Genomic DNA, 68566 nt, shown 5'->3' with positions numbered 1-68566 from the left:
GCTTTCTCTTCATCTCTATATCTAGCGTGAGATGGGTAGCGTTAACTATACATGAGAGAGCTACATTAAGAGCTTCGCTTATTATACGAAAGTTCGCTATAAAGGGCTAAGTAAATATTCTCTTATTTAGTAAGTTAGGGGAGGGTGCTAGGCGTTTACTACCTATAGTTAGAGTAAGAAACTCCTCGTACGAGATAGCTAGCGGGCTAGAAGGTATATAGGAAGTAGACTTTCCCTATTAGCCTAAAATAGTTATGCCTAAGGCTATAGATGTGCCTAAGGCACTATACCTAGAAGCTAGTAGGAGTGGTAGGTAGATGTTTACCCGAGGATCATCCGTACGTTTTTTCTTATTATTAATAAGGTCTAGTTATGGGCTTTACTAGGGAATTTCACCCTCTTCTATAGTATTTCCTATTACTACATCCTAGTTACCCTCCTATAGGGGAGAGTATATCTCATTCTACCCTATCTAGTTACTCGTACGCTAAAGCGCTATTAAGAAAAGATAGGTATAAGGTTTTAGTTAGGTGAAGGTTTTATAGGTATGGTAACGACTTATTTTAAGCACGGCTATTTTCTAAGAATTAGTAGCTAGACCGGAAAAAGTTTTAGGGCCGAATACGATTAATTAATTAATTAAGTAGGGATGCCTAGCTAAAGAGTCTCGTATAACGAAGTATAATTCTCGGTATAGTATTAGTGTAGGGTTATTATAGATAGATAGTTTATCTAGGCTCTTTTTAGGTAAGGGGGGGCTAAGAACTAGCCTTCCTACCGTTATCTAAGTAGACGGGTAGCATGAAGTAAGAGTAATAAAAGGAAGGGGGGTAGGAAGAAGGCGTACGTAGAAAAGTAAATATAGTATAGGGTGGTAGGTAAGGCAGATTATATATACGCTCTACTATAGCGTTCTAGTGCTATCCCTAATAGCATAATTTTAAGGTAACCTAATATTTATGCTAGGGGGATGGCTTTATTAGATAATAGGGATAGTTTAGGTCCTAGGAGTAATAAGTGCCGTTATAGTTACTGTTAGAGGCCTAAGAATAAGTCTAGACTGTTCTAGACTCTTCTAGACCTCTTCTATTACTAAGAACTTATTCCTACGGGTTCTTTTAGATTCTAGCCCTTATTCTAGATTATCTCATTACTAAGGCCTAGAATCTTCTAGTCTAGATTAATTAGAAATCGTCTTCTATTAATAGAAGAACCTATTACTAATTACCTAGAGATAGAACTCTCTAGAATCTATAGGTTCTTCTATATAAACACCCTTAGGTAGCCTGCTAGTTAGTCCTTTAAGGAAGTTCTCTTATAGTAAAGAATCTACTACATTCTCTACTATAAACCATCTACCATACGGTATATAATAAAGATATTACTTATCTTTATAGAATACCGCTAACAGGTTATGAGCCCGGCTAATAGTAATCTATAGATTACTATATAGCTTGCCTTATAATTTATAAGTAGGATTTTACTTCCTTCCCTACTTATAAGAAAGAATATACTATTCTTTCTATACTAGACCGCTCTTATAAGTAAGGCTTAGTAAGACTATCTCGGTGGATAGCTATTAAGCTAAACTTATAAAGAAGTCTAGGGAAAGCCTACTTATTTATATAAGTAAGGCATTTTTTAGGGTAAGGACTAGTATCCTAAGCCCTATCCTTAGGCTCTTAGCCTATCGAATTTTTCCTAGGACCGTCGGGCCTATATCTACCTAGGATTTTATTCTAGAACCTTCTAGTGGTCTAGAATAGCCTTATTCGCTACCTATTCTTTACCTTTCTCCGCCTTTCTCCGGATTTCCTCACATTTCTATCAACTACGTTGATATAAGGTGTGGCTGCGCGGCCTCTATACCATATTAGGCCTAAGCGTTACCCGTTTGCACTAGTTCCCGCTAGTGTCTTGGCACGAGGAACACTAAAACTTCACGACACTTCGAAACGTTTTCGACCCGCATCGACCCGAATACTTTGCTTAGTAAGCAAAGTAGTATACCGTTTTGAAGAGAAAAACTCGGCGGACAAGGATCTGAAATCAGATTCCTTATATCTCTACTCCCGGCTAAGTTATTAGAGAAAACATCGATACTCTAATAATCTCCCTACTTTCTATTAGGTGCATCAGGCCCATTAGCACCTAATAAACTTCGAGACTTCATACACTTATAGTTTCCGCTTAAAACTATAAGTACATAGAGTTTTATACTCTAAAGACCTCTATAAGGTATAAAATCTTTAATATACCTTAAGAAAGGAACATCTTCTACTAGGAAATATGGGAAAAGAATTCCCTAGCATTCCTAAACTTAAAGGCCCTAAGAACTAGGAGTCTTAGCAATCTACTATAAATGATATAGTGATTGCAGAAGGGCTAAAAGCCCATCTAGACTCTAAATCTCAACCTAAAGTAGAAGATCCTACCTAGGAGGTTAATAATGCTAGAATAAGGACTTTCATTAGGACCTCTATAGATCCTAAACTTTATTCTAGCATTGCCCATTGTAGAACTGCAAGTTCTATGGGAGAAGCCCTTAGAAAAAGATGTGAATCTAAGGGACTTTTATGGGAAGTCTCACACTTTATAAGGCTACTAAGCCTTAAAGATACGGGAGATATTAATACCTAGGTAGCTAATCTATTAGATGAGATAACCCTATTATCTCAGACTAAGATGGCCTTAACGGAGAGGCAGAAACTAGGTGTATTCTTTAGTAATATACCTAGTAGCTATTCTTCATGGAGCGCCGTAGCCCAGCTAGGGCTAAAAGAAGAGACTACTCTAGACCACCTTATAGAGCGTCTAGTAGAAGAGTCTCGGCGCCGAGAACTAGAAGAAGAAAGCAATACTGCCCTTATTACTACAACTAGTAATAAAGGGAAATCTTCTTCTAAAAAGAACGCCTCTACTTATAATAATAAGAGTACTAAGAAGTGCTCTTATTACAAAAAGAATAGCCATCTAGAAAAGGACTGCTATAAAAGAGCTAGGAATTTAAAGGGTAAAGAAAATAATAGTAGTCCTACGGATTTAGAGGATACCCTATACATTACGGGTTATACCTCTTATTTTACCGCGGGTCCCGGCCTAAATGACTAGATTCTAGACACCGGCGCTACAGCCCATATGTCTAGACATAAAGATCTCTTTACTTCTTTAAAAGAAGTAAATTTACCTATAAAACTAGGTAAAGGAGAGATCTATGCTAAAGGAATAGGTACTATACCTATTACCTTTAAGTACGCTAATAGAAGGATAAATCTAACCCTTCTAGACGCTCTCTATATCCCCGATTTATCTGTAAATCTTATCTCTATATCTAGGCTATATACACATGGTATATATCTAGATATAAAGAACTTAAGACTTATAGATAAAAGAGAGCAGATATATGCCGAAGTTTTACTTCAGAATAACCTATTTATACTACCTAAGGTAGAATCTGCTATAAATCACTCATACATAGCAGATTTAAACCTATGGCATAATAGGTTAGGGCATATAAACTTAGAAGCTCTTAGGGCACTACTACCTATTAAGGGTAGTAAAATAGACTATTCTATATGCCCTTTAGCTAAATCTAAGCGTACTATATCTACTACACCAGTAGCGGTCTCTAAACCTTATGAGAAGATAGGTCTAGATGTCGTAGGACCTATTACTCCTAAGGGAATAGGGGGATACACCTACTATATAGCCTTTATAGACTATTATAGTAGGTTTACATGGGTATTCCCCCTATTTACTAAAGGAGAAGCCTATAATAAGATAGTTTACTATCTTAAACTTATAGAGCCGCATGGTAAAGTCCAGTCTTTAAGGCTAGATAATGGCCTAGAATATAGGGGAACTCAGCTAGATTTACTAGCTGAAAATAAAGGAATAACTCTAGAAAAGAGTTCTCCTTATAGCCTAGAGCAAAACGGGCTTATAGAGAGGACACATGGGTTAATAGATACTATTACCCGTTGCCTTCTCTTAAATTCTAAGGTCCCCCTTACCTTCTGGCTAGAGGCTATTAAAACCGCCACTTATATTCTAAACCGGACCCCTAAGAAGTCCCTAGAGGGTATTTCGCCTCTAGCCCGGCTAAATATAGCTAAGGGCAGGTCTCCTACTATAAATCTCTCTTATATAAAGACTTTCGGAAGTAAAGTCTTTATAAACATCCCTAGAGAAAAGCGTACTATATCCTCTAAGTATTCTCCACGCTCTAGGCCTGGTATATTATTAGGCTTTGAGGGGGAGCATATTTATAGATGCTGGGATATAGAAAAACAAGCTATTATACGCACTAGGGATGTTACCTTTAAAGAGGATGAATTTCCTTCTCCCTATACTAAAAGTATAGAAGATGAGGAAGATATAGACTATACTAAGCCTATATTTCCTTCTTCTATAACTAGCCCTCCTAATAGACTAAGATCTAGGTCTATAACTACTATAGATACTAGTAGGGAGGAGCCTAGGAGAAGTGAGCGCCTTAGAGAAAAATCCTCTAAGGAATCGACTACTATAGAGGCTACTATTAATAGCCCTATAGAAGAAGTACCTCATCCTCTTAGAGAGACCTTTAAAGAGGTTAGAATCCCTAGTAGTAGCAGCTATGTTACTATAGAAGGCCTAAGTAATATAGAGGAAGATATCTCTTATTACTTACTCTATAGTAATAGGGAACCTACTACTACTAAAGAAGATGCCTATAGACGCCTTAACTAAGGTACTTACTAAGGCTCTCTTTACTAAATTCCTCTCTATTACCCTGCGTAATAAGTTAGGGGGAGTATTAGAGGCCTAAGAATAAGTCTAGACTGTTCTAGACTCTTTATTAGAGGCCTAAGAATAAGTCTAGACTGTTCTAGACTCTTCTAGACCTCTTCTATTACTAAGAACTTATTCCTACGGGTTCTTTCAGATTCTAGCCCTTATTCTAGATTGTCTCATTACTAAGGCCTAGAATCTTCTAGTCTAGATTGATTAGAAATCGTCTTCTATTAATAGAAGAACCTATTACTAATTACCTAGAGATAGAACTCTCTAGAATCTATAGGTTCTTCTATATAAACACCCTTAGGTAGCCTGCTAGTTAGTCCTTCAAGGAAGTTCTCTTATAGTAAAGAATCTACTACATTCTCTACTATAAACCATCTACCATACGGTATATAATAAAGATATTACTTATCTTTATAGAATACCGCTAACAGTTACTATACTTTAACGCTATATAGGTATATTTCGTGCCTCTCTTCGTATAGTAGTTATAGTCGTGCTTTTCTATAGTATAGGGGCTAGTATATAGTAAGCATTTAGTCCTATTACGATACCTAGAGGAGCTATAGCTAAATTCTTAACACTTTATATACTACACGTCTAGAGTGATCCTAAGGAGTTTTATAACCCTTACACTTACTCCTATAAGATAGAATAGCTTTAAGATGGCTATCTCTACCTCTTTTACTATACGGAAGGCTATAATAACTAACCCTACTTTTTAGGTAGCCCTCCTTTCGGCTAAAGTAAGCTAGTATGGAGTTCTAATAATAGAAAGGCTAGGATTAAAGGTACGGACCTCTTCTATAATGAATTATCTAATATTAAGTAAGCGTAGGTCTTTAATAGGGATGCTATAGGTAATAACCTTATACTAGGTTTAGTTCTCCTAGACTATAGTATCTAGGAATAGGCGGGTAAAGAGGTCCTTATAGGAGGTAAGGAATTTAGAGTCATACTAGGGTAAGCTAGTAAGTAGGATGTTACCTTTCTCCGTACATGTCGCTATTAACATAACTAGGCTAGATATGCCTACGTTCTTAAAGGTATTATTAATGTTATTTCGTATAGAGAGAGGGTTAAAGTCTAGGAAGGAACTTTATAGCTAGATAATAACCTACATGTCCTAAAGGGTCTTTAGGGGAGTAGTAGCTAGCTTTATAGTCGTCTTTAGGTAAGGAGTTATTATGTATAGTTTTCTAGTAGTAGTTACTTTCTAGGCTTAGGTTACGTACGATGGTTTAGCTAGGTTTATAGGAAGGATAACCGGCTTTTATAGCTAGTAAACCTTTACTCCTAGCGTACGAGTAGTGTTTTTAAGGGAGTGAACTTAAGTAGTAAGAACTAATAACGTATTACCTACGCGACCTATCTTAGTATAATCCCGTAGGATGTTACTAAGGTCATGGAGTCTTTACTTTTCACTCATGTTATATATAAGGTTTATTACGTATAGGATGTAAGAGAGGGCTATATTAATTACCTCCTAGGTAGTATTAAAGTTTAGACGAAATCTAACCCTAGTCCTTTTTCCTTAGTAGGTAGGGTTAGGTTTAGAAGCATCTACTAGAATAGTTCTCTTCGGCATGGTGTACTATTTCTTAATTAGGCCTAGTACGATAATTAGTAGGGATAATAGGGGGATAGGACTTATAGGGAAGTTCTAGTCTATTTTCTTAGGTTTATTAGCTAGTTAAGTAGGCGGTAGGCTAGGTAGTATAGGGGTATCCTAGATTTCATAGTTACGGCCGTCTAGTAGAAGGGAAACTAGGTTAGGTAGGGCCTCCCCTTAGGGGGTAGGTACGGGTGTACTCATAGTACGATACTTTAGAGGGTAGGTTTTTACTTTCTAACTTTAGTTATATACGTATAAGCCCGTGCTATAGAGTTATAGCAGGTATAGTGATTTTTAATTTTTAAAAATTTTATGTATAGTAATAACTTGTTAACGTACAGGCTTTTTCTAAGAAGTAGTGGCTAAACTAAAAGAAGTATATATAATTCTCAGGATTAGAAGGGGGACGGGAAGAAGGTATATATAGAAAAGTAAATATAGTATAGGGTGGTAGGTAAGGCAGATTATATATACGCTCTACTATAGCGTTCTAGTACTATCCCTAATAGTAATCTTCTAGCCGGCTAGTAGAGTTAGCTACTACGTTTATATATGCTATATCCTAGTAGATACCTTCGTCCGACGTATGAATTTAAGTATAAACTATTAACTAACTTCTCCTTAGAATAGCTCTCTATAGGGTATAGAGGCTGTTTTCCCTCTATTATTATCGTACGCCTTAAGTACTTTCTATATAGCTTCTCTCCTAGCTAAGCTATAGAGTGGGTAGTTACTAATAAGATGTTATGGTATTTATTAGGCGGTATTATTACATCTATAATTATCCTAGTCTATCTTACTAAACCGTAATAGGTAGGCTCTAAAGTAGCTATAGTTTAGTTTTAGTTAGAAGTAGGCTAATACCTCTAGTTATCTATACTTAGGGAGTTAGATGGACGTCCTTAGTATAGATAGGAAGTTACGTACGTATAACTCCTAGGATAGTGTTATCTATGCTTCCTAGTATCATATAGTATATACTATCTATTCTACTATAGTTCTTTATCGTACGCGCATCCTAAGTAGGGTAGTACTTAAGTTACTATTCTCTAGGGTTAACCTAGTAGCCTCCTTTATAAGGGCATCTACTTATAGGTTTCCTCTAATCCCTATATAGCCTAGGGCCTATAAGAAGGTAAGACTACCTTATCTAGCTATAATTAAGTGGCCTACATCTATGGCTTAAAGTTATAGTCCTTAACCTAGTAGGTTAGACGGGGTCTAGAGGCGGTATAGTATAGCTTAGTTATCTATATATACTATAATCTATCATCCTAGCTATTTCTAGGTAGCTAGCTCTATAGCCCTTATAAGTGCTTCTAGTTCTCTATGGTATATAAGCTAGTATAGTCTAGTATTTACTCTATAGCTTACTACTACTCTTATACTATCTTATTAGGTGTCGTACGCTACGATTCCTATACCTACTCTATTTCCTTTTAGGATAGATGAAGCGTTAGAGTATAGGATAACTACTTAAGTCATATATCCTATACGTCTAGTATGTGCTTAGGCTTCTTATTCCTTTTAGAGGTAGCTAATCTTAACTTCGTACAGCGTAGTCTTTTTCTATAGGGGAAAGGAACCATGCTTAATTAGGCTTTTAGTACCTATTACTAGGTCTAAAATTATGTTCTAGACATGTTTAAGTTATGTCTAGCGTCCTAGTATGCTCTCTAGTTTAAACCTATTAATAATTATACGTACTAGGTATTAGTAACTAAGTTTAAAGAGTCTTATAGCGTACGCTTAAAGTGATATATTACGCCTAAGGTAGGGGGGGAGAAGGCCTACTTTAATTTCTATAGGAGTAATTAGGGAGGTGTAAAAGGCTCCTAGGATTTAGTATAGTCCGCTATTTTAAAGTATTTATCTAAGTATCTTAGAGCTACTAACTTACTAGAAAACTAGGGACCTATCATCTACTATACTTTATACGTAAGTAAGGTATAGTTATTAGATAGTAGTAGGGGATAGTCTATATTATATATTAGCTAGCCGCATAAGTCTTCTAAGTAATTACTTTACTTAGGCATTCTAAATTATCATATACTACTAGAATAATAGGTATATATTAAACTATATCCTAAGCTATTAGATGAGCTGCTTTAGCTATACTATATAATCTCCTAGGAGCGTAATTATGGCTTCCTTAGCCTTATCTAAGCTCGTAAAATAGATAAGGTCTATTTTATCTTTATTAAAATTAACAGCATACTAGGTTCTAAGTAAGAAAAGCTAGGTTACTTCCCGCTAGAGGATCCGCCCATTTTTCTTCTAACTAGTTAAGGAGATTATAATTAAAACATCATTAATATATGAGAGGAATCGTACTAAGTAAGAGGAAAAGAGCTTTCATATATAAATAAGAAATAGGATTAGTGAGACTAGGCTTCCTTAGGGAATTCCTAAAACTATTAGATAAAGGTCCTCTTGTTAGCTATTAAAGGAGATCTAGAGTTATTAACCGCTAGTAAATGTCTTTACCTATGCTAGAAGGGAAGTAGGGAGCCTAATTTCCCCTATTATATGTAAGAGCTAGTTATAGGCTATATGATTAAAGGCGCCTCATATGTTAAGGAATAGGGTTAATATCTTATACCGTGCCCTCCTCTCGTCTTAGATGATATGTATAAGGATTATTACTACATTAATTACTAACTTCTATAGTCGTCCGCCTATTTAGAATAGGTATAGGAGGTAGGTAGCTTCTATAAGCACTCTAAGATGTACTACTATAATGCGTTTAAGGACTTTTCCTAGGTAGTTAAGTAGGGAGATAACTCTATACGCTTTTAGGTCTACGTAATTAGGTTTCCCTAGCTTCTTAAGTATTATACCTACTACTTCTCTCTAGCATTCTAGGTAATATCTATACGTAAAGAGGGTTTAGTATACCTAGGTAAATTTTCTAGGAGAAGCGTCGTACGCCTTAGTAATCATCCTTTAGTAGATCTAGTCTAGCCTAGGGGTGGTGCCTTTAATCTTACGAGAGTAGGCATACTATACTTCCTCGTCTATAAGGGAGGGCTAGTCCTATAGCCCTTCCTTATAGTTTATCTAGTCGCGTAGGGGGATGTATAGTGGTAGGAGGAAGAGTTTCTAACGGAAGGCGGTATACTTACCGTCGTACGATGATTAGAGTTAATCTTAAAGGTTACGTATCTAGGGGATCCGCTTAGATTAGGTTAATTTCATATATACTATTACCTTATAGATAGACTAGGGTGTTTCTTTTATGAGGAAGTTATTCTAGTACTCTTATTTTACCTACTTAATGGCCGTATTATACGTATTCCGTGCTTATATATATGCGTCTTAGTCCTAACATGCCCTACGCCTTACTTATATAGTGGTTATCCTTAAGGCTATAAGGAGTAGGGACTACTAGGGTTTTTATTACTATCTAGGTATTACCTATAGGATGCTACGTTTAGCTACTATCTCTATTACCTTTATAAGGCTTTATCTAAGTTAGTCTAGGTCCTCTTATAAGGTCCTACTAGAGAGTATATGTTATACCCTATTAGGAAGGGCTTAGATGAGTAGAATTATAATCTTATTTAACTCTTCTTAGATGATTTACCTATACTAGGCCTAGTTAGCTTTTTTAATATTAAACTATAGTAGTAGTATTAGTATATCTTAAAACTCGTTATATGTAATAGTAAAGCGAATAGCGTTATAGTTAGATAGGGAGTTCTCTCATAATATAAGGTAGTAGGGCCGATACCACTACACTAACTAACCTAAAAAGGCATAGTAAGCGAGATAGTAGCTATCTCACTTAGTCGGTCTATATATTAGGGTAGCGGCATAATACATAACTACTAGTTAATTACTTAAGTAGTAACTATTAGAGTATATAGGGAGAGGTTAATAACTATTTTCCTTTCTATCCCTATACGAAAGAAGGTACCTACTCTAGGCTAGTTTTAGAGTTTAAGGCGGTTTTTCTTAATCTATTCGTATAGAGCTTCTACTTTATGAGATTAGGGGGAGAGTAGGTCCTATATTAGATAGTGTTCGTTAAAGTCCCCTATATGGATTATTAGTATAGTAGGGGGGCTATACTTAATAACTCTTTCTATTATACGTAGGGAGGATAGGTTACCTTATTCTACCTTATTATAGATATTAACTATGCGGATAGTATCTTCTCCGTAGGTTAAATTAACGGTAAGGTAGTCTAGGCTAGGGAAAATATCTAGGTAAGGATTTACCTAGACTTAGGTAAGGGATTTATTTAGGTAGAGCATCATCTAAGAACGGGAGCCCTATAGGAAGGTTAGGAGAATTTATGTTATAGAGGGGTGAGAGATTAATTATATATTAGCTATATTATCTTATAGTGTCGTTCATGGTTCCTAGATAAATATTAGGTAGATGCCTAATTAGAGAGCATCCTAGAGTGCTACTTCTATAGCCTAGGCATTCTATTTTAAGTTAACTTACATAACTTTAAGGTTATCTAACATTTATGCTAGGGGGATAGTGTAATGCTATAACTAAGGCGGGGCCTAGAGAACTCTAACTAGGACCCGAAGGGGGCCGTACTAGGACCCGAAGAGGGCTATGCGTATTAGTGAGAACATATAAACACCCTAAGAGACGAAACCTTATAAACTAAGGTTTCGTCTAGTATCTATACTAAATACATTATTATTATTCACCCTCAATTTAACTCCCTACGGTGCTAAATCTCACATTTAAAACCTTTAACTACCGCGGCTAGTTAAATTAAAAATAGCTCCCATAACTTATTTAGGAAGCGTTAACCCGGAGGCCGGCTCTCTAGCTATAAACTAGCTAGTTAGAGGCTAAGAGGCTACTAACTAGAGGATAGTCCTCCCCCTAGTTAATGAAGACGCTCATATCGAAATATAGTCCCTAAATGATGGTAAGAGCTAGCTCTTAGCTACTCTAACGCCGAATCCGCACGTTACGACCGTTAATGATAAAATCACGGCGCTCTTAGTAACTCTCGATTCCGTGAACGCGGAGGAGCTCGCTAACGTATACTAACGGGTTTAGGGGCTTTAGGAGATTAAACGAAGGGGTTACTATGGACCCTAACGTTATAGTGCTAATAGACTCTAAGTAAGCTTAGCAGGCGGAGAGCCACCTCTACTAGCTAACTAAAACACGTAAGGAGGCTAAGGAAGGCATAGAGCGCGCCTAAGTACTCTAGGCTAAGTATACTAACCGTTACCGATCGGATAAATAATTTAATATGGGAGAAAGAGTGCTTCTTTTATTAAAGAACATCCGTCCTAAATGACTAATAAAGAAGTTAGACGCCTACTATCTAGGCCCTTTCCCTATCATCTAATAATACGGTAGGCTAACGTGTAAATTAGACCTCCTACTAAGCATAGCGAGGATCTACCTAACATTCTACATCTCCCTACTAGAACCCTATCGGGGCCTAGTAGACGCTAAACCCTACCCTATTAAGATTAACGATAAGGGCGACGAGTACTAGGAAGTAGAAACTATTTTAAACTATAAACTCACCCCTAGAGGGGTGTAGTACTACGTTAAGTAGGTAGACTATAGGAATGAATTTAATAAATAGATATATGAGGACAGCCTAGATAACTACTAAGAAATAATGGACGCGTATAAGTCTACCCATAACGTTTTAAAAAACCCGGCTAAACGTAAGCGGATAGTACCTAAAGGGGTAACTAATAGGCTAGCCCTAGTAGGCCCCGTAAAGCGAGGATGAGGATAACTCCTAGGGTCCTAGAATAAACCTAAAGGGGTAATAGCGGCAGTAGGGAGCCCCCTTAGGACCCTAACGGACCCTAATAACACCCTATAGGAACTAGGAGATAACTCGGGTGATTAGCTAAGTAATAACATAGACATGTTAACTTAAAGAGGAGTACGGAAAGGGTTATAGGGAGTAATAGGTAAGAGTAAGTACTAGATAGGAATAAGCATGTCTTAGAAACTATCCTATAGACTTAGCCTAATGTAAGTAGACTATTCTACTAACTACACCCGTAAAAGACCTTAATTACCGTAAGGGTATTAAAAAGAACCTAATAACTCTACTAACTAGACCCCGCATAGGAACTAGGGATAATAGGAACGCCTAACCAGCATAAATAGATCCTATAGAAAAGAAAACCTAGTTTAGCTACCATAGTAAAGGGTGTTATAATAGGCGGGCATGATATATACATATAATAGCTATAAATACTCTAGCTCCTCATTTATAATAACATTAGCAGGCTTATTAGGGCTAAAGAGACTACTAGTATTCTACTATAGGTTAGCTAATAGGAACCTAAACAGGATCATAAATAGTGATAACTTACCTTCTAATGCTCCTATACGGCGCGGTAACTTACCTAATAATGATAACCTAACTCTACTAGCATGACCTCTTTACTCTTAGCGCTATTACCTATAGCCTTAGTGTAGTTCTAAGCTATACGCTCTAGCGTGTTTAAATAGCCGAACTACGAAGCTAAGGGACGCATAAACATGTCTTACTAGGCTAGAGTAGTAGCATCGTACGTATCCTTATCTAAAAGCCTACGAGCATGATCTAGCTCGGCCTTAGAATAGGCCGCTAGTAGAGGAATGGCAGCCATACCGCTAGTAGATACGGGAAGGGGAGATAAATAAGACGCCTAAGTCTAAGACCGGGTCTAGTAATAAGACTCTAACTTATTATGCGCTATAGTATAGTAAGCATAGTTAATTAAGTACTTACGCTCCTCTAGCATAATGTTAACCGCGTAGCGAAAATGCTTATTAATCTACTAATAACCGGTTAGTAATGAGCCCGAGTAGTACCTAAATAGCATACCTATTTATATTAATCGGCTATAGCGGCGTAGTACGTATACTTACTACTCCTACCTGTTAGCGCCTTATAACCGATAAATAACATGCGGATCTAGGCCTAAACGATTAAAGGGTCCCTAGAATAGTTAGCTACGGCCGTTTAGGAAATCGGCCCTAATACCTTACTATAAGTAAGCCTATAGCTCACGACTACCGGACGATAACGCGCTGGTATTACCCCTAGGAGAGCCGCTAGGCGCCTTACGCTTATAAGGAGAGGTCTATAGCTTTATAACGGGGGCTAAAGGGTTACCTAGTAGCACCCTAGACTAGTAGTAAATATATTACGCATAGGCAGGGTGATCTAATGGCGGCTAAGGCTAGAAATAAACTAGGCGGCTACGAACCTCGTTATACGTAAGACGGGGGGGGGGCATAGTAAAAGTCGGGTAAAAGTAATGGTTAAAAAAGATAGATAGTGGGCAAGATAAGCGACCCTATTTATATGCCGCTAGCTGCCGACTCTATACCTATAAGCTAATACCTATGCACTTACATATAAGCTATAAGGCTAATAATAAAGTAGATGACTCTATAGACTTAAATAAAGAAAACCCTATTACCACGCGATGATGCTTAAGGCCATAATGACGCTAATTATAGGCTAGAACACGCCTAACGGTATAACTACACCCTTAGGCCGGATAACATAATGACCTAATAGGTAATGCTACCGCTTAACTCTACGCCACTTAGCGCCCTTAAGACGGCTACTTACTAACGGTCTAAGGATAGCCCTTTTAGAGGGGGGGATAGTATAATGCTATAACTAAGGTAGGGCCTAGAGAACTCCGACTAGGACCCGAAGGGGGCCGTACTAGGACCTAAAGAGGGCCGTGCGTATTAGTGAGGACATATAAACACCCTAAGAGATGAAACCTTATAAACTAAGGTTTTATCTAGTATCTACACTAAATACATTATTATTGTTCACCCTTAATTTGACTCCCTACGGTACTAAATCTCATAGATAGCTTTATTAGATAATAGGGATAGTTTAGGTCCTAGGAGTAATGAGTACCGTTATAGTTACTATACTTTAATGCTATATAGGTACATTTCGTGCCTCTCTTTATATAATATTTATAGTCGTGCTTTTCTATAGTATAGGGGCTAGTATATAGTAAGCATTTAGTCCTATTATAATACCTAGAGGAGCTATAGCTAAATTCTTAATACTTTATATACTATATATCTAGAGTAATCCTAAGGAGTTTTATAACCCTTACACTTATTCCTATAAGATAGAATGGCTTTAAGATGGCTATCTCTACCTCTTTTACTATATAGAAGGCTATAATAACTAACCCTACTTTTTAGGTAGCCCTCCTTTCGGCCGAAGTAAGCTAGTATAGAGTTCTAACGATGGAAAGGCTAGGATTAAAGGTATAGACCTCTTCTATAATAAATTATCTAATGTTAAGCATGCGTAGGTCTTTAATAGGGATGCTATAGGTAATAACCTTATGCTAGGTTTAGTTCTCCTAGACTATAGCATCTAGGAATAGGTAAGTAAAGAGGTTTTTATAGGAGGTAAGAAATTTAGAGTCGTACTAGGGTAAGCCGGTAAGTAGGATGTTACCCTTCTCTATACATATCACTATTAACATGACTAGGCTAGATATACCTACGTTCTTAAAGGCGTTATTAATGTTATTTCGTATAGAGAGAGGGTTAAAGTCTAGGAAAGGACTTTACTACTAGATAATAAGCTATATATCCTATAGGGTCTTTAGGGGAGTAGTAGCTAGCTTTATAGTCATCTTTAGGTAAGGAGTTATTATGTATGGTTTTCTAGTAGTAGTTACTTTCTAGGCTTAGGTTACGTACGATGGTTTAGCTAGGTTTATAGGAAGGATAACCGGCTTTTATAGCTAGTAAATCTTTACTCCTAGCGTACGAGTAGTATTTTTAAGGGAGTAAACTTAAGTGGTAAGAACTAATAACGTATTACCTACGCGACCTATCTTAGTATAATCCCGTAGGATGTTACTAAGGTTATAGAGTCTTTACTTTTTACTCATATTATATATAAGGTTTATTACGTATAGGATGTAAGAGAGGGCTATATTAATTACCTCCTAGGTAGTATTAAAGTTTAGATGAAATCTAACCCTAGTCCTTTTTCCTTAGTAGGTAGGGTTAGGTTTAGAAGCATCTACTAGGATAGTTCTCTTTAGCATGGTATACTATTTCTTAATTAGGCCTAGTACGATAATTAGTAGGAATGATAGGGGGATAGGGCTTATAGGGAAGTCCTAGTCTATTTCCTTACATTTATAGGCTAGTTAAGTAGGCGGTAGGCCGGGTAGTATAGGGGTATCCTAGATTTCATAGTTACGGCCGTCTAGTAGAAGGAAAACTAGGTTAGGTAGGGCCTCCCCTTAGGGGGTAGGTACGGGTATACTCATAGTACGATACTTTAGAGGGTAGGTTTTTACTTTCTAACTTTAGTTATACACGTATAAGCCCGCGCTATAGAGTTATAGTAGGTATATAATTTTTAATTTTTTAAAAATTTTATGTATAGTAATAACTTATTAACGCATAGGCTTTTTCTAAGAAGTAGTAGCTAAACTAAAGAAGAGTATATTAGTATAGGGGTAGTCTAGTTAGATAGTTTATCTAGATCTCTCTTTTAGTAAGGGGGGGTTAATTTCTAACTTACCTATTATTATCTAAATAGACTAATAGCATATAGTAATAGAAAGGAAAGGAAGAGGGATAGGAAGAAGGCGTATATAGAAAAGTAAATAGTAGGTAGGGTAGTAGGGGTAGTAGATTATATATATACTCTATACTAGTATTCTAGTACTATCCCTACTAGTACTATTTTCTAGTAGTATTATATAATACTCTTTCTTTATACCTTTATAGGTGTAAAAATAGGTAGGATTTCTAACTAGTAGTATACATCTTCTAGTAGACTAGCTTAGTTAGCTAATAATCTTTATAGAAAATATACTAAGGATTATTAGTTTAATCCCTAGCTATATTACTTACTATTTAGATAGATACTATTATGCCTACTAGTTAACCTTAGGTTAACATTATTAAGAATAATAAAGGGCTATATACTACCCTAGCTATAGTATACTATATAGATAAATAATACTAGGCTCTTACCCTACTACTAAATAGTATACCTATTATCATCTAACATGGTTAGGTTCATCTAGATTAGTTATATAGTACTTATCTAAGCTATATTAATGCCTTCTTAATATAGAGGGCTAGGGTCTTAGTGGAGGGAGGGTATTATAGAGATTACGGATAGAGGGGTCCTTTCCTATAGTATTAGCGTTTAGAGGGGTTCTAGGGTGGTACCTATAGTAATTATAAGTAGAGGGACTATGGAGCTCATTATTTACTCTAATAGTAGGGTAGTTATTAGAGTTTCTCTTTTCTCTTTTCTTTTTCTTTATTCCCTCTCTATTCCCCTATATAACCGTGCTATACTCTAGTAGAGATACCTATATAGTATATGAACTCTAGAATAAACTATTATCTAGCTTACTATTAGAATAATTTACTATAGGGGAGTAGTATTAATAGTAGTCTTCGTTCCTACTATTATCCGCCTAATACTATTAATTAATAAAATCTCTCTATAGCTTCCCTCCTACTTATACTATAGAGGGAGTAATTAGTAATAAGGTATTATAGTGTTTATTATGCTATGCTATTATAGCTATAGGTATCATAGTCTATCTAGCTAAACCTATATAGGTATGCCTTAAAGTATCTATAGTTTAGCTTTAACTAGAAGTAGGCTAAAGCTTCTAGTTATCTATACTTAGGGAGCTAGATACCTAATTAAGGAGTAGGAGGAAAGTTTTATATATAGGCTCCCCTAGATAGTAATACCTATACCTCCTAGTATTAGGTTATATATACTACCTATTCATCCCTAGTTCTTTATTATACGCGTACCCTAAGTAAGGCTATACTAGAATTCTTAGTTTTAGGGGCTATCTAAGCTACTTCTTTAGTAAGTATATTAGCTTATTAGTTTCCTTTAACCCCTTTATGCCTAGGGACCTAGGAGAATATAAGGTTACTATAGTTAGCCTAAATTATCCGACCTACTTCTATAGCCCTAATCTATAGTTCTTATCCTAGGTTATTAGATAGGGTTTAGAGGCGGTATAGTACTACTTAGTTACCGTAATCCGTCTCCCTAGCTATCTATATACTACCTTCTCTATAGCCTATATAAGGGCTTCTAGTTTACTATTATAGATAAGTTAGTAGGGACTAGTATTTATCTTATACACCTATACTACTCCTCTACCCTATTAAGTATTATATACTATGATACCTATACCTATACCTTATCTATTTAGGACGGATAAGGCGTCTAAGTATAGTATAACTACCTAGGAGGTATGTTAGATATATATAGTATATACCTTTACTTCCTAGACTTTTAGGAGAGAACTAATCCTAACTTTATACGTAGTTACTATTTTCTATAGTAGGAATATCCTATGCCTAATTTAATCTTCTAAGCCTATAATAAGGTCTAAGATAGTACTCTAGATATATTTAAGCTATATAGGGTGTCCTAGTAGTTTTTTAGGTATAAACTTATCTACTATTATACGGACTAGGTGTTATCTACTAAGTCTAAATAGCCTTATAGCGTACGCCCGTAGTAACTAGTTATAATAGATATAGGAAGGTAGAAGGCCTACTTTAATTTCTATTAGAACTATTAGGGATATCCGGAAGGCGCCTAGAATCTAATAAAGGCTATTATTTTAAAGTATTTATCTAAGAGACTTAGGGCTACTAACCTACTAGAATACTAGAGAGCCGTAGTTAGTAATACTTTTTACGTACGTAAGGTAGAGTTATTATATAGCTATAGGAGAGAGGCCCTACTATATATTTATAAGTTATAGGAGCCTTCCTAGTACCTATTACGCTTAGGCGTTCTATATAGTTATCACGTAGCAGTAAAACAACTTATAAGCGGGGGGTATGGCCGAAGTAGATCCGCTAAGAAGCGCTTAATTATACGTAATTCTAAGAATACTCCTTAATCTTCCCTAGGCTATGCTACCTTTTATATATCTTTATTAGATGATAATGGGATTGCCTTCATCTATAAGCTAACCGCTATCTAGCCTTATACCGTAGTCTACTACTCTATATACGCATCTAAAGTAGTGTACGTAGTTAAAGGATTTATCTAGAGCAGCGACTATTTCGTACGACCCTCGTGCGACGAGTTTAGTCGTTACGGCGTATGCCTAGGCAGTTAGATAGACCGTAGTCTACTACTCTATGTACGCATCTAAAGTAGTATACGTAGTTAAAGGATTTATCTAGAGCGGCGACTATTTCGTACGACCCTCATATAACGAGTTTAGTTATTACGGCGTATGCCTAGGCAGTTAGATAGTTTACTACTTAGGCGGGCCGAGTTAGTTCATCTATCGGTTCTACTAAGTTAGTTTGTTAGGAAGCATGTTAGGCCGTGTCTATCGTCTAGGGTACAGGCCGTAATAATAGTAGTATATTACCTAAAAGATAGATGGGTATTAAATTAGATCCTAAGCTATTATATAAGCTATTTTAGCTATACTATATAATATTAGAGGCCTAAGAATAAGTCTAGACTATTCTAGACTCTTCTAGACCTCTTCTATTACTATAAACTTATTTCTACGGGTTCTTTTAGATTCTAGCCCTTATTCTAGATTGTCTTATTACTAAGGCCTAGAATCTTCTAGTCTAGATTAATTAGAAATCGTCTTCTATTAATAGAAGAACCTATTACTAATTACCTAGAGATAGAACTCTCTAGAATCTATAGGTTCTTCTATATAAACACCCTTAGGTAGCCTACTAGTTAGTCCTTTAAGGAAGTTCTCTTATAGTAAAGAATCTACTACATTCTCTACTATAAACCATCTACTATACGGTATATAATAAAGATATTACCTATCTTTATAGAATACCGCTAATATATAATCTCCTAGGAGTATAATAGTTACTCTTCTAGCTTTATCTAAGTTAGTAAAGTAGATAAGGTTAGTCTTATCTCTATTAAAGCTAACTATATACTAGGCCCTAAGTAAGAAAAGCCTAATAGTTTCCCTTTAAAGAATACAGGCATTCTTCTAGCTTATAGAGGAGACCGTAAGCGAGATATTATTAATATATAATATGAACTATACTACTTAAGAGGTAAATAGCTTTTATATATAGATTAGGAAGAGTATTAGTAAGGCTAGGCTCCCTTAGGGAATCCCTAATACTATTAGACGGAGGTCTTCTCTCTAGCTATTAAAGGAGATCTAGAGTTATCTACTATAGTAACGCGCTAAAAGTATTAGCGATTCTAGATTTTTACCGGTTACTTAGCTAAAAACTGCACCTATACTACTTAATAACTAGCTACCTAGGACCTTTATAGTAGTCTTAATTAGTATTTTAAGTGTAAAAATAGTGTATCTTTTAAGTTTTTTATTTTTTTTACTAATCTAATACTTTATGTGCCATCCCTTAGCCTTAATAAGTACCTCTACCCGTTTTAGCATACTCTCTACTAACACATTAAGATAATACTATAGAATATCATTCTAGGCAGTCTATAGTACCTTACCTAGTTCCTCTCTAATATAATATTTCCCCCCCTTAAGAGTTAGGAGGTCTAGTCTATTATTTAGTATAATAGATTTAAGATGAAACTAGAGGTGCTTAATCGGATTTATATCTAGTAAATAGGGTAGCTAATTAATTATTAGTATAGCGTAGTCTTTAAACTACTACTTAACCTTTTTAGCTTTATAGATAGGGGCGTTATCCTATATGAATTCCATGCCTAGTTCCTATAGAGTAGGGATTATTTCATTAAGTACCTAGATGTAAGAGTTAGTAGAGTAGCTATTCTTCTTAGCCTCTAGGTCGTGCTCTATAACTACTAAATTACTACGACTAAGTATACTAGAAAATATAGCCTAGACTATAATAGATACATCCTTTCCTTTATTATATATATCTACTATATCCTTATCCTATTTCTAGTCTAGCGTGTAGAAAACCTATACCTATATACTACCCTTACCTCTTTTAGTAGAGCACTTATTACTCTAGATGATTTATTACTATTACTTAATTATCTAATACGCGCCTTAGCCTAAGTAAGATAAATAGCTATATAAGTCGGTATTAATATAGGACGCTTTACCGCGCACTATTTTATAATCCTATACTACTTTTAGATACGGTAGTAGGTAGTCTTTAAAATTAGGAAGCTATATTATTCTAATAGTTATAGGTAGGTGTCCTAGGGGTAGAGTTATACTTCGTGAATAATAATACATTCATTATAAGATGTAGTTACCTTAGGCCGACCGGTACGTGCCTTAGATATACTAGTATAGTTAGGAGTTACGTTCTTTAAGGTATATTAAATAGTTAAATCTAGGATGCGTAGCTTATATATAATTATCGCAGGTTTCTTACCTAAGAAGTGTACTAAAATAATGAGTGCCCTTTAGGTTAAAGAGAGATCCTTCTTAGGCTACTTATTACTAAAGATTAGTCTTAAAGGATTACGTAGTACCATAATTATAGTGAAGTAAAGGTAGTAGGTATACGTAATACGAGTTTCGCGTGTCGCGTCGCGGGGAATTCTCGCTAATACTTTTAGCCTAGAACTATATTAGTAAATATATAGACCTATATAAGGAGGGATGTTAGTAAACTAATCTCCCCTATTACTTATAGTAGTTAGTTATAAGCTATATAGTTAAAAGCACTATATATGTTAAGAAAAAGGGTTAAGGTCTTATACCCTACCCTCCTTTCATCCTATATTATATATATAAGAACTATAGTAGCATCTATTATAGATTTCTTAAGTTATCCGCTAATCTAGGATTAGTATAATAGATAAGTAACCTCTACTAGTACCCCTAGCCTTTTTACTATAATCCTCTTAAGGACCTTCCCTAAGTGTTAGGAGATTAAGACGTAGGCACGTGAGTTAACTCCTTTCTTATAGTAATGATTAGTTATAGTAAGCTAGTCTCATAATGGTAGGATTAAAGTACTAATCTAAGTAAGTATGTAGGTAGAGAATCGGCGCTTTAAGCCTAATACTTTAACTATAGGATCTATCTAAGGATGTAAATAGTTAGAAACTATAATAATTTACCCCCCCCCCTATAGCCGCGTTATCCTAAAACGCTATTAAAATATAATACTAATCTATGATGTAAAGGAAACGGTAAGGAAAAGTTTATAAGTAGTGGTAGCTACTATAGTTACTACTAGTAGCTTACTTATTAGTAAAGCTATAAGAGATAAGGTAGGCTTAGAACTCCTTATTACTAGGGTACTTATAGAGGATATAGCTTAGGTTAGGGAGGTTCCTAATATAGGTAAAGACTAGGTAGCGAAACTACTTAATAGGGAAGATAAGACCCTAGCTAGACTTATACTTATTAGGTAGCTAGCTAAATAGCAGGATATCTACACCTATAGAGTAGGTAAGAAACTAAGTCTTATAGTTAGGTAGGCTACTAGGGCGGTTAAGGATAAGGCTACCTATAGCCTTAATTATATTACTAATAGAGAGAGACGGAAAGAGGTAGGTACTAGGATAGTAGATAATAAACATGTTATGCTCTAGCTTATTACTATAGATCTACTATAAGTAGATATAGTAGTTAGTAACGTGACTAGGTAAAAGGTAGCCCTACTAGACCATGAAGCGCTTATTAATACTAAAGTAAGGGAATAGGGGTAGGGTATAGATTAAATAGTACTAGCCTTAGGGTAACTTAGTAATGCTAATAGTAATAAGCATATATAGCTTAGTAGGTAAGATCTAGTACATGTTATAACTAGGTATAGGTAGGGTATTATAAGAAGTAAGACTAATAATAACCTTATCTATAATAATCTAACGCTAAGTAGAGCTAGAAGGGAAGGGGCCTAAGTAGTCCTCCTCTTCATCCTTAGTATTACTAAAGTTAGGGAAGGGGAGGATTATACTACTAGTAGTAGTAATAATATTATAGATAGAGTTATTAAGGTCATCCTAACTAGTACCTAACATGATATAAAAGTAGTAACCATAGAGCCTAACGCTAAGGAGGTCTTTAATATTACTAAAGATAGGAGGAATATAGAGAGTAGCACTAAAGTAGGGGTTAATAGGGTAAGTATTATGGTAAATAGTAGGGTTAGCCTTATTAGGAGGGAAGGCTAAGTCTATAGGGGTAATAGGAGGAGCTATAGGATCTATAGCGTTAACTAGAGGAGGGGGATTCTTAAGTTTAGTAACATAGTTACGTAAGTTACGTAGGTAGTTATTATTAGCATCTATAGTATAGTAAGATAATAAGGTTATAAGGTAGTATAGTCATGAAGATTATAGAGTTAGTAGAATAGTAAGTAGAGTATAAGTAGGGTTAAGTAGTTCTAGGCTTTATAAAGAGGATCATTATAGGTAGACTTATATAGTTAGTACGTATTACCGGTAGCCTCTTATTAGTTAGAATCCTAACGTAGCTAGTCTACTTACTTAAGCCTAATACTATAGCACCTAGGTATAGGTAATACTACTAGTTATTTACTTAGTTAGTGCCGGCGCTTATTAGATGTTCTACTACTAGGGTCTACTATTATTTACTTATTATCTAGCGGCGCTCCCTTACCTCTAACCTAAACTTATTAACTAGCTTTAAACTTATTAATAGCCGCTATATCCTTAAACATAGATGCTAGTTCCTATATTAGTCTTATATACCTAGTCTACTTTACTAAGAACTCTTAACGGTTTTAATATTAATACTCATCTAGTATATACTCTACTTCCTACTTATTCTTATTATTAATAACGACTATAGGTAGCTAATAATCCATACACGCCTAGCTTAGTAAGGTATTATTAGATACTAGTTATAGTAGATCTATGTTAAAGATGTTATGGATGGTACCTAGAATATCTAACTAGTAGGCCTTATTTAGAATAACTTATATTACGGTATACTTTACTAACTAGTAGTCTAGTTTCTAAATAGGATGGTTCGTAGATATATTATAAAGGCTTAGCTAAACTTTATCTCCTACCTTATATATAGGTAAGGTGTTATAGTAGTAGTTTACCTACTACTCCTAGGCTACCTAGGATATAGTTATTATATTTTCCGCCTTAGTAGTAGCCTCTTAGATCTTTATTATGATGGTATTACCTTATACTACTAGTGTTTACGGGTTAGTAACGCTCTAGGGGTTTTCTAAGAGTCTTATTTATAAGGGGTTAGCATAATAGCCATGTAATAAGAAGAATAGGCTAAGGCCTATAGTAGCTAATATTCTATTATTTAACGCGAACTTAATAACTAGTAAGTAGTTAGCCTAATCATCCTATACTTAGTTAATTAGCATAGCTAATATCTACTTAACCTCTATATTTACTCTCTTAGTCTAACTATCTATCTCGAGGTAGTAACCTATTAAGAGGCGCCGTTAAACCTTTAATAGTTTATAGATATGTTCCTATAAAAGACTTATAAACTATAGATCCTAGTTTAATGTAATAGCCTTAGGTAACCTATAGTGCTAGTAGTATGTTCATAGGAATAACATTACTACGGCCTCCGCTATTAGATTATGATAGGGTTCTAGGATTACGCCTTTTAATAGTTAGTCCATAATAACTAGTATGTAGGTGTTTCCCTTACTAGCTATAAGGGGCCTCGGTACGGCCAGTGAAGACGTGGCGGACCCAAAACAGCATACATTCGCGGTACTTGGCCAGGGAGCGATACTGAATGCGCTCGTTGCTCTGATGGGAGCGGGGCCTGGCTTTGAGAAAAGTGGCGGTCATGAAGGATTGGAGCCGGTGGACGAGCTTAGGGACATCCGAAGGGAAGGCGGTCGTCATCAAGACGTCGTCCGGGCTGTTTTGGTGCTCTCTCCTGAGCAACCAATTCCTGAGGAATCCGAGATACATCTTCAGGACGTAGTCCTGACGGTGCTGGGTCTTGGGCGACTGCCAGCGCTCATTGGGAGCAGCTTGCAGAGAGTCGATCTCTTCAAGGAATTCGAATATCTCAGCATCGTCCTCGTCGGTTGTGACACGATCGAGCTCGTCACGCAGCGATGGGCGATGGCGATACGCAGTCATCTTGGTCGAGCGTCCGCGTACTTGTCTAGCGGCGTCGCCAGTGTCAGGCGGCACCAACAAGCGGGGGGCGAGCGAAGTAGTGCGAGCGGGGTGGTGCGGACGGAGCAGAGCAGGCTGGGCAAAGAAGAAGAGTGGCAGTCGTAAATGCTGGGATGTCGGTAGCGACGAGGCAGAGGAGGGTTAGGAGAGGATGTTGAGAGGTTGAGAGGTGGAGAGGCGGCGGGTTGGAGAGGCAGGAGCGTTGTGGTGGTTGTGAGCAAATGTCCACAAACCGCCACCGAAACAATCTTTTGCGCCGCCGTTCAAAACAAGCAGGAAAAAAATTGTCCCTACGGCGTGCCCACAGTAGGTCCGCCGGCAACCAAAAAATCCAGTCGCCTCTGGCGGTTCCTCGACGCTCACAAACACCACCACGCGTAGCCGAGTCTCTACTCTTCCACAACCCTCTACCGCATCCTTCCACCACCACTTCCCTCCATCACCACCACCCTTTCCTCTCTTACTTCCAGCAACACACCTCGAGTACGTTTCCAACCTGATGACTGCCCTCTCTTCCTTGCTGACATTCTTCCCAGAGGCGCATCCTCAAGGGCTGTCCACCACAAGACTTGCCCTCGGCAAACAACACCAAGGTGCGTTTACCAAGTGTGACATGACGCGCCCCTCTTACTGACTGTCGTTTCAGAAGGACCGTATTCAAGGAATCTTCGCAACAAGGTCTTCTTCTCGAACGACCTCAAGGTACGTGGGCCAATCTTCCGTGACGCGTGTTTCTTGCTCACTTTTTGCCTCAAGATCACCACCGTCAAGGCTCTTTTCAACCAACAACCCCGAATCTCTCATACATTTTCGATGTAAGTTGACGGACCAACCACTGCTTCTTGAGTCCACCTTGCTAACGCTCTGGTGGCAGACACAATGTCCGGTCCCGCTGATCCCGCGCTGTTGTCCACGGCCGGCACTCCTGGCGCCCAAGTCACCGGAGAACCCTCCGCCGCCGGTGCTGCTGCCAGCGCCGCCGAGCCCTCCGCCGCCGGCGCCACTGTCGGAAGCGACGAGGCCTCGACTGCTATGCAGGCCATCAATGACATCATCTTGAGCCTGTCTGCTGCCAACAAGACCGTCAAGTGGCTGAATCCGACGAACCCCGCCCTGTTGAGCTTTTCCGAACAGATCAACCACAACAACATGGCCTTCATGTCGGGCCAGCTCAACACGGTCATCAACATGCTCTACGAGCTCGCCAAAATCATGGTCGACAGGCCAGCCCAGGGCGGCGGCCACACGGACAGGACCAGGGCCCGCGTGGCTTCTCTGACCCGCGCCAATGATTGGAAGAGGTCTCTCATGAACAGCGACGCCAAGAAGGCCCTTCTGACCAACGTCTTGGATGCCTTCATCGACACGGGCAAGGCCCCCCACTTCATCAACAGGCGCGGCGCTCAAAGCTCCTCCAACAGCACGGGCGCGGACTTCCACGAATTTGCCCTGGAGTTGTTGGAAAAAGAAGATAACGTCGAGACGGCCGAGGTTGCCGATGCGATTGCCATCGTCAAGTTTCTGAAGAGTGTCGATAGCGAGGACATGGGCGCCCTCTACGTCTTGATCTGCAAGACTCTCAAGACCAACAAGAAGCGTAAGAGGGCCGACGAAGAAGAAGAAGAAGAAGAGGAAGAAGAGGAAGAAGAAGAGGAGGAAGAGGAAGAAGAAGAGGAAGAAGAAGAGGAAGAAGAAGAGGAAGAAGAAGAGGAAGAAGAAGAGGAAGAAGAAGAAGACAGGGACGATGATTACGAGGGCGGTGGCGACGATGGCGATGGAGATCAGACCATGACCGGACCGGGTGAGGGATCCGACACTCCTCGAGGCCGTAGCACCACCCGCCGTGGCCCGGGCCGTAGCGCCTCTTCCGGTGGAGGTGCTGGTCGTGGACACGGTTCCGCTGTCGCCACCCCTTCTGCTGGTCCTGCCGCCGGCACTCGTTCCAGGGCCACCATCGCCGGTCGTGGCCGTGGCCATGGCCGCGGCGCCTCTCAGGGCTCTTGGACCTAGTCCTCCTGTCCTTGTCCCTAGACATCTGGTGGATGGTTGCTCAGCTTCTTGAATAGATGAGCACTGTGCGAGGGCACGGTGGACAAGACTCGGACTTGTTCAGACTTGGAGGAGGGGACAAGAAAAGATCGAAAAAAGGAAACCAAAACCGGAGAGAGAAAAAAAAAAAAAAAAAAAAAGGCTCAGCTGTACTCAAAGGTCTAGGATAGATCTCCACTTGGGTAGAAGGAAGGCTGCGGCGTCAGCTCCTCATTGTTGGTGCAACATGCTTGTGATTGTCGTGGTGTTGATGACCTGACGTCTTGGTCGGCACGGCCTTGCGACGACTTGGCGGGCCAGAGCGGAGCGCCCATGCCGTAGACTGTTGGTGATGCCGCGGCGATTTCCTTCAGCACGGGCAGTTGTTCACGGTAATGGCGATCTTGCGGCAGCCTCGTCGCCTCTATTCCAGCCCTACGGCCTATGAGGGCCGCCAGCCTCTCATCGTGTCGTGGCTGTATTGAATGGCGCCTGAGGTAGCGGTCTCGCAGTCATCTTTCGCCATCAGCGGGCTTGGCTGTTTGTTGGCAGCTGTCAATTGGCGAGGATTTTGCAGCCGTCTCTCGCCGTGGATGGGTCGTGTCTGTGGCATGTCGCTATCGCTGGCGTTGTTGTTGTTGTTGTTGATAGGCGGACGCGGAGCCTGGGGCGGTGAGCAGTGGCCGTGGCTTGGCCGTGGCTCTACCAGCTCTATCCGCGGCCCGGGTGCGCCACCCGCCTGCTGGTCCAGCGAACAAGCGCAATACACCACTAATCAAAGTGATCGCCAGCACGAAAGCACCACGTCTGTAAAATTTCTTCGAAGCATGTTATGTTAGATGCGATGCTTCTGATTCTCGTGGTCCCATTTTTATAGGCGTGCGATTTTTTCCCGTGGTGCTAGGTCGTGTCCGTAATAGCATCTCTCTCCGCAAGGGTTAATGCACAAGGTACCTAGCCAGCAACCCAGCCAGTACAACAGCACTACGCCTCAAAATAAATTTTGTTCGATGCGTATCATGATTGATGTGATGCTTCTGTTTCTCTTGGTCGCATTTATTTCAGCGTATGAATTTTTTCCGTGGTGCTAGGCCTTGTGCCAGACGCTAACAGCACCTTTCACTGCGTTGATGGCTAGCAGCCCAGCCAGCAGAACAGCACCAGGTCGGTAAATTTTTTTTTATGCGTCTTTCGATTAATGCGATGACTAAGGTCTTTTCCCTTAGGGTTTTTTGGGCGTCTGATTTTTTGCCGCGGTGCCAAGTTGTGTGTGCTGCCGATAGCACCTCTCCTAGGTTAACAGCCAGCAGCCTTGATCGCAGAAACAGCACCACGTCCATCTTGGATTTTTTTTATTTTTACTTTGAGTTGAATCAATGTCATGACTCCCTGGCTCAATTTTTTTTTGCTTTGTTTTGGACGGCCAGATTTTATTGTGGTGAAGATGGACGTATGCTGGCCGCTGCCATGTTTCGTCTTAACGTGCTTCAGCCAGCAGCCTGGCCAGCACAAGCAGCACCAAGCCGACCACATTTTTCTTTTAGTATTTTTAATACCTGCTTTAGATAATTCAGTGAATTTGGGTCTAATTTTCGTCCCTTTTTTAGCGACTGATTTTTGTTGTGGTGGATGGAGGTATGCTGGCCGTCAACCGCACCCACCAACATGTGCCTCTAAACAAAGGGCCGGCAGCCCAGCCACAACGTCTTGAATTATTCTCTGTCTCGTAAAAGGGCATGGAGAAAGGACTTCGCCAACTCGGTATTTATTTCTTTCGTGGTTAGATTTTTTTTTTTTTTTTTTTCCCCAGTGCTGGACATGAGTCCCCTCTCACAGCTCCCGTCGGCTGCAACCCGGCCAAAGGCCAGGAGTGCCATTATTGCCGCTTCTCGCTGGGTACCTTGTTTGACAGGGTCTTTTTGTGCATGATTCGTCTTTGAGGTTTGTGGAGCAATGATCCAGTCACGTTTCGCCTGCTGTATCGCGTTGAGTAGTTGCGTCGCGTCTACATGGCGAAGATTTCGCGTCGAACATGCGTCGAAAGTCGCGTTGAAAGTCACGTTAAAAGCCACGTCAAAAGTCACGTCAAAAGTCACGCCAAAAGTGGCATTGAATGTAAACAGCATAAGAATGTCATGCTGAGGATGTCATGTCAAGACAATTTCGCGTCAATTAAACACAGTGTCGACAGGTTGCGGCATGCAAAGAATGTCGCATCAGTAAGAAGTCGCGTCGAGAAGATATCTCGGGTTGTCAATTGAGATTTGTGGCTTGAGATTGTTGATGTTATCGAGGTTGTCGAGGTTGTCGCTCACATCAGTGTTGGTGTCGCCGTGTCGCCGTGTCGCCGTGTCACGCCGTCGTTCCCATTAAGTGTGCACCTTCTTCACCCACCTACCGTTACACACAATAACTTGCTCATAAGGTCGTAGATGCTAGCGCATCTGCTTCCCTTTTTAGTCTACCCATTCCTCAGTTCTTGCTCAAAGGTCGCGGATGTAAGCGTGTCCACTTCCCTCTTTAGATTAGTCATTCGCTCGTCTCAGTGGGAACCTGCTTCGCAAGTTCCCACCTCAACAAACTCGCAAAACGAACTCATAAAACGGTTTAGGAGCCTGGGTCCGACTTCCAGAGGCGTCGCTCATAACCGATTTTTTCTTTTTTTGCGTTTTGGAGTGCTTTGGTTGTCAATGTTGAGTATTCAGGAGAAAGGGAGTGGTGGACAGGCTACCTACATTGGCAAAGGCGCAGACGGTCAAACTACTACCACCACTACCACCACCACTGGCAGCAAGTGGTGCGGATGTGTTGCAGTGACAAGGGTTCGATGAATGACTCGATTGGTCGAAAAGAATTCGGATGGCTGGTGAGAGTGGCGTACCTAACAGCCGCGATAAGAAATGGAGGCAACGGAATGAGAGCCAGCGAGAGACTCTCTCCAAGTGAGGTAGAGCAGCGCGCCATTTGCTGCAGCTTAAGCATGATGTTGAGCGACGCAGTTGTTCCAGAGCATCACGCAGATAGGGCAATCGAGATGTTTCGGTTTGCCACCCAAACAGACCACAAGAGCTGAGAACGGACAGCGACAGACTCGCCTTGAGGGGAAATGCTGACTGAATCCCTGCGTACTTACAACATCCATCGCAATAATTCTTGATTATTCTACACAACAGCCAATTGATATTAGTGTCGTCAGATATTTGCTAGCCGCAGAGTAGCGGACAGAAGCTCCTTAAAATGTGGCAGAGCGAAGGGCGCTTTTCCTTGAATTAACTCTCTCCCGCCGGAGTTCAGCGTGAACGAGCCACAACTTTTTCTTTTTTTTTCCCCTTTAACTTCCAGTTAGGCAACCGGCTAACAAGTCTCACTTCGAGCTTTGCAACCCCAGTCTCTGATGTTAAATCTGTATATATATAAGCGGCTGCACCTTAGTAAGAGGTATAGTAAGGGGATTTCAGCTACATTGTTAGTCGGGCTAAATGAAAGGGCTCAAATTAACATAATCTCCCGTTATTCTCCTGTCTTGCTCTTGTTATTTCTTTGAAAGTTATTGACGCTGAGCATAAGCTGCAGAGTAGTTTACAAAACAAAGCTCCTCTGCATGAGCCCAAGAATTTTTTGATCAGCTACATGCTCAAGCTGCAGATGCCAAGATCAGTTTCCTGCAGAAAAATCAAGACAAAACCAATAAACATCTATCAAGGAGCGACTTCTGCTGTGCCGAACAAAAAGGCTTGGAGGACCGCTGTTCTCATGGAAGAGCAATGAGATCGAAGCCCGATGCGAAATTGACTGTAGCGGAGCGACAAGACGAGAGAATTCCAAGGAAAACGAGGACGCGGATGAGGAGCATTCGACCGCCCGTCTGGTGATGAAGATGGCACGGGTGGAGTTGGGTTTGGGTGAACGAGGGGCTTTGGACCTCGCTTAGCGATTGGCTTCAACAGCATCCCTGCCACCCGCCAACTCTCTTCAACTGCGCACAAACACAACCTCAACATTGGCCTCACCACACTTCAAGGACACGACATGAAATCAGACTCGAAAAATGATGATGCTTCTGGAGGTCGGCTACTACATTTGCCGACTCCGCCTGCGCGGGACCAACTCCGCGATCGACGAGACGAGAGCGACCCTCCAACACTCTTCTTCAACTGGGCTCAATCTAAGCGACTTGGCCTCAATAGTCTTTCGAAGGATTCAGGGCATGAGTGATGGCTATGGCGTCCACCGTTCAACAGCCACATTGGCTGGCCTCAGCTGGGGTCGCCTCGGCAGCAAGCTGTTACTCAGCTCCGTCGACTGCAGATGTCGCAATCAAGCTCAGGATTGTCTGTTCCATCGTTCCGGCCGGCGGCTGGCATCTCTGGAGGTAGCGTCCCAGAATTGGAGCTGTACAAATGGCCTGTCATTGTCCTGTGGCCCGTCACTCTGCCGACAACTCGCACACAGCTACCGGAACTGCCGTAAAGGCCGAAGGGAAGAAACCACTCTTCAGCGCCCAATTCCTTGCTTGTAGTCTCGCGCAACAGGAAAATGCTGTTTGGAGGAATCATTTCCCAGCTGCGAATCGACTAGCAGATGTCAAGGGTCCATCCAGCTTCTTCGCGATTCCGGGCGTGAATTTCTTAGCCGTTTGCAGCGGAAGATTTCCCGTGACCTTATACAGGGCTAGAACATGGCAACACGCAAGATGCAAGAGACTGGAAGTAGAAAGAAAATATGTCTTCGAGTAGCATGTGAAGTGCAACAAGAGCAATGCTCAACTAGAAAACAGAGTCGAAAATGAGCACCGGTTTGACTTGCGTTGAAGCAAAAGTGGACTCGTTTCCAGCTTCCCTGCGGATTCAAGTCTCCGTCAAAGTTTGCCGGAGTGGAACATCGAAATTCTCCAGGAGCTGCAGGATGAGAGGGCTGGGCAACCGTACTTGAGCGATGGACAATTGAGTCCCGTGTCATCCATCTTCAAATCATCCATCTCCCAGATTTCGCTTCGTCGATGATTGGTACCTTCCATTCCACTTCTGGAAAACGATTCTGCTGTGGAGTACTAATGCTCACCCTAGTGTCCGACCTGGCCAATCAATGCTGACATGTCTGGGGAAAACGATGGTACTCTACCGCACACTATTCCCCAATTTTAGCCTGGGAGCTGTACGGGCTGGCCTTCGTACTGGCTTGCCCTCGACCCTCTGTTTGGCTCTTTTCTTCATCACCGGGACTTGTTTGGATCGACGAAGGGTCTAGAGGCGTGTCGATGGGTGGCTGTGTCAGGGTCCCAAATTCAAGACAGGTGCCGCTCTTTTTATTGAATAAGAAGAGTTGCGGCTGGCATACCCTTCTTGCTGCTCTTTTTGCAACGCGCCAGCATGCCAGGATCGGCAGATTTCACCCATGCGCCTGCGGTCAGAGGCACGGTGATTTATGTCGTGCTCATCATATCCCTGCTGGTCGTTTGGGTCACAACATGCCTTCGATTCTATGTCAGAGCGATCAAGATCAAGTCATGGGGTGTCGATGACTGGTGGATGATGCTGACCTGGGTAAGTCGTACAAGACTTTTGCGGTTGAACTGCGTTAACGCATCATTTTCCAGGCGGCTTTCACTGCCATGGGAATCTGCTTGATACTGCTCGCCTACAGCGGTTTCGGCAAACACATTTGGAAAGTTCCCACGAAATGGATCATCTTCGGATTCAAGGTGAGGGTTTCCTCGACCACGCGTGTTGAACCATCTAACAATCAAAGGCATACCTCGCCGCTGAACTCACATACATCCTCTGCGTTGTGTTTCTCAAACTCTCAGTCTGCGCTTTTTTCCTCCGGCTCACGAATCTCAAGTGGCAAATATGGACAGTTTGGGTCCTCATCGCCGTCAACAGCATCTACTCCATCGGGTACTTTTTCCTTATACTCAACCAATGCTCGCCGATATCACATCTCTGGGACCAAATCATTCTCAAAAAGGGCTCTTGTCTGCCAGAGAGCACGATTCTTGGCGCAAGCTACGCGCACAACACCATGTCTATTGTGTCGGATTGGATCCTGAGCACGCTGCCCATCTTTCTCCTGAGAAATTCCAAGTTGAAGAAGCAGGCCAAAATCATCATCATCGTCCTCTTGTGCCTGGGGTACTTGTAAGTGGTTGCTCACTTCAAATTGGCAACTCGCTAAGACGACGCAGCTCGAGCGTGGCGTCCATGATTCGCATGTCGTCGCTTCCGACGCTGAATCGGACGTTGGATTATACATGTGGGTCTCAACTTGGATATTATCCTTTCGGACTATAACTGACTCGCCACAGTCACGGTCACGCCCATTGCCATCTGGTCGGCAGTTGAAGCGGCGGTTGGCATTCTGGCCGCAAACCTGGCGACATTCCGCCCACTACTCAGCTCATACGTGCAGACTGTGACGACACTGGACAGCATAGACTCGCGACGGGGAGGAACGAGTACATCGCGCATGTCTGGATGGCGTCGTGGCAAGAGTCAAGAGAGATTCACCCTCAACAGTGAGGGACACGACATGAACCGTCTCCAATCCACAGACGTCAGGACGGTCCAAGGGAGCAGCGTCTCGGACCGCACCTCGACAGCGAGCGGCAAGAAGAATGCCGACGAGGAGATGGGGATTTACAAGCAGACGGAGTTGATGATTCGAGAAGAAAAGATTTCATAATTCCGAGAGCAAAGTAATGCAGGGTTGTCTGTGCCAAAACTACGCCATGGTTTCTTTTTGCTCCCACAGCGCGATTGTGGTCAGAGCTTTGCATACCCACTATTGCCGACTGCAGATTTAACCTCGTATGTTTGTGTTTCAAGTTGATGGGCGAGCGCAGTGCGCTCGGTGGGGCCGACGGAGAATCACCGCCGCCGCCTCGACCACATCACTCTAGCACATGGCCATCATCCCCGCGCGTCACGACATGGGTCGTTCGTCTCTGCAGAAGTCGACTCCTGGAACACTTTCAACGCACGAATCGGCAGTATGATGAGCGATTCGACCCACTTGCCCCCTTTCCACTTGCTAGCACCATGATGGGGACAGGTGCGCGCCGAACACAATTGCAAATGTGTTGTCTTGCATCGCCACACGGCTTGTTACTTTTGATGCTCGACGGAGTGTGCAATAGCGAATCCAAGCTCCAGATCTTTTCCCCATGCGTCGTCGAGTTCCCCGTTCTATTCTCCACCGTCCCATGTCCGCTTGAGGCCAGAAGCAGCTCGCTAAAAGACCTGTAACAACTCCCTAGATCTCGGAGAGGCAGCCGAGCTTTGACGCGGCGACAGGCTAAGCCTCAGGCCCTTGTGCGGATCAGTCTTGTCATTTCTTGTTCCTCGCTGTCCGTTGTGGGCCCAGTCTTCTGCGAGGATGCCTGAACACCCTCTCCCATTTCCTGTGTAGGTATAAATCGGCCATGATGGCGACTCTGATGTCTCGTCTTCTTCGGAGCATTCAAACACACTCTCTCCCTTTTTTTTTTTCCAGCAACCGTCGCTCTTTCGACCCGTTGTTCATTGATTGAATACTGCAAAAATGGTCAAGTTTACCACTATCATGCTCGGCGCTGGCGCCGCAACCATGGCTGCGGCCGCCCCGGCCATCATGACCGCGTCCAACAGCACTGGCTGCACCTTCACCGACGCCGCGTCGGTCAAGAGCAAGAAGACGTCTTGCTCCAACATCATCCTCAAGTCGATCACGGTCCCGGCCGGCGAGACGCTCGACCTGACGGAGCTCAACGACGGCACGACCGTGACGTTCGAGGGCACCACGTCGTTTGAGTTCAAGGAGTGGGAGGGCCCGCTCATCAGCGTCTCGGGCAACGCCATCACCGTCAAGGGCGGCTCCGGGCACGTCATCAACGGCAACGGCCCCAAGTGGTGGGACGGCGAGGGCAGCAACGGCGGCAGGACCAAGCCCAAGTTCTTCTACGCCCACTCGCTCAAGAAGAACTCCAAGATCTCGGGCTTGAATGTCAAGAACACGCCTGTGCAGGGCTTCTCCATCAACTCGTCCGAGGACCTGACGCTCGACGGCATCACCATTGACAACTCTGCCGGCGCGGACAAGGGCCAGTAAGTTCATATTCTGCGGGAATTGGATGGACGTGTGCCTGGCTGACTGATTGTCCCCAGCAACACGGACGCCTTCGACGTCGGCTCGTCGACCGGCATCACCATCAGCGGCGCCAGGGTTTACAACCAAGACGACTGCCTGGCCGTCAACTCGGGCACCGACATCACCTTCACGGGCGGCTACTGCAGTGGCGGCCACGGCCTGAGCATCGGCTCCGTCGGCGGCCGCGACGACAACACGGTCAGCAACGTCAAGATCACAAACACCAAGGTCGTCGACTCGGACAACGGCGTGCGCATCAAGACCGTCTACGACGCCACCGGCAAGGTCTCGGGCGTCACCTACTCGGGCATCACCCTCAACAACATTGCCAAGTACGGCATCGTCATTGAGCAGGACTACGAGAACGGCTCGCCCACTGGTGCGTTTTCCTTGCCTCCCACCCTGAATTCGGCCAAGACTGACACGCCCGACAGGCAAGCCTACCACTGGCGTCCCCATCACCGGTCTCACCGTCCAGAACGTCAAGGGCAGCGTCGCCTCCGACGCCACCCCCATCTACATCCTCTGCGGCTCGGGCTCGTGCAGCGACTGGACCTGGACCAGCAACTCCATCACCGGCGGCGAGAAGTCGAGCAAGTGCTCTGGCGTCCCGTCGGCCGCCTCGTGCTAGACGGCTGCAGCTATTTCTGGCAGATCATTGATTGTTGGGGTGAAGCGGTGAAAGGGAAGTGTTTGTAGCGGCAGCGGCGGTAGCTTTGGATGGAGGGGCCGACTTGATCACCTGTGTCCTGTAAATTCCGTCACAGCTCTGATTCAATGTCGAAGGCCGCATTATTGCATGGAGTGCTTACGCCCGCAAGTCCATAGACCGACGGTCGACGGATGAGATTCAAGTCCAATCTGCCACACTGTCAGCGTCTTTGCGTGCATGCGTGCATGCATCCAACCCCCTCGACAGGAGAGAAGCCACTCCGAAAAACGACCCCAGTCCCTCATCCCCCTGTCCCACCCTTTAAGCTTCTCTCATCTCCGACCCCAGTCCAGCCAGCGCAAAGGCAAAATTCAAAGGCACAGGTCCGAAGCGCACCAGCGCCTAACGTCGGCCGACGCAAGCGTCCAGCCAACAAGGCAAGCCAGGCAGCCTGACGTGGGCGCACGCAGTCCTACCAGGTGGTCCAGCCATTTTGTCTCCCGTTGCCGCTGCTGAGGTGCTGACCTGTTCCGCAAGGGGAGTGCCTTTGTCGGCTCCTTGCTCGTGCATATCTACCTGCCCGGATGGGCAGGCGGGCAAGGTTGAGTCGGACCGATGGACGCTGAGGACGGGAGTGTTGTTCTACTGGTCGATGTCGTAGGGGAATTTTGGCCGTATGTTCGAAAGTCCTGCTATCCGTGCCTGTCAAGCAGTAGTTTGTTCTTCACACAAGGGTCCAGTTCAATAGCATGTCTCATCGTAGTTGAAGGAGGACTTGACCACAGGGTCGTTCTCTAATTCCCGATTCCCGATTGCCGTTTGGCACTTGCCGTCTTTCCCGCATCTAGCCATCAGGCACTCCTCTTCGACCTTCTTCTCATCGGGGTCCCTCAAAACTTTTTTCTCGGCGACAGCAGCAGCCAGTCAACCAACCAACCGGCCAGCCAGCTCGTCCATCAGCACGCGAGCACGGCACGAGACGAGTCAAGCCTCGACTCGAACGTCGGGCGCGTGGATAGTGGCAGAACGAACGAAAGAATTTCCGTCATTGCATCCGTCGTCGACGAGACGGCGCAGGGTGCCTGATGACGACCCCTGCACCACCTGCTCGCAGGGCCCCCCGCCAACCCCTTTTCACTCGGGCCGGGCGCGGCGCAAAAGCTTGGTTTTGCTTGGCTGGCCTAAGGCTGAGCGGAAAGAGATGTGTGTGTGTGTGTGTGTGTGTTTTTGTACGTGTGGGGCCCACTTCTGCCGGCCGACCGACGGATAGGGGAGGCGACGGCGGTTGATGACGACGGGAGGAATCGCAATTCGGTATTGATTACGATTTCGGTATTTGTGGTTAAGGCGCTGGCTGGCGCTGTCTGCTGCGACGAGGAGAGGCGAGAAATCAGATGGGAGACAGCGTGCGAAGAGCAGGCTGGCTTGTGTTTGGCTGTTTGGCTATTTGGTCATTCAGTCGCTGTAGCAGTCGTTCATGCGTCCAATTACGCTCGCTGTTGGTTGGCGCCACACGCACGCGCGCGTCCGCTTATGCATGTTTGCTCCCACGCACGCAACGCGTCGCTGGTCAGCGTCGGAGAGAAACAGATGAACAGATCTGCTGGGGATCTGGGAGTTTCGCAAAGCGCGCGCGTGCAGCAGCGCTTTGTCACGAGGCTGACAGGCAAGCAGGCGGTGGCGGGCTGCTGGACAAGCGCTTCTTCGACACAGGCTGTGGGGTGAACGACGGGAGGAGGCAGAGGGCGTAATTTCGCGTTGCCGGACAGGAACAAGGAAATCAAGGAAAAGAGAGCCGCCGCAGCTCATCAAGACATTTTTTGATGGTGTCTCCAGCCGTTTCGGTCGTCTCACGTTCCCCGCCGCTCGCCGCTGGTTTCCCTCAGCTCTGGCGGGGAAACCCGCAGCGAGCAGCAAGCACTCAATCTCGCCCACACCTACACACTTTGCCCTTGCCCTTCCCCTTCCCTTCCCCTTCGACCACCGGAAAATACCGCATCCGCAAGCACAGCGACGCAATTGTCGCAGCCGTCGCAGCCGTCGTTGGAGCACGAGGAGCCAGCGCCGGGAAATTCACAGCGATTGCGACGTTCGACGTTGTTGAAAAATGCCGCGACAATGTAGTGTTGGGGGCAGGCCACAGCGAGTCAGTCGAGCGACGGCGAGCCATCAGACAAACCATCCCTTGACAGTCAGCCAACGGCCGTCATTGCGTGCGTTGTAGTTGGTCGTTTGGGCGTCTTGACTGATTGTGCGATGATGGCCATGGTGGGCAGGTCGCAGGTCGCAGGTCGCAGGTCGCAGGTCGCAGGTCGCACCGCAAGGTGGACGAGAAGCGAGAGAACATGGCTGGTCCCTGCTCTACGGGCTGGAATCGAGTGCGCTGAGAGCTCTCTCCCGCACGCGGGAGACGGGCACACCTTCGGATTGGATCGACTCGAGGTTAAGCTTAAAGCGTATACGAGAGGCAAAATCATGCTTATTCCAAAGGCTGGACGCTGGCTGATCGCTCGCCGAAGACGCAACCCATCCGACTTTGGGGCTGCCTTTCTTGAACGTAAAAAGCCATTTTGGGCATTGAGCTCGTGCCATGTGCGTACATTTTCATGTACAAGATTACGCATATACAAGAAACCTCCGTACACTGTTCCGCCCTAATTCATCATCGTAGCAGTCCATGATGCAAAACGCCGTCTTCGATGCCAGTATTCACAAGTAACCTCAAGCCGCCCCATATAGACTGTTCACCGCCATCGCCAACGCTGCAACCTCCGTCTTTGGCGCCGACGCGTCCTTGCTCGATGCGCCAAAGAGGTCCATGTACAAAACGTTGGGATACGTTTGGCTTGTAAAGTTGACAAACGCTTGCCGGAACAGCGGCTGGTATGCCTGTTCCGCGAGCTCGAGGATGGACGTTCCGGCATTGATGACGTCAAGAGCGTCTTGCGTCAGGGTCCACGAGAGCAAAAAGAATGTGGAGTCGGGGTTCTTTCGCTGCGTGTACAGCTTGGACAGTTGGTCCGAGACCATGGTATTGAGATCATTAGAGTCCGCGTAGCTGTTGTAGATGGGAAACGAATCGCCGCTGTTGACGATGCCAGCGGCAAACGCGGCGCTGGGCAGCGAAATTCCAGTTTGGAGTTCAGTCACGAGGAGTACGCATGGCCCATTTTCAATGAACGAAGACAGCGTTTTGCTGCTGAGGTCCGTCGAAGTCGTCAGGCCCGTGGTGTTCAAGCGGTGATTGATCTTTTGCAGCTCTGTAAACAGGGTCTCCCAGTCGGCCTGGGTGAAGTCGGCGTAGTCGCTGTCGGCATTATAGGCGTGCGAAATGTCGAGAATGACAAGCTCGTTGTACTTGGATGTGAAATCGTTAATTTGCGAGATGATGTCGTTTAGAGACTGGCCGTCGGCACCTTGCCAGCCAAGCACATCAATGTCACTATAGTGGCCGGTGTAGAAGGATCCGTTCCTCAGTATGGGCCGGATATCGAACCACCGCGAGCCCGCCGTGAGCTGCGTCGCGATGTCAAACTTCTGCGTAATGGTGTTCTGCTTGGTAACCAAGTCCGTATGTGTACCAAACGTAGACATGCCTGCGTCATGGCTGCCGGGCATGCAGAGATGGCGGATTTTTCGATCGCCAAGCAGCGCCAGATTCTGATGCATCCAATCTACCGACGCGTCATTCGAGGTATAGCTCCCGTCAGCGCTACCCAGCACCCAGTTGACATAAGACCCGCCGTTCCAGCCGAGGCTGATGGTGCTGCCTTGAGCATTGTTTTGCGTGGCCAAATCAACCAGGTAGACCTCGAGGTTGAAACCGTCACGGTATCGGGCCTGGACTTGGAAGCTGGAAGATGTGCCCCCCACGGAATAGACAGCCTCGCCGGCGTCATCTCCCAAGCTCTTGCCGGCCGCAACGTGCCACTGGATGTAGACTGGCGTAGAGGCTCCCGATGCTACTATGCTGGGAAAGGACCAGTTGTCCATCTGGTACGAGTGCGAATGCGAGAGTGTCCATGTATGCGGGGTTGCATTGATCAGCTCGACGTAGCCGTTCGACATGCCTGGTTGTAGTTCTGTAAAGAAAGTGGAGGAAACGAAGGAACGAGAGAATGCAGCCTACCTTGACCCATGGCGGCAGCAGGAACAGACTTATAGGGGGCAGAAACAAAGAAGCGCGGGAGTAGCTGGGGGCGCTATGCATACACAGCCCGGATCTACGCACATTTTTCGAAACACACGGACTAGACAGCTCCTTAAACTGTTTGGCCAAGGCCTCGAGGACAAGCAAGGCGTATGGACGAGGATGCATGTCGAGGACGCAAGCAAGAACCGACTGACAGCCAATCGCACGGGAGAGGCGCATGTGAAGTAGACGAGGCAGAGAGAGACATGATGAGGCAGAGAGGGGCATCAGCAGGCGCCGAGTCAATCCTAGTGGAGAAGGTGGCAGAGCAGGGTGTCTGGATGGCGTGAATGATGAGCGAGTGGACGGCCACGCAGCCAAACGGCAGCACGTGCGAGTGAGGATGGAACAGACACGACGGAGCGCCAGAAGTTGCAGCGCGTGGACGGACGCGGTGGCTAGACCAGGCGCGGGATGGAGGATGGCGATGGACGCGGTGGTGTTGAGGGGAGTCGGGGCTCCTGACGTGAGGAGCCGAGGCCACCGTCCATCCACCATCCACCATCCACCATCCACCATCCACCATCCCCTGCCGTCTTTTTGCCCTCCCGTCCTCAACACCATCCCATCCAGTCTTCGAGGGGGCCGTCGTCATTCTTACACACCCGCGGGAACCATCCAAGCCGACGGGGTCCAGGTCCGCTCAGGTCGCGCGCCAGCAAAACCACCTCCCCGAGCCAGGGCTCCGGCGGCCCGTCCCCAACCCCGTGTTGACGCCCGCACTTCGCGTCCACCACCGGTATCGCTCCACCCAGCGACGCGTTTCCTCAGACATTGCTTTTCCCCACCGGTCGCCCGTTTCAAGCCTTCTCAACTGCTGTGCGTGCTGCCGCATTGAGACACCACGCGCGCCCCTCATGGCTTTGTCACGCGAGTCGAGCCCCGCCCTCTTTGAGCCTCCAAGCTCGCCTCCGCCGCTGCCGCCTAGTTACAGTCGGAAACGCTCGCGATCGCCAACCCTTCATGACCACAGCCAGGGGAGCTCCTCGAGCGACGCCTTCGTCTTCAGCAGCGACGACGCCCCCGAAGGCCTCGAGAACTACGAAATCCCCAATCGCAAAAAGAGACAGTACGTTGGAACGTGGTGGGCTCACGAGGACAAGCCTGCCAGGAGTCCCAAGCGGCGCATGAGGCCACGGGCTAAGAGAAAGCTATCCAGGAACAATGACAGCGGTGTCTGGCTGTCGAGTGAGTCGTCCGACGACTCTGCCATTGAGCGTCTGGCGGCCGCTCCTCATCCTCTCCTGTTTGGGTCCGTCCCGCGGGCTCAACAACCCCAAAACCTCCCCGCCGATCAGGACAACAGTGTGGGCCACGCACGCGCAGACGAGAAGATTCAAGAATGTCTAGAAGAGGGCAAGGAGATGGTCGACCTCTCGTAAGTTGCACGTCACTTGTGCGAAGCGTTCGCTAAACAAGCCAGGGGAATGTGTCTACGCTCGATTCCCGACGAAATAGTTCAGCCGCTCGCGCAACTTATCAAAAACCCTCGAGTCGGTGCCGAAGTCCCAAACGAAGACTCGTACCAGTCATTCACGCCATCCTTGCAACTGTTCCTGTCCCGCAATGAGCTTCGCACCGTCCCGATGGCGGTATGGAATCTGGAGAACCTCACGGTCTTGAGTCTGCGCAACAACAAGCTCACCGAAATTCCGCCGGCCATTGCGAACCTCAAAAATCTCAAGGAGCTGAATCTGGCTGGAAACAAGCTGCGGTGGCTGCCATGGGAGTTGCTTCGACTTGTCGCTCCCAACGGCGAGTTGGCAAGCCTCAACGTGTCCCCCAACCGCTTCCTGCAGGGCGGAAATTTTACAGGAACGCTGCGGTTTTCGGATGATCAACAACAGATGCTGAAGAATCTTTGCGACCTCAGAGCTGCCCTTGATGACCCCGAGCAGGCTGCATCACACGAGCAAATCGCCTGGTCTATCCGCCTGTACGAAACACTCCTTAGGCGCATGGAGACTCGCGACCCCACGCCAACTCCGCGCAACGAGTGTCCTGCCTGGAAGAAGGAGCCAGTGTTCATCACGAGCACTCCCGTCGCCCGGATGAACTTTGATGGATCCTTGCAGAGCAAATCACCTGCTCGTCCCTCACGCGTTCCTCTTGAAACCTCCCATATGCCAGCACCGGGCGCAGGCCACACGCCGGCCAAAGACCTCTCCAATCTTCCCAACAAGACTCGGGTTCCGTCTTTGTTCGAACTTGCCCTTCGCTCAGCTGCCGGCACCTCCAAGCCGCACACGTTGCGGAACCTTCTCTCTGACGAGTCTCCCTCCCCTGTCATTCGCGGACTCGAGGAAATGGAGCGCGTCCTGAACGCAGGGGGTCAAACTTGCTCCATCTGCAGCAAGCCTTACATCCAGCCTGGGGCCGAGTGGGTCGAGTATTGGCACTACGCGGACACGCTGGTTTGCAGGGCCGACGACTCGTTCTTGCCATTCCTGAGGCGAGCTTGTTCGCTCGGTTGCGCGGTGGCAGTGAATGGCGGCGAGGTGCAGGAATAGACCAGGGCCCGTTGATGGATGCGTGAAGCTGAGAATGAAAGAGGCTGGTGCATGAGTTGTGGGCTTGGACCCAAAGTCGATGGTGCAATTGTCGATCCGGCTGTCACACCTTTTTCTCCGACACGTGTACTCTTACAACCCTTACCGCAGTCTCTCACTGCGCTTTTGTTATCTCGCACGGCGTTTGGATGGCTGGAGTCCGGACTGGGGCGTCCCGAAATCGGATGATGGATACCGGATGGCCTGGCAGCGATGCGGCCGATCCCTCTCTCCCTGATCGCTGGCCGGATTCTTGCAGATCAGTACTTGATTTTCATTTCTCGTTTCGTTCCATTTTCTTGATTGACACTGGACGGGCGGGACGGAGCGGGCGGCAGGTCTTACGGCGTTTTGAAGGTCGGATTGATGGATGGGAGGCTGTGTGTTGCGATATACTTGTGTTCCTACCTTTTCTCCTGGGCTCTCTTCCTCGCTACCTAGTTTGGCTCGACCTGATTGATTCGGTCGAGATCCTCATACCAAGGCTTTCCCAATTTCAACCAATACCCTCAACTTGAAGTGCTACGATGCTGTGTTTCGGAAATGGGCCAACCGAAGCGGGAGGATTGCATGACATGGCATGACATGCCCATCATCTGCAAGAAATTTCTGAAAGAGATGAAGCGACGGCAGTGACGTTGGCGACATTGCGCGGATGTATGTACTTCCTACCCGCGCAACGCGGAACGGCGACAGTCCTTGCATGTGTGTGTGGTGCAGGATGCATGCATAATGCATGACGGTTGGTTTGGAAGGTTTCGTCCCGCCGCCCCGTGTCGGACCGCGAATTGGGTGAGGCGCATAGGTCGTGTGCTGTACCTGCAGCTGTCCTGATCACAATGGGACTGGGACTGGGACTGGGACTGGGACTGGGACTGGGACTGGGACCGACTGGGACCGGGACTGGGGTGGTGATTGGAGTTGAGAGGTTGGAGGTTGGACTCGTCGTTGCTTTTTCCTCAAGTCAACCCCACAACCGTCTCCACGCCAACAAATCGCCTGTCGCCAGCGCTCTGAATCCGTCTCCGCTAGTTGACGTTCATCATGCACCCACATCTACCGGAAAAAGCAATTGTCGATATCCAGGAGGGTTGTCCAACAGAAAGCCTGGAAACAACGCGCTGGACGTTAATAGCCATGTTGCAGGGGAATCACAAACTCCACACAGGCACCGACAGTCGCAAAACGTGAATGATCGCATCGGGGGATTTTCCCGCAGGCCGATCTTGTCGCTTTCGAGGACGACACCTCACAACAATCACGTCAGTGACCCTGGTCTTCGATGGAGGCCTCAACACAGCCGTATGGCACCAGTGGTCAATCGCAGCGCGTCCACGGCTCTGGCCATCTCTCCCATCCTCTTGTCTATCCTGGACTGGATTTCCCAAAGTCACTTCACGCAGCGGGAAGGCACTGCAGCACTGCCGCATCTTTGCATTTTCTGAAGCTGCCCCTCGATTTCAGGCAAAGCTTGCCTTACCTTTCTCTCTCGGATGGCACAAACAAGCGCCGCTTGGGCCTCTGGACCCGGGGATTTGCTGGAGCCCGGACTTCTGGACGTTACACCCGCAACTGCAAGACGCGTGGGCAACGTTGTTGTGTTGCCGCGACCGTATGGTCTCAGCCTCCAGGATTTTTACATGCGTCGCGTCCGGGGAGGGAATGGTGTTGACTTAAAAAAGAGCTACGCCGCTCGACGTTCTTGACCTCAAACGCTGATTGGTACTACTGTCTTTCTTCGATTTTGAAGCAATCTCCGCTGTTGTTCTGCTTGATTCTTCCTTCCACGCCAGACCTTCCTTGGTACGTTTAGACACGACAACTTTTTGAGTCCAAAAATCGAGGACTGCATTACTTGTAAGTCTCCACTCGTGTAATTCTGATGAGTGCTTATGGTTAGCACAGCTCGTCCCTGGAGCATCCCGACAAGCGTCTCGAAATGCGTTACAGATATGACTATGAAGAATCATCAGAGATTGAGGAGTCTCTGTCACCGGACCCGTATATCTGGGAGGTGGAGGCCTCGGAGTCAGGAGAGTCTGAGGAGGAGTCTGAGGAGTACTCACCAAGTCGAGAACAAGAAATGATCGACTCAATTTATTTCAATCCTGAGATCCCCGAAGGCTCCCCAGAAATTGGCCAGCCAACGACGCCCCTCCTAGCGAAGACGATCGAGGACCTGGTGGCGCGAGAGCCAGGAGCTCAAACAGTGAGCACGGATAGTCACGTTTACGACCCAGTCTCATCACCAACCCCGAAGCCACGGAGAGTGAATCCCAGAAAATCTCCATTCAACACGTATTCCGATTCCGAACCCGAGTCAATCAGCGAATGTTCGAAGGAGTGTGATGCTCCGGAGGACCCAGAGACAGTTGGCGCCAATCCCGAGGATCCTACAGCTCTGTCCAGAACGCAGCGGCCGGAATGGTACCATCCTCACACCAACATGTCGAATAAGTACTTCGAAACGCATGGAAACTGGCCTAGGTTACTTGAGGACTACAAAGAGTGGAGGAAAAAGACGTTTTCAGCTCTTGCCGTGGCCGCTCTGCAATTTTTCCCCACTGGGGATCTTGACGAGCATCACGATTCCATATTCTTTCGGGCAGGTGACCGCAAGACCTTTGGTATCATCACTCTTTCCATGGAGAAAGGAATGCCGGGACTCGAAGAGGCAGTCGAAAAAGACGTGAAGAATCGCAACACGTCCCCTTGGCCGATGCGAGATTGGGTCATTGTTGGGCGCGCCGCACGAGATGCAAGAGGAAAACGCGGACTGCTTCAGCAAGAGGTCGAAATCACTGCGCCAGGTGCCTTTGGCATGTCGTCGAAGGAACTCTTGCAGGCTTTGGACGAGTACGGCAAAGGCGGCTTCATTACACCTGCGTCCATTTCCCCCAGGACTGTTACTCTACCTCCCTTCTCCGCGATTGATCCACTCACCGTTGCCACATTTGCTCTTCCTTCCGGTCCTCCAATCCCAGGCCCTATATCTGCTGCTCCTCCTGCTCTCCCTCCCGTTTCTTCGGTGCCCAATTCTTCTTCGGCTGCTGGTCAAACCACGACTGCTGCCGGCCCATCGTCTTCTGCTGCACGCGTACGTTACTACCCGGAGAGCCTACACCCAATGGAAGTGTTCAAGCAATGGCGCAAGGTCTTTTCAAGCAGCCTTGTCAAAAACGGCGGAACTGTCCAGGCGTATGCCGACTGGTTAGACATTCAAGAACAAGATTTTGAAATCAGGGGCAGATTTTCCGAGATGCCGCTATGGGCGAAGAAGATGCAGTTTCTCCACGGCCTGCCGAAGGAATTCGAGGGCGCCACGGCAAATATCTTGCGTCAGCATCGGCGACGGCTTTTTCGGGAGGATCCATTCGATAGTCGAGGCAATCCAGCTTTTGGCAGCTCCAGGGCCGTGACGTGGAGATATCTGGTCAAAGAGATGAAGAGGGAGGAAAAGCGCTTGAGGGAGGAAAAGCGATTGAAGGGCGAAAAGAGGAAAGTGATGGAGCAGGAGACGAGAAAGGCTGAAGAGCAGCTGATGCAAGAAGCAGCGCAAGGCAAAAATCAGGCGGGCAAGGGTGCACAAGGTTTCCGTGAGACAAATGCAGCCAAAGCCGTCGGTCCAATCTCCAAAGCTCCACCGCCGCCCCAGGAAAAGGTACCTTCTCCTCCAAACGAACCCAACGCCCCCCTCCGCACTCCCTTCTTCAAATTCACCTCTTCTCGAAAACCTGCTTACCCAATAAAGGACGCGCTTCCTGCCAGGAGTGCTTTGAAGCAATCGTCTCCACCAACCGCAGGTGGCTCTGCCGCTGCCAACACGACTGCTCGTCTAGCCAAGAAGAGCGAAAGGTCGAAGGCGAAGTCTGCGGCGACAGAGAACGTAAAGCCGACAACGTCTTCCAGGCCGGATCCCCCCTCCACCTCCTACAGTAGGCCTGCGCCTTCGCAATCTGGTGCTCTGGTGAAGAAAGACAGCGAAACCGGCCCAGCCAAATCCACTGGTCAAAACGTCCTCAAGACCGATCCGGCCAGACCATTCGACGACAAGATCGAGCTGGATCTCCCAAGTACGCCTGTGAAAAACCCCAAACATGTTTTGCAAAGTACGGCGCCTGCTCAATCCAGTGATCCAGTGAAGAGAGAGAGCCAGCCCGACCTGGCCAAATCCACGAGCCAAAATCCCGTCAAGACCGTTCCGCCCCAGGTATCCGACAACAAGACCAAGCTGGATGTTCCACGGACGCCCGAGAACAAACCCAAGCCTGTTTCGCAAAGCGCTGCTGGCCCCAAAAACACCGTCAAACCCGGTCCACCCGAGATCCCCAACAACAAGGCGAAACCGAATTTTCCACGGACGCCCGAGAGGAAACCATAGCCTGTCTCGCAAAGCGCTGGCGTCCCCAGAGTCACAACATCGACGCTGCCCAGCACAACGGGGCACACGATCATCAAGCCTGAACCGCTCAGCGTCCCTTTGGTGAGAAGTGTCAAACCAGATATCCCAATTCCCTCCGAAAAAGAGGCACTTCAACCTCAAGCGATCGCCAATCGTGGCAGCCAACCCGTTACGACCTTGGTTCCCGAAACCCCTCCGCGCAAGACCCTCATCGATCCACGCAGAATCGACGTTGATCCCGACACCCTTCCGGACTACTGCAACACGTGTCGGAAGACTGGACACGCCGACCGCACTCGACACTGTCCCCACTGGAATCCATTCAGCGGCGTCACGATAGGTCCTCACGCTGGACGTGCTGTGATTCCAGGAAAGACAGAGGTGGCGCGTTTGTTGAAGGAGAGGAATGAGGTCCTGGAGAAGGAAAAGCATGCGGCAGCCAAGGCCGAGAGGAAGAAGGCCTTGGCTGAGCGGAAGAAGAGGGAGAGGGAGGAGCGGGAGAGCTCGAAGCAAGAGAGGCCTAACGAGCGTAGAAAGAAGAATGAGAGTATGGCGGCTGATGTGTCCGAGGCTTTGACAATGGCTCCTCAGGCCACCGTACAGGACGTCCATCAATCCGCAACGCCGACGGTTTCCCCCAGTGCCGCGCCTCAGGTCGACAGCCAGGCGAAGAAGGAGAACATGGGAGTTGATGTGCACGAGAAGTCGACAAATACTCCCCAGGCCACTGTTCGCGGCGATCAACCCATGCCGACGACTCCTCCCAACGCTGTGGCTCAGGTGGAAAGCAAGAGGGCGAAGAAGCGCAAGGCCAAGAAGGAAAATTCGTCTGCTGCTCTGGGCTCCGCTGTTCCTCCTTCTGGCGCCAAGGATGACACTGGGGACAACCACCAGCGTGCCGAGCCCGAGAAGACGAATTATGGCCTCTTTGTCGATTTGACGCAGCAGCCCGAACCTCCAGCGCTCGCTGGCACGAAGAGGAAGCTTGAGCAGGTGGATGAGGTGGCAGATTTGGACAAGGCTGAGCGTAAGAGGCGCCACAAGGAAAAGAGACGATTGAAAAGGGAGGCGCAGAGGGAGAAAAGGGAGCGCGTGGTTGATTGTCCGGCTGTTGAGTGAGTTGGGCTGGTTGGCGGGTGAACAGGGTCGAATGGCTTGCATTTCTCGTTTTTTGTTTCTTCTTTTGTTGTTGATCGAAGCTGGACCACTCTCACTTTTCTGCCATACCTTGAGCAGAACTTGTCTCCCAAATATAATGAAGGCGCTCTTTTGCGGTGAAATCATGAGACATGCGTCTAGTCCGTCTAGTTCGTCTACACATATGTCGTCTAAGTCGTCTGGGTCGTGATTGCAATTTTTCCTTGTTCAGCGCCGCTCACCTGACGTAACGAAAGTAGAAGGCAGTCGACCTGCTTCCTTGTATCTTGTATCTTCAACGGCTACCTTTTCCCATCCTGACGCCGACTGTCATTCTCTTCAACTTTACGACACTCGCTTTGGATCCATCTTTCGCTCATTATTTGTCCCCTGGACAGCATGGCCGCACCGGCACGGCTTGAAATTGTGCCTTTGTTTCGCCCGACGGGAAACTCGCCTCCAGTTTACCTTGCTCGGCACCTCGAGCGAGAAGTTGCGGGAAAAATTCTTAGTTTGGGCTGTGGCGATGTTCGCAACGTCCTCTTCACAACATACTGCGAGGCACGGCAAAGTGAGAAAGGCCTCAACTGTGAAGGATCCATCAATAAGGGCGCTAATCTCGACCAAAAGCGAGGCATCTGGACGTTACTTGTTGCGACAGCGAAAAACTCGTGATAGGTGAGATGACGCAGTCCTGCCCGCACGTCGTTATTCACTGACCTTGGCCTCTTCAGCTCGCGACATTTTCATCTTATCCATGTTCATCGACATCGCAAACAGAAACGCCGTCGAGATCACCGCAGCGTCATGTGCAATTTTCGCAAACATGGTTCTTACCGAGAACGAGTTCCAGCATTTCCGCAAGCACGGCAAAAAGCTTCGTCAGCGCGCCAAGTCACTCGAAAAATGGCACAACAGCGCCTATGGCCAAATCATAAGGTTCTGCGACAGTGAATCACTTAATTCCGTGAGCGAAGTCTGGGAATCGTACGCAAAAGAAGAAGTAAGTAACATGTCTCGATTCGACGTCATTGTGAAGGGTGCAAAATGTGTGGGCGAGGCAAAGGGTGTTTCGAGAGAGCTGCTCGCAGCCTCTGCCCCTTGCGTCTATGGGCCTGTAGCAGACTTGGACGGCCTTCGCGAGAAATACTGGAAGTTCGGCAGCTTGCAAGAAGACGACGGAAGATATTGGAATCCCACATTTGGCGGCATCATCGCTTGTAATGTCCTCCATCCAAGCACCTGTCCGCTCGAGGGATTCCACCTTTCACTCGCCTTGGACATTGGGGGCCAAATGTCGCCGCTGGCTGTTCCCAAGCAGTTCCGCGACTCCTCACATCCCGACTACCAAGATCCCTACCTTACGGCTACGGTCACGCAGTTCAGTTCATGGGGCATGACCTTCAACAAGGCTTGCCAAGAGGGGAGGATCACCTTGAGGTTCGCTGTTGCCGATGCTCTAGCTTTTTGCGAGGCGCTGCAAAAGCTCAATCCTGAGACGCCACGGAATACTTCAGACTGGACACCGCGTAATCAATTGAAACTGAAGAACATGGACTTGAATAGCCCAGATTACGTCCCAAGGAGAGCATCGCAAACGAAAAACCCACCAAGGTCCGACCAAAGGATCTCCGAGTCTGAAGGGACAGCTCTTGAGGAAGAAGATCAAGGCCAACGAGGAAGGACAAAAGCGCCAAAGCCAGATCTGAAGGCGCCGGTCCGGTTCAACGCCATTGACACGGGGAGCCTGACCGACAAATGCGGTTCAATGAACATCCTGCTGGCCGCTGCACCACTTCTTGACCGATCTCCATCCTCAACACTGGTTACAAGTGCCTCATTTAAGGAGCATCCAGATCATGAAGGCGTTTTGACCGGCTTCTTCCCTGGGGATTTCGAAACTATTGCGCTGCTGTTGGGACTGATGCCAATTGAATACTGGTGCAACTCCACACCGACACCAATTGCACCAAACAACTTCTCTTTGTTGATGCAGAAGGTACTCGGGAAAAATCCAGTAATCAGGTCGAGACTTTGCTGGAAAAGTTGCTTGGAAAATGATTACGCCATCGATGGCGAAGGTCCTCTTAGGGATTTTTATGTCCCATCAGACGAACTTGCTACCCTGCTGCATATTTTTTACGCCAACATGTTTGACCAAGTTGAGGACGAGGAGGCTTCTTCTAAAGGTACCTGGCACCGTCGAGTAAAGACACTTGCCTTATCGTACCACACACGCGCAACTTTTGCCGCGCTTCTGAAGAGGGTCAAACACACGGTTCGGACTGAGAGAGACGTATTCGTGAAGATTTTCTTGGGCCTGTTTGATGAGGAACAAAAGTCGACGGGAAGCGGCTACTTCTCTGAACTACTCGCCCAGCTGCATTGCTTTGGTGTATTGGATTTCGCCGATTTGGGACCCCTATTGGGACAGCCATTCGCAAACGCAACCCTCGTCCATGTAACGGTATGTGTGCCACGGCATTCATTCGACTTTCTGGACGGACGTAACATGACGAGATCTGGAAGGCTTCGAGTGGTGTGCAGTGTCTGGCATTCCGAGAAGAAAACAATGGACTTTGGCGTCCTACACATGGCTTTCGGGACATTCATAGATTCAGGGCAGGTGTTTGGAAGAAGCAGCTCGCGCCTCGTCATTGTGGAAAACAAATATGGCTGGCTCGCGAAATTCTCTCCTCTCCTGGTCACTTTCTGTGCCCCATCTTGGGTGTTTGCGGAGCCTGAACTAAAGGTAGCGTTTCGATTCGAGAAGGACCCTCTGATGGTCGAGCTTTTTGAACCGATCCTAGGTTCTTCTTTGACAATTTTTGAGACAGACCTCGACGACGAAATGGGCGTTTTTGTCTGTTCAGAACCCCCTGCCGTTTACTCGCCATGGGAGACTCCGGGCAAGGGACATGACGATGTAGTCTCTTTCGGGATTCCATCTCCGAGACGGCGGAATCCAGTGGTCCCAGTTCTGCAGCGGTCATTGTCCGGTGATACCCTCGTATCAGCATCCGAACAACTTCATGAGACCACGCCAACCTCTAATGTTCTTCAAGATGGTCATTGTCCAACTCCCGCGGATTCGTTCTTCAAAGAGCTTCCCTCACGACAGTCTCAACATGGGGTCCCATTTCGCCAAAAGATTTTCGTCACTTTCGACTCAAAACAAGGTACCATTCTAGCAATGTGTGCATTGCTCTCCCCTACCTCGGAGGAGTGGAAAACCAAATTGTCAAATGATGCAGAGGTTTTCGCAAAGCAAGTAAGCCCCTGCTCGGTCAGGGTCTTCGTGGGAGGAAGCAGTGAAGATGGAGACCTCGTCTTCCCAGTCCCGACAAAGGCGAATGGAGTTATGGTGAAGAAGGTTGTCGAAGCTGGCAAAATCATCTTGACGTTCCGGCTCGGCAATCCAACGGAAGCTCAGTACTTTCCCCAATTGACCGTGCCATCCTTCTCGGCTCATGGAGAGTTTGTGCCTCAGGGGATGCAATACTTGCCACTGGAATGTCTTCCAATTCTCGACAGGTCCAAGCTCCGCCCTCTCGATGGCTTAGAACGTCTAGTCTCTCACACGTTTTCTCGGCAAGAAAGAGCCTATGCTTTGCAGATGGATCAATGTAAAATTGAGTGCTACTCAGACATGCGTCCTAGCTTCAAGGATTCCTTGGCGGCCGTTTTCCAAACAGCGATGGGCCTTGAGGACAGGATAATGAGAGGGAGCTTCCCATTCAGCGACGGTAAAGGCGGCTTGCATTTCATCCTCTGCGTCTCAGCCGTGCGCTTCGACATTGTTGACCAATCGGCTGTCCTTGACGCTGCCATCATCACCGTCACACCACGCAACACGGCTCCAGCACACATGGCATTTGCCGATTTGCGATCGATCAAAAAAGACGTGCCCAGCTACGATGGCATATACTACATCGACGTCGATGAATTCGACATGGGAATGTGGAAGAAGATGCTCTGTGGAGCGGTCGAACGAGCCAGAGAATGGTCACATCGAGATGATTGCTGGTACAAGATCTCTGGCTTCGTACCTATCTCCTTGGAGCTCAACGAAGACTTTCTGTGCTCGTGCGGACATGGCATACTGCCCAAGGACTACCTTAAGAACCCTCCTCGGGACTGGGACAAGCTCAAGGAGACTGCAGTTCGTGCAGCAATTTCGCCGTTCTACGCTTCGATGTTGGTCGAGCCGCAGATTCCGGATCCTTTGTTGGCTGAATGTTTGGGCAAGGACCCGGAGAGCCAGTGTTTTACTTGTGCGAAAAAGCAGGAACTCGCAGACAAGGAAATGGCCAAGTGCTCTCGGTGCAATTTTGCGAGATACTGCTCGAAAGAGTGTCAAAAGGAGGGATGGAAGAGACACAAGAAAGTGTGTCAGCTCTACACTGCTTTCGCTAATGATGACCGCGCGAGGTGTGTTCCTTTGGTAGAGTGATGGAGTCTAAAGTGAAGATGAGAAAGTATACCTTGGGTAGGAGGAGTCGAAGAAGGCAAAACGATGAAGTGTAGTTGGAAATTGGTAGCTGAACGGACAGAATGCGAAACAATTTGCTTTGGATCCGTTGTCGTCAGTCGAATCCTGAAGAGCATTATCCTGTGGAAGAATGAATTTGGAAATCTATCAAGTCTGTAGTCATCCCCAAGGTTCACAATCAGCGCCTTCGACATTCATCTTTAAACAAAGGCAGAGAAAAGAGAGCAGCAGTATCAGACCTTTCAATCACAAACCGTCCTCGTGCCTAGGTTTCTCTTCCCCACAAAACGGTGCAGCACGAAGACGGCACGGCTGATTGGGTCATTGAGTCATAGATATCTGTACCCTGCAACATTTCCGTACGTCAACACAAGAGGAGCATTTGACGTGAAAAGATTCCCCGAGCGCGTCGAATGTAACAGGCAGGGTGGTGGTGGTTGTGATGCACAAAAGCTGGCTGTCTATAGTCGAAAACGACAGCAGCCACTTGACGGACAGCCCGGAGAACTCGAAGAGTGGGATAAGACGCAAGCATGACTCCAACCGCAAAAAGGCCTGGCTGGGATACCAGGCGGGAAGCGCATTCGCCAGGTTGAGTTGGCCACCACCCGCCCTCCCATTCTTGCCCATTAACCTTTTGGCGGGTCCTGCTCCCACTTTTGCCAGAACTTATCAAATCACGTGCGGCGCGACGGTTTTTCCCTCCCTCCCTCCCTCTTTCTCTGCCGCCCGCCCAACTCAATGCCCCAGTCCACCCTTGAGGCCCCTTGAGCTGATCGAGTTGTGTGCGACGATAAGCCGCCTGTCCTGCGCCTTTCCCAAAAATGGGTTAGAGAGCTTGTGTCATGACGTTTGCTACTAGGCGGGCAGGCATGCCTGCTCGACGCGACTGAAAATGGATACACCATGGTTTTTCTCTTTTATATTTGCCGGACATGCTCCAGGCCCAGGCATTGCATAAGAAGCCGAGAGCTTACCTTTTTGTTTTTCCCCCAATTTCGCGGTGTCGTGACTGCGATTTGTTCCGCGCGCGTACTGAACTCCCACCACCATCATCCCCGTCCCGCTCTGCGCTGCTCTGCTCCTTGAAAAAAGACAATTCTCCAACAACACGACACACGCACCTCATGTGCCAGCATTGCCTGCGTTCGCTTCTGTCGTCTCGTCCTTTCAGCGCCGTCGCTGCTGCCAAGGGCTCGCCGTTTGAAGTCACGCGTCACTTCCTCTCGCGATGAATCTCCACGACCACCACCACCACCATGCCAAGGACGCGGCGATGGCGGAAAAGGGCGGCGGCGGCGTCACCGTGGACCCATCTTCGGCCCGCAGCACCAGCAGCGGCGGCGACTTTGACGTTGGCGACTCGACCTTCATCACGGCCGGCTCGCAGCATCTGCACCGCAAGCTGCGGTCGAGGGAAGTACAGCTTTTTGCCATTGGCGGCGCCATTGGCACCAGCTTGTTTGTGCAGATGGCGTCGGCGCTGCCAAAGGGAGGACCCGCCGGCTTGTTTCTGGGCTTCTTGATTTGGGGCTTCGTCATGATTGGCGTGAATGAGTGCTTTGGTGCGTTTTGACCGTTCTCCTATTTTTGTTAGATGTAAAGGGGAAGATCATGGACGATATACGTGCTATGCTGACTGCTGAATAGCTGAGATGGTGTGCTATGCCCCTATTCCATCGCCGTTCATCCGCCTGGCCGGCTTCTGGGTCGACGACGCACTACAGTTCGCCATGTCGTGGAACTTTTTCCTGAACATGGCCTTCTTGATTCCCTTTGAAATCGTCGCATTCAACATCCTTTTGACGTACTGGACGGACGCCGTGCCGGTCGAGGCGGTGGTGGTGATTGTCATGATTCTTTACGGGTACGTCGAGTCGAGCGAGTTGACGGCTCTCAGAACTGACGCAAAGACAGGCTGCTGAACATGATATCCGTGCGGTATTTTGGGTTGGCCGAGTTTTATCTTTCCATTTTCAAGGTCTTTCTGATATGCACGCTCATGGCATTCACCTTCTTTACCATGCTCGGTGCCAATCCCCTCGGCGACAAATACGGCTTCCGGTACTGGGACAATCCGGTAAGTGCTTCAGATAGGCTTCGTCGAGCCAAAGCTGACGTCTCAGGGGCCTTGGGTCGAACATCTAGCTTCTGGCGATACTGGCCGGTTTCTCGGCTTCCTCTCTTGCGTCGTACAGGCAACCTTTACGATCGCAGGACCCGAATACATCGCCATGGTCGCTGGCGAGGCCGAGCAGCCGCGCACCGTCCTCTTCAAAGCTTTCCGGTCGTTCATCTGGCGCATGCTCGTCTTCTTCGTCAGCTCCGCGCTGGCCATGGGCATTGTGGTGCCGTCCAACGACAAGACGCTCAAAGCCGTGCTTTCCGGGGAGCAGTCTGGCAGCGGCACCGGAGCCGCCTCGCCGTACGTCATCGCCATGAACCGCATGAACATCCCTTTCTTGCCGCATCTCGTCAACGCCCTCATCATGACGTCGGTGCTCTCGTCTGGCAACGGCGTGCTCTTCGCGACGACGCGGACGCTCTTTGGCATGTCTCTCAATGGCACCGCGCCCAAATTCCTGTCCAAGACGCTCAAGACGGGCATCCCGATCTATTCGGTCATGGCGGGTCTCGCCTTTTGCGGTCTCGCTTTCCTCCAGGTCTCGCACTCGAGCGCGCAGGTCCTGACGTGGCTGGTCGACTTGATCACCATGGGTCAGCTCATCAACTACTTTTGCGTGGGCCTGACGTACCTCCACTTCCACGCCGCTCTGAAGCGCGACGGCATCGACCGCCGCAGCCTGCCCTATCGCGGCCGCTTCCAGCCGTACACGGCCTACATCGCCATGTTCGGCACGGCGCTCATGGCGCTGCTGCTGGGCTACGACCTCTTCATCACCGGAAACTGGGACACGACCTTCTTCTTCTTGGACTACACGCTGCTGGGCGCCTTTCCCATTGCGTTTGTCGTGTGGAAGCTGGTGCGCAGGACAAAGTATGTGCGCATGGGCACGGCGGATCTGACGGTTGGTGGCCTTGTGCCCGAGATTGACGAGTACGAAAAGGTCTTTGTGCCCAAGCCCATGGGCAGGATCGAGTGGTGGTTGGACCGTATTTTCAATGGCAAGAGCCATGCGCAATGAGGTAGTTTGATGGTGCCGACAGATCTTTTCGTGTTATCAAAAAGTGTCGATTGTCCGTTTGTTTTTTGATCCGTTGTCGTGATGATACCTGCATACTTTTCGCGTTTTTGCTTTGGTTCGCATGTCGTGTCACGGCGTACCATTCCTTTGCCGAGGAACGCACCTCTTGAGACGACTTTGATATTTTAGAGATGGAGAACAGGTGGAGTGAGAAGCGAATGCTTCTGAAACCAAGTCTTCAAAAGATCCAAACGGAAACAAATTGAAAACGCCATTGTACAAATAAGATTGACCCAGATCGTGACAAAAGAAAAGGTTCCGGAAGAGAGGATGCCTGTCCAATACTCTGCCAAATCAAAAATACCCATCTACCAAAATTCTACCCGTTCCGAAGAGAAACTTTTCTATGCCGTATCCCTTTTACCAAGAAATGCTTTTGATCCATCCTATTAACCACACATTGTACCTTCTATCTCTGTCAAACAAGTTTTTCTTGCCAGGTCTAGAGTGCAAAACTGTCGTCTGCCTCAGTGGTCAAGGTGCTGACCCATTCGTCGACAACGTCGCCCGATGCTGGTCCATCGGCAGAAGCCGCCAGGCCGATATCCATGTTACTCATTGTGTTGTGACCCGAGGGTTTCGGACAAGAAATCTGCCGCTTGTGAAGTGCGACGTTCTCCATCGACGGTCGAAACTTTGTTGTTGGTGTTGAAGCAGTCGAAGTGCAGTCCGAGACCGGCGAGGGGGAGAGGATGAAACGATTGATGGCAGGCGGACGAGCATCGGCTACTTTTTTGTTCGGTTTGCCGCACTCCTGGGCTTCTTCCAGTGTCGGGAGGCGATTCGTCAAGGTGATTCCCGAAGCCCTGCGCCGTCTATGATATAGGGGACTGTCTCGCTGTTCCAGAGAGTGGGTATAGGATTCTGGGGCGTGGTCTCTCAAAGATTCGTGAAAAGAGCCCTCGGAAGACGTGTCCGACCAATGCGACTGTAATGGGACTGATTTCATCGGAGCGGGCCGCAACAGGCCAAGAAGTCCTGCGCTGCTTCGAAACCCTGGTGGAGTGGATTCAAGGGCGAATGGCCTCGGGGCCTCGATGTTGGTCTGGTTCCGTCGAAGATGATGAGGCGATCGGTCGAGTGCAAGCGGTGAAATGTGCTCGGCGTGGAGCGACATGTCGAGTGGAAAAATGGAAAACGGGCTTTCCGGACTCTTGACCATTGGAATTGAAGTCATGGTTGGGGATGCTGGCCGCCGGTTCAAGACAGAAACTAGAGCTCTGCACGTTGAGCGAGAGGCCGGAGGACTTGGTGTCATACAAACCATCTTACTCGGACACGTCTTAAGATAAGAGCTGTCGAAAAAGCAAAGTGACCGTGGAGGGAACATCTAAGACATTCTCAAGCCATCTTCTGACCGTCTCCGAGCCTTGGAGAGTCAGTGTGCAAACAGTTGTACCAACGGCATCCCATGCTGCAAGAGAGAAGGGTGTCTGGACCCTTGAATTCTCCAAATGCATCAAGAGATTCCGTGGCCCGGGTGAGCCAATTTCACACAGCGCCGAGAGCCTCCCTTACTTCCAACTGGACTAGGCCGTTTGACGTGCACAAGAAATGTGAGACGTACTTACTTACAGGTCCAGTTTCAGCTGCAAGCTGCCGCGTACGACGGTCAAGCCTTGTCAAGTAATATCGCCCAAGCCTCGTCGTGGCAAATATCTTATCCCTCTGCGGACCACGGACAGCCTGAAGAATACACGCCCAGCGATTCGACGGTGGTAAGCTGCATGTTGCCATGGTCGACATTCGAATCTAGACGTAGTGGACCTGACGTTTCCAAAGGACAAACGCTGGACATGATTCGAATTTGGGCACACTGGACCTGGCATTTCCAAAAGGCAAACGCCCGACATGTTCGAGTACGTCGAAGGAAGCCTCGGGCGGTCCGGCCTGCGAGCCAGTGGATGCATTTGACCTTGAAATCGACGATTGGTGTGTTGTATCAGCAGAGAACGAGCACAGCGTCATTTTACCTCATCTTCACACCAGCCAACACATGACACAACAGTTATGGCTCGTCCACTGCGGCCCAAGCTTTCCTTGGCACATGTCAAAGATGTTACCTCCATCCAATGTCTCAGTACCGAATTTCTGAAGACGGTTTGCTTCACAGGAGCTCGAAGAAGGATTCTCCAGAGCCGGCAGCGTATTGGCGCGTGCACAAAGGTTTCTAACCTGGCTGGAGCGGCGTAATTGACGTCGTCGCCGTAGTGGCAGGAAGGCGAGGAAATGATGCACCGGTGAGGAATTTTTGAGCGGCATGTTCCAGTCGCCCGAGAAGGTGCTGACACATGGCCATAGAGAGTGTCTGTTCCCTGCCAACGTTGTCCAAATTTGGAATTGATCGCAAACAGCTTGCGGCCGCAGTGGGGTTATTTCGAAGGTGATGGATCGAGGCAAGGCATTGTGGGCGCTGTGGCTCAAGAATGCGGCTGACGAGCGAGAAGAGGAGAAGACGTCCATGTTGACGGCGGTGGAGGTGTTGAGTGGTGGTGGCTTTGTTGTCTTTGGATGCGGCTGCATTGCATTGGAATGGTCTGAGCGTGTTTGCTGAGTCATCTCCGCTTAAGCGACTCGACAGCCGAGTCCCTTTTCCTTCGGCTGCCCCATCAGCCCCTCCCTTTCCTCTTCACCACCGTCCGCTACTCCAGCACGCGACCTTGTCCATCGCTCTGCGTCCGCCACACCATCTTTTCATCGGTCTTCTATGTCTCCTTCCTCGCGAAAGCGTTCTTGGTTCCAACAATTCGCAAGCCATAGTCAATGCAAGGAGCAAAGGGCGAACACAGCCCGAAGAAGAAGCTCCGCAGATAGGCCTCGCAGACAGGCGAAGGACCCAGACAAGAATGGCAGATGGCCGTCGAGAAGCCCCTTTGCACACCAGAAGGCGAGTACTGAGCTGAACAATCAAGCCGGATGTGAGTCATCCCGAGGTCCAAGTCCATGGAAGTCTGAGCTGGTACGGCCTGGGCGGCAATATCAAGACAGCGGAATTGGGGACCCATCAAAAAACATGTGTCACGTTCAATGCCGGTCAGACGTCATGTCGACGCGGGGAACAAGGCGCGGCTTGACTTGTATCTGTATGACTAGCTTGTCATGAGCTGTCTGTTCAGTCGCCGGTGTCTGGCATCAAACCTCGCTCAACGGATCAGCTGGCAAAGTCTGCGCCGAAATGGCAGGTCAAAGCCGAAGAGCTGTTCGAAGCCAGAAAGGCTGTTCAAAAATCAAGTGGGAACTGTTGGCTGCTCAGATCCCAAGGGCGCGCGAGAATCCATTGATGCCAAAAGACGCCAGAAAGGCGCGACCGGCCGGAAGGAGAGAAGACTCCTAGGCGGTGATTGAAAAGTCCCAGTCGTGAGAGATGCGTCGGGACAGCAACTTTGTCAATCAAAATCATCAGCTTTTCGTCACGTTTCGACGTTCAAGTTCGTGTTGTCCACAACCGCTCGCGCCACGTGCGCAAAACTGTTGAACAGAAGTCTGAGAACCACCTGGTTGGCGCCAGCAGGCCAAACTCATCAACTGCACATGCGAAGCCTTTCTCAACCCGGACCTCGTGAACACTTTTCTCCCGACCGCTACGCGTCTCATCGCCGACGACCTCTAAAACTGGGAAGGGAGAATCCCTCCGACAGTGTCCCTGGAAACGAAAGCTGAGAACATGGCCGCTTCTTCAGGAATTCTAGAAGACGACGCCCTCTTCGCACACTCCACCCACTCGAAACTATCATTCAACGGGTCTTAGCCACTGGGAAACCCCCATTGAAAACGCCTTTCACGCGAAAGGCGCGACATCTCGCACAAGATGCGGAATGGAGGAAGAGTTGTAACAGAGCGCGTGCGTTTTGCGCGTTCCTCTTGCCTCCGAGCAGCTTCCTTCTCGGCTGCCAGAGGCTGCAGTTGGTTCGTCGCAGCAATGAATGCAAAAGATGGGCACGCAACTGGCGGGAACATTTGTCGCACCATCTCGTGATCAGAGTAGACTTCTCCATCCCAACTGCCACCCAATTCCGCGTAGACTGAGGCCAGGCAACAGGATCGCAATAGTGCGAGTGCTAGAGATGGAGTGAGTTGCGCCCTACGACTCACGTTTGGTCGCATTAGATGACTCTAGCCTTGAAAATACCGCGGCAATACTCAGGGATGCCACAGTCTGGACAAAGATCGCCGAGGACACAGCAAGCGTACGGCGCAAATGAGCCATGTCTTCTTGATGAGAGATCGCCTATTCAAACGAAAAGCAGTGCCAGCGGCGGCTGCCAGCGCCTCCCCGGTATACTTTCCTAACTAGAGCCGCACACAACTGCCGCCCCGCTCCATCGCAATTGCCTGGAATTCGTGAAACGCATAAAGACACAGAGTGGGCTTGTTTGAGGTCAGTTTTTGGTGATGAGACGGATGAGACGGGCAGCGTCTCGGGCACTTGCACGCTGCACAGCCGAGGAAAGACGCAGATGGAACGAAAATCCAGTCCGTGGAAGAAAGGAAATAGGAGCTGGTGCGAATCCAATCGGGCTAGTTGGCTGCGGCATCAAAAAAAAGAGCGACGTGATTGGCAACACTTGTTGCAGAACGCATAAAGATTTGCGGCGGCAACTTGACGACCACGCGCTTCGAGCGCCTTCCAGTCTTTCTGACAGCTATTTCCAGTACTTGAGGCTTGAATCTTGACGATTTTTCCAAAGCCCTGACATTCCGATCGCCTCGTTCATGGTCTAGGTGTCTTGAGGACATGCCTCGGTGCAACCAATTTGCGAGGACTTGGAGACGCCTTTCCTTTCTCGTCCACTTCGATCTCGGATCGGATCGCTGGGTCCACAATCTGTGTGGCAGATGCACATCGCAGACGCTCGCCATGGTAGCCATATTGGTGTGTGCCTAGGCAGAATCGGAGAACGCGCGCTTTGAAGCTGGTTTGAGCTGTTGCAAAATTTTGACAGGCCCGTCTTGAAGCCCATTTACCTGCCTTGGAGAGATCCTGGAAATCTCTTTGATCGCGCCTACGATTACAGGCATGATGATGCGGTACGCCCCAGACTTGTGGCATCATAGGGCAACCTGGTCCTTGCCCAGTCCAAAAACACCAAGTTCCAACGGGATCCATCCCGCCGCTGCTCCATTCGACGGTGGTATTCCTATCGGAGTTGGGGCTTGGATGCTTGGATTTCTGTGTCCGCCAAAGTTTCAACACCTTTTCGGCCGCAACATGCGAGACTTGATCCTCGCAAGCAGTACCTCAGAGTGGTTTAGGCACTGTCAAGCGATGGGCAAGGTCACAAACTGAGGCTTGAATGCATTTGAAAGAAGAGTATAAAGCCATGCGAACAGATAGTAGTGCTCAACAGAAATCAGCTCGGTCCAGATCATCTACAACAAGTTCAAACCCAAACATCAACTCCAATTTTCAGTCAATATGAAGTTCACCTACTTTGTCCCGGCTCTGCTGGCCACGGCCATTGCCACCCCGATTGTCGAGAAGCGTGACGCCACCGAGGCCATCACGGCGATCAACAAAATCTCGACGCAGCTCGACACCTTCAACCAGACACTGACAAAATTCGCAACGGGCCAGAGCAGCGGGCTCGGCGGCGCGCTCGACCTGCAAAGCGGGTCCGGCGACGTGGAGACGGTCCTCCAGGAAGCGACGACGACGGTGCAAAACGCGCAGCCGTTCAACGAGCAAGACAGCGCGCAGGTCGCGCAGGCCATTCTGGCGTTCCAGCCCAAGATCTTCGCTACCATCGACGGCATCACGGCCGTCAAGCCGCAGCTCGAGGCCTCGATTGGCTCCCTCACCAGCGTCGTCAAGACCAGTATCCAGGAGCAGCAGACGGCTGCACAGGGCCTCGCCGACGCCGTCTCCGAGAAGCTCACTGGCGAGTTCAAGGCCCAGGCTCCGGTCATCAACAAGCAGATCCAGGATCGCTTCAACTCTGCCATCCAGGCTTACTCGACGTAAAAACTGCATGGGGAAATGTTGATATTTGGGCGCTCTTCTCTTCCTGCCTGGATCGAGTCTTCTCCGCGGCTTTTATGCCGTGTCAAGCGTAGCTGGTATGCAATGGCTGTGCCGCGGCGCCCTGCAACGGGGTGTTGCGCGGTGGTCATGAGCAGTGAGATTTGCCTTTGTTGGTTTTCTTTCCTGCTTGCAAATACACGGAGCCAGCTAGACAATTTCTCGACAAATGGAAGTCTTTCGAGTGTTCAAATTGCTTCGATTTGAGTGCGGGGAAGTTTGATCCGAAAATATCTTCAAGCAGTGAAACCGTCACGACTTGCAGCCATGAGAATCCCACATTCAACGGCAACCCATTGGGGTTCCAATTCCTCAACCCCTACTACGTCCTACAAGCAATGTCTTTAAATAAGCTGTCTGATTGGCTGCTCAGAGATGTCATCCAGACTCGGTTTCTTGCAAACCAAATCGGCCTCGAGCGAAGTGATCTAAGGCGCTGCCATAGACCACGAAGACCACCACACCCGTCCTGCAATCGCAAATACTGATCAAACCAGACCAGACAAGCATATCCCAAGTGTTTCCATCCGGGTGGCTCGTCTGCAAACCTTGATGCGTCCGTGCGCCACGCAAAAAAGAAGAGGAAAACCTCAGCATCCGGCCCTCCATTCCCACAAATCGATGACCCACCACAACACTACCACGAAAACAAAAAAGCAAGAGTCGGGGATTGAGCCCAACGCGGGGGTCGAACCCGCAGCCTTGAGATTGCCTTGTTTGCTGCTTTCTATTGAGGAGCTGGCGAACTAAGAGTCTCACGCTCTACCGATTGAGCTAGCCGGGCGGCTTTGAGTTATCGTTAGATTACTTGAATTCAACATGACTTATAGCTTTGTAGAAAAATTCTACAAGATTTTTTGATTGATTGATTGTTTTACGTCTTGCTGGAGCCATAGGCTATCTAAGACGGAGCTATCTATAGGGGATACCGCGTACGTTTATAAGGTAAGTAGGGATGCCCGGCTAAAGAATCTCATATAATAAAGTGTAATTCTTAGTATAATGTCGGTATAGGGTTATTATAGATAGATAGTTTATCTAGGCTCTTTTTAGGTAAGGGGGGGCTAAGAACTAGCCTTCCCGCCGTTATCTAAGTAGACGGGTAGCATGAAGCAAGAGTAAAGAAAGGAAGGGGGACGGGAAGAAGGCGTACGTAGAAAAGTAAATATAGTAGGGGGTGGTAGGTAAGGCAGATTATATATACGCTCTACTATAGCATTCTAGTACTATCCCTAATAGTACCGTTTTTTTAGTTAGCGTTATATAACACCTTTCTTAGCACCTATAAAGGTGAAAAAGGCGGGTAAGGTTTTTAACTAGTAGCGTACATCTTCTAGCTAACTAGCATAGTTAGCTAACACTTATTATAGAAAATAAATAATGCTAAAGAACCTAGGTTTAATCTACGTTAATATTACTTATAATTTAATCTAGCCCTATCACCGCTATTAGATGACCACACGTTAATATTATCGCTAATAATGGAGCTCTATATACCGCCCTAGCCTAGGTATACTACATAGATAAATAGCATTAAGCCCTTACCTTACTACTAAACGGTCATCTAATTATTATTAGGAGTAGGAGGATTTAGCTAGAGTAGTTACGGAGTAGTCATCTAAGCTATGTTAACGCCTTCCTAATCTAGAGGGCTAGGGTCTTAGTAGAGGCTCTATATAAGGTAGAGGAGGGGTATAAGCCTAGAGGGTATTAGGTAGATTACGGATGAAGGGGTCCTTTCCTTAATTATCTTCGGTTAGAGGGGTTCTAGGGTGGTGCCTATAGGAACTATAAGTAGAGGGATTATGGAGCTCGTTATTCGCTCTACTAGTAGAGATCGGAATGGATTCTCTCCTCTTCTTTTTACTCTTCTTTTTTTTTCCCTTAGTCCACTATTTACATGTGCCATGCCCTAGTAGAAACCTTCATCCGACGTATGAATTTAAGTATGAATTATTAACCGACATCTCCTTAGAACAGCTCTCTATAGGGTATAGAGGCTGTTTTCCTACTATTATCATCGTACGCCTTATATGCTACCTATATAGCTTCTCTCCTAGTAGAGCTATAGAGTAGGCAGTTACTAATAAGGTGTTATGGTATTTATTAGGCGGTATTATTATAGCTGTAATTATCCTAGTCTATCTTACTAAACCGTACTAGGTAGGCTCTAAAGTAGCCGTAGTTTAGTTTTAATTAGAAGTAGGCTGATGCTTCTAGTCATCTATACTTAGGGAGTTAGATGGACGTCCTTAGTGTAGGTAGGAAGTTACGTACGTATGACCCCTAGGATAGTATTATCTATGCTTCCTAGTATCGTGTAGTATATGTTATCCATTCTACTATGGTTCTTTATCGTATGTACATCCTAAGAAGGGTAGTGCTTAAGTGGTTATTCTCTAGGGTTAGCCTAGCAGCCTCCTTTATAAGGGCGTCTACTTATAGGTTTCCTCTAATCCCTATATAGCCTAGGGCCTATAAGAAGGTAAGACTACCTTATCTAGCTATAATTAAGTGGCCTACATCTATAGCTTAAAGTTATAGACCTTAACCTAGTAGGTTAGACGGGGTTTAGAGGCGGTATAGTATAGCTTAGTTATCCGCGTATACTATGATCTATCACCCTAGCCATTTCTAGGCAGCTAGCTCTATAGCCCTTATAAGTGCCTCTAGTTCTCCATTATATATAAGCTAGTATGGTCTAGTATTTACTCTATATCTTACTACTACTCTTATACTATCTTATTAGGTGTTATATACTACGATCCCTATACCTACTCTATTTCCTTTTAGGATAGATGAAGCGTTAGAATATAGGATGACTACTTAAGTCATATATCCCATACGTCTAACGTGTACTTAGGCTTCTTATTCCTTTTAGAGGTAGCTGATCTTAACTTCGTACGGCGTAGTCTTTTTCTATAGGGAAAAGGAACCATGCTTAATTAGGCTTTTAGTACCTATTACTAGGTCTAAAATTATGTTCTAGACATGTTTAAGTTATATTTAGCGTCCTAGTATGCTCTCTAGTTTAAACTTATTAATAATTATATATACTAGGTGTTAGTAACTAAGTTTAAAGAGTCTTATAGCGTACACTTAAAGTGACATGTTCCTCCTAAGGTAGGGGGGGAGAAGGCCTACTTCAATTTCCATAGGAATAATTAGGGAGGTGTGAAAGGCTCCTAGGATTTAGTATAGTCCGCTATTTTAAAGTATTCATCTAAGTATCTCAGAGCTACTAACTTACTAGAAAACTAGGGACCCATAATCTACTACACTTTATACGTAAGTAAGGTATAGCTATCGGACGGTAGTAGGGGATAGTCTACGTTATGTATTAGCCAGCCGCATGAGTCGTCTAAGTAATTACTTTACTTAGGCATTTTAAATTATTATATGCTGCCGGAATGATAGGCGTATATTAAACTATATCCTAAGCCATCGGACGAGTTACTTTAGCTTCACTATATAATCTCCTAGGAGCGTAATTATGGCTGCCTTAGCCTCGTCCGAGCTTATAAAATGGATGAGGTCTGTTTTATCTTTATTAAAGTCGACGGCATACTAGGTTCTAAGTGAGAAGAGCTAGGTTACTTCCCGCTAGAGGATCCGCGCATTTTTCTTCTAACTCGTTAAGGAGATTATAATTAAAACATCATTAATGTATAAGAGGAATCTTACTAAGTAAGAGGAAAAGAGCTTTCGTATGTAGATAAGAAATAGGATTAGGGAGACTAGGCTTCCTTAGGGGATTCCTAAAACTATTAGATAAAGGTCTTCTCGTTAGCCATTAAAGGAGATCTAGAGTTATTAACCGCTAGTAAATATCTTTACCCATGCTAGGAGGGAAGTAGGAAGCCTAATTTCCCCTATTACATATAATAGCTAGTTATGGGCTACATAATTAAAGGCGCCTCATACGTTAAGGAATAGGGTTAATATCTTACACTATGCCCTCCTCTCATCCTAGATGATATATGTAAGGATTATTACTACATTAATCGCCGACTTCTATAGTCGTCCGCCTATTTAGGATGGGTATAGGAGGTAGGTAGCTTCTATAAGCACTCTAAGATGTTTTACTATAATGCGTTTAAGAACTTTTCCTAGGTAGTTAAGTAGGGAGATAACTCTATACGCTTTTAGGTCTACGTAATTAGGTTTCCCTAGTTTCTTAAGTATCACTCCTACCGCTTCTCTCTAGCATTCTAGGTGGTATCCGTACGTAAAGAATGTTCGGTATACCTAGGTGAATTTTCCGGGAGAAGCGTCATACGCCTTAGTAATCATCCTTTAGTAGATCTAGTCTAGCCTAGGGGTAGTGCCTTTAATCTTATGAGAGTAGGCATACTATACTTCCTTATCTATAAGGGAGGGCTAGTCCTATAGCCCTTCCTCATAGTTTATCCAGTTACGTAGGGGGATATATGGCGGTAGGGGGAAGAGTTTCTAACGGAAGGCGGCATACTTACCGTCGTATAATGATTAGAGTTAATCTTAAAGGTTACATATCTAGGGGATCCGCTTAGATTAGGTTAATTTCATGTACGCCATTACCTTATAGATAGACTGGGGTGTTTCTTTTATGAGGAAGTTATTCTAGTGCTCTTATTTTACCTGCTTAATAGCCGTGTTATATATATTCCGTGCTTATATATATGTAACTTAGTCCTAACGTGCCCTACACCTTACTTATATAGTAGTTATCCTTAAGGCTATAAGGAGTAGGGACCACTATGGTTTTTATTACTATCTAGGTGTTACCCGTAGGATGCTACATTTAGCTACTATCTCTATTACCTTTATAAGGCTTCGTCTAAGTTAGTCTAGGTCCTCTTATAAGGTCCCACTAGAGAGTATATGTTATGCCCTATTAGGAAGGGCTTAGATAAGTGGAATCATAATCTTATTTAACTCTTCTCGGACGATTTACCTATATTAGGCCTAGTTAGCTATTTTAACGTTAAACCGTGGTGGAGGCATTAGTATGTCCCGAAACTCGTCGTACGCGATAGTAAAGAGAATAGCGTTATGGTTAGATAAGGGGTTCTCTCGTAACTACTAGTCGATCACTTAAGCGGCAATTATTAGAGTGTATAGGGAGAGGTTAATAACCGTTTCCCTTTCTATCCCTATATGAAAGAAGGTACCCGCTCTAGGCTAGTTTTAGAGTTTAAGGCAGTTCTCCTTAATCCATTCGTATAGAGCTTCTACTTTATGAGATTAGGGGGAGAGTAGGTCCTATATTAGATGGTGTTTATTAAAGTCCCCTACGTAGATTATTAGCATGGTAGGGGGGCTATACTTAATGAGTCTTTCTATTATACGTAGGGAGGATGGGTTACCTTATTCTACCTCATTATAGATATTAACCATACGGATAGTATCTTCTCTATAGGTTAAATTAATAGTAAGGCAGTCTAGGCTAGAGAAAATATCCGGGTAAGGAATCACCTAGACTTAGGTAAGAGATTTATTTAGGTAGAGTATCATCTAAGGACGGGAGCCCTATAGGAAGGTTAGGAGAATTTATATTATAGAGGGGTAAGAGATTAATTATATATTAGCTATATCTTCTTATAGTATCATCCATGGTTCCTAGATAAATATTAGGTAGATACCTAAGTAGAGAGTATCCCGGAGTACTACTTCTATAGTCTAGGCATTCCGGTTTAAGTTAACTTACATAACTTTAAGGTTACCTAACATTTATGCTAGGGGGATGGCTTTATCAGACGATAGGGACAGTTTAGGTCCTAGGAGTAATGAGTGCCGTTATAGTTACTACACTTTAATACTATATAGGCACATATTATGCCTCTCTTTATATAGTGTTTATAGTCGTGCTTTTCTATAGTGTAGGGGCTAGTATATAGTGAGTATTTAGTCCTATTACGACACCTAGGGGAGCTATAGCTAAATTCTTAACACTTTATATACTATACGTCTAGAGTGAGCCTAAGGAGTTTTATAACCCTTACACTTACTCCTATAAGATAGAATGGCTTTAAGATGGCTATCTCTACCTCTTTTACTATACGGAAGGCCATAATAACTAACCCTACTTTTTAGGTAGCCCTCCTTTTAGCTAAAGTAAGCTAGTATAGAGTTCCCACGACTAATAGGCTAGGGTTAAAAGTACGGACCTCTTCTATAATAAATTATCTAATATTAAGTAGACGGAGGTCTTTAAGAGGGATGCTATAGGTAATAACCTTATGCTAGGTTTAGTTCTCCTAGACTATAGCATCTAGGAATAGGTGAGCGAAGAGGTCTTAATAGGAGGTAAGGAATTTAGAGTCATACTAGGGTGAGCTAGTAAGTAGGATGTTACCCTTCTCCGTACGTGTCGCCATCGTCATGACTAGGCTAGCTATGCCTGCGTTCTTAAAGGCGTTATTAATGTTATTTCGTACGGAGAGAGGGTTAAAGTTTAGGAAGGGACTCTACTACTAGATGATGACCTACATATCCCGTAGGGTCTTTAGGGGAGTGGTAGCTGGCTTTATGATTATCTTTAGGTGAGGAGTTATCGTGTTTAGTTTTTTAGTAGTAGTTACTTTCTAGGCTTAGGTTGCGTACGATGGTTTAGCTAGGTTTATAGGAAGGATAACCGGCTTTTATAGCTAGTAAACCTTTACTCCTAGCGTATAAGCAGTGTTTTTAAGGGAGTAAACTTAAGTGGCTAGAACTAATAATGCATTACCTACGCGACCTATCTTAGTATAATCCCGTAGGACGTTACTAAGGTCATAGAGTCTTTACTTTTCACTCATATTATACGTAAGGTTTATTATGTATAGGATGTAAGAGAGGGCTGCATTAATTACCTCCTAGGTAGTATTAAAGTTCGGATGAAATCTAACCCTAGACCTTTTTCCTTAGTAGGTAGGGTTAGGTTTAGAGGCATCTACTAGGATAGTTCTCTTTAGCTTAGTGTACTATTTCTTAATTAGGCCTAGTACGATAAGTGGTAGGGATAATAGGGGGATAGGGCTAGTAGGGAAGTCCTAGTCTATTTCCTCATATTTATTAGCTAGTTAAGTAGGCGGTAGGTCGGACGGTATAGGGTTATCCTAGTCCATTTCCTTAGGTTCATTAGTGAGTTAAGTAGGCGGTAGGCCGGGCGGTATAGGGGTATCCTAAATTTTATGGTTATAGCCGTCCGGTAGAAGGGAAACTAGTTTAGGTAGGGCCTCCCCCTAGGGGGTAGGTATAGGTGCACTCATAGTACGATGCTTTAGAGGGTAGGTGTTAGCGGTATTCTATAAAGATAAGTAATATCTTTATTATATACCGTATGGTAG

At 46.2% G+C, this 68566-nt stretch overlaps 14 protein-coding genes and 1 non-coding gene across 15 annotated transcripts; 9 read left to right on the top strand and 6 right to left on the bottom strand.

Annotated features, from left to right (window-relative positions):
* Positions 1-22994: 22994 nt before the first annotated feature.
* Positions 22995-24416, bottom strand: IWZ02DRAFT_494570 (uncharacterized protein; the record flags this gene model as incomplete). Its single annotated transcript, XM_066770036.1, has 2 exons — positions 22995-23007; positions 23971-24416. The coding sequence occupies 2 exons, from the start codon at positions 24414-24416 to the stop codon at positions 22995-22997; spliced, it is 459 nt and encodes a 152-aa protein (XP_066618230.1).
* A 420-nt stretch (positions 24417-24836) lies between these two features.
* On the bottom strand, positions 24837-26723 carry IWZ02DRAFT_510195 (uncharacterized protein). Its single transcript, XM_066770497.1, has one exon. It carries the CDS (start codon positions 26430-26432, stop codon positions 25113-25115), a length of 1320 nt encoding a protein of 439 aa, XP_066618229.1. The 5' UTR covers positions 26433-26723; the 3' UTR covers positions 24837-25112.
* A 2057-nt stretch (positions 26724-28780) lies between these two features.
* Positions 28781-29466, top strand: IWZ02DRAFT_463953 (uncharacterized protein). Its single transcript, XM_066768374.1, has one exon. It carries the CDS (start codon positions 28916-28918, stop codon positions 29312-29314), a length of 399 nt encoding a protein of 132 aa, XP_066618228.1. The 5' UTR covers positions 28781-28915; the 3' UTR covers positions 29315-29466.
* A 2181-nt stretch (positions 29467-31647) lies between these two features.
* IWZ02DRAFT_110991 (uncharacterized protein) lies at positions 31648-33188 on the top strand. The gene is made up of 5 exons (XM_066761359.1): positions 31648-32026; positions 32080-32184; positions 32232-32620; positions 32668-32735; positions 32788-33188. Exons 1-5 carry the CDS (start codon positions 31853-31855, stop codon positions 33162-33164), a joined length of 1113 nt encoding a protein of 370 aa, XP_066618227.1. The 5' UTR covers positions 31648-31852; the 3' UTR covers positions 33165-33188.
* An 834-nt stretch (positions 33189-34022) lies between these two features.
* IWZ02DRAFT_437151 (glycoside hydrolase) lies at positions 34023-35238 on the top strand (the record flags this gene model as incomplete). Its single annotated transcript, XM_066766591.1, has 3 exons — positions 34023-34564; positions 34625-34986; positions 35042-35238. 3 exons carry the CDS (start codon positions 34023-34025, stop codon positions 35236-35238), a joined length of 1101 nt encoding a protein of 366 aa, XP_066618226.1.
* A 2710-nt stretch (positions 35239-37948) lies between these two features.
* IWZ02DRAFT_110898 (PLC-like phosphodiesterase) lies at positions 37949-39548 on the bottom strand. The gene is made up of 2 exons (XM_066761358.1): positions 39389-39548; positions 37949-39329 (listed from the first exon to the last, which is right to left on the bottom strand). Exons 1-2 carry the CDS (start codon positions 39396-39398, stop codon positions 37981-37983), a joined length of 1359 nt encoding a protein of 452 aa, XP_066618225.1. The 5' UTR covers positions 39399-39548; the 3' UTR covers positions 37949-37980.
* Positions 39549-40308: 760 nt separating this feature from the next.
* IWZ02DRAFT_437149 (uncharacterized protein) lies at positions 40309-41961 on the top strand (the record flags this gene model as incomplete). Its single annotated transcript, XM_066766590.1, has 2 exons — positions 40309-40829; positions 40875-41961. 2 exons carry the CDS (start codon positions 40309-40311, stop codon positions 41959-41961), a joined length of 1608 nt encoding a protein of 535 aa, XP_066618224.1.
* An 830-nt stretch (positions 41962-42791) lies between these two features.
* IWZ02DRAFT_110847 (uncharacterized protein) lies at positions 42792-43523 on the top strand. The gene has a single exon (XM_066761357.1). The coding sequence runs from the start codon at positions 42840-42842 to the stop codon at positions 43443-43445; it is 606 nt and encodes a 201-aa protein (XP_066618223.1). The 5' UTR covers positions 42792-42839; the 3' UTR covers positions 43446-43523.
* A 276-nt stretch (positions 43524-43799) lies between these two features.
* IWZ02DRAFT_110824 (uncharacterized protein) lies at positions 43800-46666 on the top strand. Its single transcript, XM_066761356.1, has 2 exons — positions 43800-43857; positions 43906-46666. The coding sequence occupies exon 2, from the start codon at positions 43940-43942 to the stop codon at positions 46379-46381; it is 2442 nt and encodes an 813-aa protein (XP_066618222.1). The 5' UTR covers positions 43800-43857; positions 43906-43939; the 3' UTR covers positions 46382-46666.
* A 1630-nt stretch (positions 46667-48296) lies between these two features.
* On the top strand, positions 48297-52133 carry IWZ02DRAFT_510182 (uncharacterized protein; the record flags this gene model as incomplete). The annotated part of the gene is made up of 1 exon (XM_066770496.1): positions 48297-52133. The coding sequence occupies one exon, from the start codon at positions 48297-48299 to the stop codon at positions 51990-51992; it is 3696 nt and encodes a 1231-aa protein (XP_066618221.1). The 3' UTR covers positions 51993-52133.
* An 800-nt stretch (positions 52134-52933) lies between these two features.
* IWZ02DRAFT_502889 (putative general amino acid permease) lies at positions 52934-55177 on the top strand (the record flags this gene model as incomplete). The annotated part of the gene is made up of 4 exons (XM_066770314.1): positions 52934-53596; positions 53682-53898; positions 53949-54111; positions 54158-55177. The coding sequence occupies exons 1-4, from the start codon at positions 53263-53265 to the stop codon at positions 55175-55177; spliced, it is 1734 nt and encodes a 577-aa protein (XP_066618220.1). The 5' UTR covers positions 52934-53262.
* A 251-nt stretch (positions 55178-55428) lies between these two features.
* Positions 55429-57071, bottom strand: IWZ02DRAFT_110793 (uncharacterized protein). Its single transcript, XM_066761355.1, has 2 exons — positions 56813-57071; positions 55429-56567 (listed from the first exon to the last, which is right to left on the bottom strand). Exons 1-2 carry the CDS (start codon positions 56981-56983, stop codon positions 55680-55682), a joined length of 1059 nt encoding a protein of 352 aa, XP_066618219.1. The 5' UTR covers positions 56984-57071; the 3' UTR covers positions 55429-55679.
* A 1738-nt stretch (positions 57072-58809) lies between these two features.
* Positions 58810-59478, bottom strand: IWZ02DRAFT_110713 (uncharacterized protein). The gene has a single exon (XM_066761354.1). It carries the CDS (start codon positions 59339-59341, stop codon positions 58982-58984), a length of 360 nt encoding a protein of 119 aa, XP_066618218.1. The 5' UTR covers positions 59342-59478; the 3' UTR covers positions 58810-58981.
* A 1175-nt stretch (positions 59479-60653) lies between these two features.
* IWZ02DRAFT_494562 (putative antigenic cell wall galactomannoprotein) lies at positions 60654-61199 on the top strand (the record flags this gene model as incomplete). Its single annotated transcript, XM_066770035.1, has 1 exon — positions 60654-61199. One exon carries the CDS (start codon positions 60654-60656, stop codon positions 61197-61199), a length of 546 nt encoding a protein of 181 aa, XP_066618217.1.
* Positions 61200-61929: 730 nt separating this feature from the next.
* Positions 61930-62040, bottom strand: IWZ02DRAFT_t119. The gene has a single exon. It is a non-coding gene; the product is annotated as a tRNA-Lys (tRNA).
* Between the last annotated feature and the right edge of the window lie 6526 nt (positions 62041-68566).

Source organism: Phyllosticta citriasiana, assembly GCF_038021145.1.
Source record: "Phyllosticta citriasiana strain CBS 120426 chromosome Unknown IWZ02scaffold_18, whole genome shotgun sequence".
NCBI lineage: Eukaryota > Fungi > Ascomycota > Dothideomycetes > Botryosphaeriales > Phyllostictaceae > Phyllosticta > Phyllosticta citriasiana.
Note: the sequence above shows the minus strand (reverse complement) of the source record. Positions and strands in the feature narration are given on the sequence as shown.

Coding starts and splice junctions, on each gene's coding strand:
- IWZ02DRAFT_510195 (XM_066770497.1), bottom strand. CDS start 26,432: ATGGCCACGGCCACGACCGGCGATGGTGGCCCTGGAACGAGTGCCGGC.
- IWZ02DRAFT_463953 (XM_066768374.1), top strand. CDS start 28,916: ATGCTAGCGCATCTGCTTCCCTTTTTAGTCTACCCATTCCTCAGTTCT.
- IWZ02DRAFT_110991 (XM_066761359.1), top strand. CDS start 31,853: ATGCCAGGATCGGCAGATTTCACCCATGCGCCTGCGGTCAGAGGCACG. Junction 32,027..32,079: donor GGTGGATGATGCTGACCTGG/GTAAGTCGTACA, acceptor ATCATTTTCCAG/GCGGCTTTCACTGCCATGGG. Junction 32,736..32,787: donor TCGGACGTTGGATTATACAT/GTGGGTCTCAAC, acceptor GACTCGCCACAG/TCACGGTCACGCCCATTGCC.
- IWZ02DRAFT_110847 (XM_066761357.1), top strand. CDS start 42,840: ATGGGACTGGGACTGGGACTGGGACTGGGACTGGGACTGGGACTGGGA.
- IWZ02DRAFT_110824 (XM_066761356.1), top strand. CDS start 43,940: ATGCGTTACAGATATGACTATGAAGAATCATCAGAGATTGAGGAGTCT.
- IWZ02DRAFT_110793 (XM_066761355.1), bottom strand. CDS start 56,983: ATGTCGACCATGGCAACATGCAGCTTACCACCGTCGAATCGCTGGGCG. Junction 56,568..56,812: donor TTGCAGCTGAAACTGGACCT/GTAAGTAAGTAC, acceptor AGAATGTCTTAG/ATGTTCCCTCCACGGTCACT.
- IWZ02DRAFT_110713 (XM_066761354.1), bottom strand. CDS start 59,341: ATGCGACCAAACGTGAGTCGTAGGGCGCAACTCACTCCATCTCTAGCA.